At 42.1% G+C, this 72,089-nt stretch overlaps 1 protein-coding gene across 1 annotated transcript; it reads right to left on the bottom strand.

Moving 5' to 3' along the window:
• Positions 1–5,450: 5,450 nt before the first annotated feature.
• On the bottom strand, positions 5,451–50,264 carry ptchd4 (patched domain containing 4; the record flags this gene model as incomplete). Its single annotated transcript, XM_084082818.1, has 3 exons — positions 49,697–50,264; positions 40,993–41,533; positions 5,451–7,120 (listed from the first exon to the last, which is right to left on the bottom strand). Exons 1-3 carry the CDS (start codon positions 50,252–50,254, stop codon positions 5,451–5,453), a joined length of 2,769 nt encoding a protein of 922 aa, XP_083938944.1. The 5' UTR covers positions 50,255–50,264.
• Positions 50,265–72,089: the final 21,825 nt, after the last annotated feature.

A 72,089-nucleotide genomic window follows, 5' to 3' on the forward strand; every position in this document is an offset into this window, starting at 1 on the left:
GAATAAGGACCCCAAAGTTAAATGTATTGGTAAATGCATGTAGCGCACATGTTGCCCTCTGACAGAAATACAACCAAACAGGTATTGCTATGCAAGTATTTCAATTAAATAATGAAATTGGCAAAGAAATAAATGACAAATAGACAAAATAGATAAATGTGTATAAACAAAGCCAATTAAATATAATATCGTTATCTTACAATAGCTAAAACAGAAACGATGCAAGAAGTGAAAATGTTTTAAAAAAAAGATCTCTCTCCATTCTATCTGCTAGTGTAACATTATTTCCATTTGAGTTTATTTTCTCCACAACATTGAAACTTTGTGAAAAATGCTGAACAACATGTCTTTACACAACAGGTTTGATGGATGAGACAAACAGCCCATTGTGTGGCTTGGTTAGTTGACATACAAGATAGATGACAAATAATAAAACAGTAATTTGTCGTCTGAGGCTGCTATTGAAACAGTTTTGCCATGTAGATTATTCAGCAAGTGAAGTGGGATTGCATAATGGTATTTATTGCCCTGTTTTACGGGAATACTGTGCTGTCCCTGCTTATGAAAACTGAGAATGTGCTGGTGTCATAGCGCCTATACATTCTAGTGTACTTATCCATGGTTTGTCCCTGCCAAGACTGTCAAAACCAAACAGAGGATATGATGGTCATCTTTTTGTCTAAAAGTAATTTATGAACCAAATTAGCTATTAGTGCTGTGAAATAAATATATACATAGGCCCAACAATGACCTTAACTAGACCTTTAAAAAAAATAATGTATACAGTACACAACAAGACTGTTTTATGGGTAATGTCACAACAAGGTCAATTGAGTTATGTTACCATTAAAACATACAATTGGTCACACTGATGCTATAGCCAAGGACTTATGGGATGAATCTTTGAGTGACATAGTCTTATGATTATGTGTCTGGGGGACAGAAACATGGGACTGACACCTTGTTATGAGAGGTATTTTGACATGACACAGTAGCAAAGTTAATTAACAGAGCAAAAGCATCCATGTTTCTCCCTTTGCACAGAAAGCAATGCTAATTTTGGAATTCAATGGTAATAAATTAGACATCTCTGTGTGCTATCCTAGACATATAATTTGGTGAAGTTTTTTTTTACTATTTTTTTTAAAACACGCAGTAGACTCACTAGACAGCATTCAGCACCAGTTGTAATTCTGACTATTAAAATTGTGAACCTGGCTAGTCGTTTTGCTTTCCTTTTGCCATGACAGGTAATGTATTTTACAACAGGTGGGGACTAAACATATTTATGGGTTATGGTTCAAGACGTTTTGTGTTAATGTAAGTATCAAAATGTTTTTGAGCTAAGAATGGTAAGCCTTACAGCAGAGTTTAAATGATTTATCCCAGGTATACAATTTTTTATATTTCTTAACTATTGTATAAGTTGCGACTTATGTCTGGTAGGAATTACCCTGACCAAGCCTGATTAAATTGTTGTGTTGTAGAAAAGAGGCTGTTCATATTTTCCAGTAATCTAATGGCCAGATAATGATGAGACACACAGGCAAAAATAATAAAACTCTGGCCAGTCTTCCATATAAAACGTGATATCATCAACAAACAATGACACTGCAGTGTGCAAGGAATAAGATCTAGTATACTTGTAACATTCCACTGTTTATTACTGGCCTACTGTGTTCAACCTTTTTTTTCTTTTTATTGCTTTTTTTATGGAAAAAAAAAATCTGTCATTAAAAATCTTTATATTATATTTTTCCCCTTTTCTTAAAAAAATATAGAAAAGAGTAATGTACAGTTATTTTACACATGAGAATACTATTCTCTGGCTTCTGTTTTGGAACATAAATGACTCATTTTGTTCTTTTGCAGCACATGGTGTTACAGAATATGCATTGAAACAACAAACATAGGTCACTACAGCGTAGCAAAATAAAATATACGCAGAGACTTAATACAGAAAATTAAATACATGCATACATACATACATACATACATACAATACAGTGCCATGCATACACAGTCAGTTTTTGGGAGGTAAATTATTTCAGTTTTGCATTACTTTCCCATTTTCTCAAAATTTCATGCCTTCTTGCTATACACATGACATGGCTTTTACATAATGTGATGAAGTTCACTGCATTTGTTGCAGTAAGTAGCTGGCCTATTATTGCTCATATCTGAGTAGGACAATATTTGCTTGTTTCATGAAAGAAATTAAAACAATTGAGGCTCTTGCTAATGACATACAACTAGCATTTTCAGCCAAGCAATCTGATTAGTCAAAGATACGTTCCAAGGAAGTATTGGCAATTGTGCCGATACTTAATATAAAATACAGCTAGCAGCACTTTTGTGGTATATATGCCCACATTGTCAGTAACCAGGATGCTGGTTAGCAATGTTTCTTGCTTTCTCCAGTTTTAAAAAATGTGTATGGATGTACACTACTTTGAAGAAAACTTTTCAGACAGCAAACAGCAGATGGTAACCATTGTGTAAAAGCCACAATGTCCCTGAGGACATTCTTTACTGTAATTCTAAGTATGTTGGTGCTGCACAAGGTCCTTAGCTTTGCCTTCTACCTAGCCGCAACACTGTAGTACCAATAGTCACAAGGAACATCCAGGGATATCACTGCTTTAGTTCACACTTAGGATTACTAACTCCACGCACAGCAGATCTGACAATGGCACAACATGAGTGATACTTTGTTCATCCCAAGTGAAAAATAAATGGCTTCCAGTGGTGTTTAATGAATACAGCATGAGAAGGAGGATTTATTAACATCTTGCTCTCTCTAATTTGTTCACAAATATAATTGATTTACATGAGGCTTGATGAGCCTAAAGTATGATCAGCCAGAGGCATCATTTCTGATAAGCTGCTATCTCATACTTGAAGATAGTTGTCTTTCACGTATTGGTTTCTAAATACCTTACCAGTAACAACAATAAACATTTCTCGCAGATAATCAACGTATTCTCGCACATGTTTCACATTTGGTCCAATATGCACAGTATAACCCCCTCTTCTGTCTGATTAACTCTTTCCGCTCCTATGGATAAGACTCACAACACTTACAAGTAGCAGCTTAAGAAACAGAATACAGTGCCCCCCTGTTTTTGTCACAATGGCACAGTTAGGCAAAACCCAAACTCCTAGTAAGAAGATATTGACCGGTCTGCAATCAGTCATATCTCTTTTAGTCTCACATGGCCAGCTCTCCAATCTCACTACTCTCTGAATGGAGGTTTGGGGAATTACACTCATGTTGGAAACAGTGGATGTAGCTAAACTGTGATTGAATAGTGACATAGAGCGTTAGGACGTGTGTGTGTGTGTGTGTGTGTGTGTGTGTGTGTGTGTGTGTGTGTGTGTGTGTGTGTGTGTGTGTGTGTGTGTGTGTGTGTGTGTGTGTGTGTGTGTGTGTGTGTGTGTGTGTGTGTGTGTGTGTGTGTGTGTGTGTGTGTGTGTGTGTGTGTGTGTGTGTGTGTGTGTGTGTGTGTTAAAGCTCTGCTGAGGCCCTGCCCATAGTTTAAATGGCCCAGCCCCTTTCTGTACACTTTTCGCTTCAAAATCCCCCAGGCTTTCATTCTGAGAAAGCAAACCTGTGGTTACATCTCTGTACATGTGAGGCCTCTCTATCTCATGCTAGCAGCCCGAGCACCTCCTGGCAGAGGTCAGAGCGTGGTCTGTATGTGAGGCAGCTGACCTTGAGTGTGTTGTTTGTGTCGGGACTGCAACAGAGATCCCTATCACGCTGTCCCACATCAAAAATAGCCAATCTACAAGCTGAGTGTTGTGAGCTTGTGGATCGGCTATTTGTGACACCTAAGTAGAAATCCGGCTTTACCCTCTGGGAAGAGGGTGTCCATTTTGGAGCTCAAAGATGGAATGAGCATGTTAGTGAAGTTGTTAATTGTGTGTTTTTAAAGTGTTTTGTCTTATACAGTATACTGTAGGAGGCACAAGAAAGTCAATTCATAGTTAATTTGTTCATTAATGCCCCTTAATTTCAACAGGGGCATTGGGTGGCATTTCACCCTCACTTCTTTACTATAGCCCCATCATTGCAAGTGTTGCAAATGATTTTCCAATTTTACAGTTAAAATAAAGCACATTTTAATACTCATTTTAGATGACACCTTTGTGACCGTTGTGACCATTCTAAATACAACATAGGAGACTACTGAAATTGGATAGATTACATGAATAAAACATTATTCATGTAATCTAACCAATTTCAGTAGTCTCCTGTAGTCTTTTGATTTGTGTGTGGGTTGACACTCGTTCCATAGATTAATTATAGAATTACATTCACATAATTCTTATATATTTGGCACCTCCGGTTCATCCAGTCAAAACAATTCTGGATAATCTAAGTTTAAGTAATTTGACAACAAAAAAATGGACATACCCACACATGAACGATTCAAAACCTAATTTAACTCTGAGACTCTACACATGTAACCAAATGTACAGTGTGCATTTGTACACTCTCAGAGTTAAATTAACACTCAGGATTTTACCGTGTGGTTTGGTGCAAAAGCTGTTTAGGATTTACTTAGGTGGTGCACCGTCTCTCCCTGTACTGCCATCTGAACAGTGTCTTATCACGCCTATACTTCATGCACTTGTCATGTGTTGCAGCCCCCTGTGGCGCCATTCGCCACTATTATGTTCTGAAATAAAGCAGACATTTAGTTTTCTCCCCTGCTTAAATTAACCTTGACAATTCAGCTCACATGATGTAATGTGCAAGATACAGTAATTCTTCATAATGGACACAGTGTATGCCATCTGCTGAGTTCAGCTGTTTTATTCAACTATTTTAGTGTTAGAGAAAAGCATGCAATGTGCTGTCGGTCCAATGTTTCCCCTCTAATAAAAGGTTTTGGTTGCTTTCTTTCAAGAGTAAATCTCCACTCCATTTTAAATTGAAAACCACAGTCTAATCAGAAGGAGCCTCTTTTCATCACATCCCATGAACGAATTTGATGAATACCGTAAGTGAGAACGCTTCCCTTCAGAAGCTTCAATATTCCTTACTCCTTTTCTCTTTTGACTGCAGTATTACAGTCTGAACATATATTAGGTATTGTTAGGTAAGTATTGGTCCTAGTACATATGAATTGTTGTTTTTACTTTAGGAATATCTGGGAAAGAGCTTTAGGACCGTGAGCATTTTGCAGGTTGTGCAAATGAGATACACTGTCCAGACTGAAGGACTGATCAATTGGGCTGCTCCCTACTCTGGCCAGCATGGCTGCTATTGGCTTGGGGTTCACGAGTGCCTCGCCCCCACATTATCAGGTCAGGGGTCATCTCAGAGACCTCTGGACCCCCCCCGAGAGGTGCCTCCTCACTATTGGACAGCCAAACACCTCTCATCCACCAATCACTTGATGGATACCTGCCGAAGCTCACTTTTTCACGTTACGCCCGACTCAGACGTTAGTCACATGATCGGGGTTCTCCCTGACTTCGATGCACTCAATCTCCTCCCGTTCCCGCTCGCGTTCTCGTTCCGCCTCCCGCTCTTTCCGCTTGGCTCGCTTCTTCTTCTTCTGTCTCTTTTTGGACGGCGGGAAGAAGGTGAGGAAGACAGGCATCATGACGAAGCAGTGCAGCACGGTGCAGCCTGCGGTCAGGAGTGAGCACTTGAACAGCGTGTAGGTCAGGTTGGAAGGCACGAAAACCAGGGGCATCATCCCGATAACGAAGCAGGAAGCGTTCTGCAACACGGCTGCCCCGTGCTCCTCCAGTGCCGACTTGATGCACTGCGTCCTTGTGTGTTCAGTGGCCAGCACAAAAGTGTACAGGTGCGGCGCACAGTGATCCATGGCGAAGTTCAGCGTATAAATAAGGCACAGGATTGAGATGCTGTCCATGCTGACGTTCCAGAGGGTCATCAGACCCAGCACGCCCAGCTCCACAGACGTGACCGTCAGGATGAGCCAAAAGTTCCCCAGTGGGTTGATGACGAGAAAGAACGTGAGGATGAGAATGGTGAGCACGCTGAAGCCTGAGGTAAGGATGGGCGATATGACCGAGGAGCTGTAGCGGTCCATGAAGACGAAGGTGGGGTTGAAGGCGATGAACTTGATGCTGTTGATCAGCATCAGCGGACGCAGCTTCTCCAGCAGCTCCACCACCTCCTCGCGCTTCTTCTCGGTGGTGCGTGCCACCAGGTACATGCGCGAGGCGATGATGTCGTACTCGTTGCTCTCGCGGTTCTTGGAGAAGATGATGTCCTCGGTGAAGTGCTGGTACTCCGGGCTGCGTAGGAAGGAGCCCTTTAGGATGTTGATGAAGTCGTTCTTGGTCGACGCGGTCACATTTGCCACCCGCAGGTAGTGGAAGAAGTTGTCCATCCAGGAGATCTTGTTGAAGCCGTGACTCAGTGTCTTCAGGTGCTCCTGCACCGTGGCATTCCAGTACTCAATGGGTTCGTAAATGTAGAACCCAATAACAGGGCTGTAGTTACTGAAGTACTTCTGCTGGGTGAGCGCAAAAGACACGCTCGGAGAGTTACTTGCCAGCAGGTTCACGACGTTTGACCCATCACTGATTTGTAAACATCCCATGAAGGAGAAGGAAGCGTAGATCAGATAGAGGATGACGACGAAGGGTTTGACGTAAGTGTTAGTAATCCACTCTGTGTAGTGCTCCCGCAGGAAGTGCTGGATGAAGTGGTTCTGGTACGGGATGGTGTCATGGTGTGTGGACAGGTCGTGGCCGTCGCTCATCATGGTTTTGAACCACGTGGGCTGGCGGTCTAGGTACTCCACCGAGGGGATCTTGCAGCAGAAGACGCTGTGGTAGCGATTCTGCTCGAGCTGCCCGGCGAACACCAGGCACGAACCGTAGAAGGAGAAAACATAGAAGTAGTTGACCAGGATGGCGATGCACATGCTCTGGCAGAAGATCTTCACTGACTCGATATTTGTGAAGGGGCTGGCGCCCATACCGAAGGTGATGATGTAGAGTGAGCTGGTCATGGTGTAGCATACCATCACGTCTGCAAAGGCATCCGCCACGCGCTCCTTGAAGGGAAGGTTTTCTCGCGTTCTCCTCCATCCCGCCAGCAACTCGAACACCCCTTTGGTTCCATGGCCTGGAAGAGAGGAAATAGGACTTGGTTATTGCTGTCACGATCATGACATTTTAATTGATGATTAATTGTCATACAAATAATTGCGATTAACATAATAATTATGATTGCAATTTACATAAATATTACAATGCTTATGACACTGACACTGTGATAGATGTATATCAAACTTGTAGGTGTGTAGAGTTAATTTAACACAGGATTTTGCCATTTAGAAGAGGATATACGCAAACTGATTTTAGTTATTGAATCCACTGCCTACCATGTACATTACAAAGGTAATATACGGATACTTTGTTTAATTTAAAATATCAACAATATCTACCACTAGGCTTATTCACGCAAGTGAAATCTGTTTGATTTCTCTCCAGTGACAGAAATAGACACAAACACACGGTTCAAAGGCATACAGTATCCTATCCTCCATAGTGTATAGTCCACATGGGAGTGCCCACCCGCCCACACATACAGTACTGCTTATGTGTGAAGTACTCAAGCCATATTTCTGCTGTGCCAGGAACATGTTATGAATTCCTAAACACCAGAATAGATCCAACATGCATCTGCCACCTAAATATTTCAACACAAGTGGCCCGCAGTGGTTTTGACCCATCCTCTCTGTGTCAGCACAAGTTATTTTTCATTTTTTTGAAAGGTTTATCAGGTTCAAATCTAAAGGTAAACGAAAGGACAGGACAGGAAGGGGAAAGTTGCTATCCATTGACAGCGTTAGAAATACCCCCCTTGTTTTACACAGAAGGGAAGAAAAAAAAAATCTGTCAGGTAAATGTTTTTGTTTTATTAAGCCGCGCGACGACTCAATTCGTTCGTGTCGGCTGGTTAGAGGATGTGTAGAGGAGGGAAATTCACACCCCTGATTTTTAACCAACATCGTCTGTATCCTTTTCCACTCTCCGGGTTAGCAAATAGGACGTTAAGTAGCGTGCCGTTTGCTCAACGTGATTGGAAAAGCACCAGGATCCATTACAGTGATTTATGAGACACAGGTGTTGGTGGATAATGGAGAAGAGCTCATTTTGTAAAGGGTTTCTCAAACAATGAGTCGGGACCCATTTTCTGGCCGAGGACCCATTTTTACATGTCCCGAGTAAATACCTGTATGACTTAAATTATGCCTTTAAATGGTTAATTCATAATGGATTTGTTTTGTAACTTTGGTTCCTGGTGAGACACCAAATGTATCTTTTGGGTCTGAAAAGGTTTGGGAACCAATGTTGTAAAGCATCCTTGGTTAGTATCAATGCTACACTGTAAAAGTATGAGTGCCCTTATGGGTTCATTTGGTTCCATTTGTACACTCTGGGCCCTACACCGCCAGGTCTTACGGTATGTCTTAACGTAAGACCTGGAGGTGTGGTCAATGCTGGTTTGCTATTTTGAGGACGGTAAAATGCACATTGCGCCGAGGTAGTGCCGAGGCGGTACGGGTACGCGCTTAACGGCCCTGGATTAGTCATGGGTGTGGTTTGGGGCGTAACATAATTAAACTAATCAGAGTATCGGCTGCCATTCCCATTGAGATCAAGATGCGCTGATCGCAACAGGCAGGCGGTGTTATCTTCCCTTCTTGCATTATGGAACAAAGGTCCGACATTTTTATTCAGAGCTATAACACTTGATTGCCTTGTATTAACATAATTTTTCATCAGCCGCATGAAAATGATTCTTCCTCTCAGTATTTCCTCACAGTGGCTATTTGGAAAGACATCTGCAAAATGTGCACGGGTTCTTCATATCCTACTTGTTCCTAATTCATATCTGAGCTTCTCCAAGTTCACAAGGCGTCACACTGCGGCGCGTTGTGAACTTGTAGATCAGATGTTTTTCTGCAGCATAGGCGGTAGTGATGCGCGGGTTGACCCGTAACCCGCGGGACCCGCGGGTCAACCCGCGGCGCGGGTGGGTCAAGTCAGAATTTCGGAGAATTTTATGCGGGCTGCGGGTGAGCAGGTCAGCCGCTCTCACACGCCAAAAAATAAATAAAATCACATGCTCTTGTTTTGTCTTTATTCCTAATAAGAATAAGAATAATAACAATAAAATAATTTGAATACACTTGGGGATTATTTTCTAACCATGATTTTACAGAAAAAAAAAGAAAATCGCGGGTCGCGGGGCGGGTTAATCCATAGATTTATATATGGGTTCGCGGGGCGGGTTGAGGCGGGTTGGGTTCCGTCGCGGGGCGGGGCGGGTCATGAAAAAACCCGACCCGCGTATCACTAATAGGCGGGGGTAAAAGTGCATGCACGTTTGGAGAGAGAGAGAGAAACAGAAACAGATCTGTCTGTTTAATTAAACTGTCCTACAAGCCAAAACATTTTGTTCACACTTAAGACGTGGTCCTGAGGACGTCTTAGCGCTACTGTATGCGGTGAGTCTTGATAAGTCAAGGTGTAAAATAGCAGATACCGCAAAGCGCCCTTAATTAACATATAAACAAGGCACTAAATATACCTGGAGATTTTTTTGTTTTTGTTGCATTCCTAAACCAATAATTTGATGACCGGGTCATCGGTAAGTAGGAGACTCTTTGAGTAGGAGACTCTTTGAGTCGAATAGTAGGACTCTTTGAGTCGAATAGTAGGACTCTTTGAGTCGAATAGTAGGACTCTGAGTCTGCCGGTCATCAAATTATTGGCTTAGGAATGCGACAAAAACAAAAGAAAATCTCCATGAATCCAAGGCATCATGGGGTGTGTAATTGATAGAAAATAAGCCATTTTTGGGGTGAACTACTCCTTTAAGTCTTAAGTGTTTGCATTCAGCGCGGGTTGCAAAATAGTGATACAATGGTGGAGTTATTACTTAATTACCATCTAAGACCTGGAAATGAGACGCGCAAGATAGGGCCTTCTGTGTTAAACACTTGAGGATTTTATTGTGTACCATCACTATAGGAAGATTCCTTGTTGCCCAAACAATAACCCTTTTACTAAAGTTTTCTTTTTCTTCTGTGAGAAACTAATTCAAAGACCACATTTATTTTCTGACACTTAAGTTCCACTCCTCCTGTTGCAAATGTTGACACACTCGGCTAATGACCAAAAGCTTATCTATATATCAGTTTAATTCTTCTGATTTAACTGCCCTGTAAACTATTTGATATAAACCCATTAATGCAGAGAAATGTTTATTTAATTTTTTTAATGAATGTGCAAAGGAAAGCAATTATTTCTGTCATTGATTCACATTTTTGTTGTGCAATAGCTTGCGAGAGCTGGGTTGAGTTACATTAAGTCTCAGTACAACATTTATCAATTCTGCTTTTGGGCAAGAAAAGTATACTTGAAAATCATCAGTGATGCACGAGCACTCCACTTGGGAAATGTCATAAACGCCTTGATACAGTGCTGCATCTCTCTTTTAACCCATTTAGACCTGAGGCCGATTCTACAAATGTCTTCTAAATCCTATAACAGTTTTCTGAAAAACTTATGTTGCTATATCAGTGGTGCTCAAACTTTTTCATGTCAAGAACCCCCCAAAATGATATGTATTTGGCCGCCGCCCGCCCATCAAAATATTTTGTTCCAGGGACCCCCAGAAGCAAAGACTTGAGTTAAAAATGTTGTTTAAAAAAATGTATGTATTCAAAGATTTGCACAAACCAATGTTAACGTTTTTTCAAAAATAGCAGATCTACAAGCTCATAGCGAGACTTTGTGCCGTGCTATGATCTTGTATATCTGCTATTTTTTTATAGCCAAAGAATAGAATAATGGTTATAGCTCAAATCTAAAATGACACAGATGCGTTCCCGGATTGAATAGCTTAAAGTAGCCTGTCTCCAAAAGCCTTGCTGAGTGAAAACTGAGATGGCAATGGAATCTAAATGAGGACGGGTGAACGAGGAGCACAGACATCAGAAACCAGAACGACGCTCACAACTGTTACGTGATCTGTATTCAGACACATGTCAACCTAAGAGGCTTCTCAGAACTAAAGAAGGAGACAACATGGCAGGTAACGACGAGGAGAACGACGAGCAGGTGATCCGAGGCTTTTCATGTGAAGTGGATGAGATAAGTGTTACTTTTGTGGCTAACTTAATCCATTAAGACCGGGAACGCATCTATGTCATTTTAAGATATCTTTGGCTATTCAAAAAATTGCAGCTCTACAAGCTCATAGCGTGGCACGAGTGCCACGCTATGGGCTTGTAGATCTGCTTTTTTTTTTTTTATGTGTGCAAATCTTTGATATATATATATTTTTTTAAACTAAAATCTTTGCTTCTGGTGGTCCCTGGAACAACATATTTTGAGATGGGGGTCCGCGGCCAAATACATATCATTTTGGGGGTCCTTGACATGAAAAACCACTGATTATATCACCATACGTTTAAAAAAAAGAAAACTATTAGGATTTAGAAGACATTTTGTAGAATCCCCAGAAGCAAAGATTTGAGTAAAAAATGTTTGATATAAAATATATATATTAAAAGATTTGCTAAAAAAATAAATCATGTTTTTTCTAAAATAGCAGATCTACAAGCTCATAGTGCGGCACCGAGTGCCACGCTATGAGCTCGTATATCTGCTATTTTTGAATAGCCAAAGAAATCTAAAAATGACACGGATGCTTTCCCTGTCTTAACATTCTTAATGGGTTAAGAGGGCGGTTCACAATTTGTGCTAATATAACTGATGGTCACTGGCCATTAGTAGGCACCCGAGGGGTGGACCCTTTGCTGACTATAGCCACGAGAATTGCACAATTGAATAATCCTTTTGGGTGAGAGCTCAATTATTTTGTAGTGTACCCCTGGATTTGAATCCAGTTGCATGGAGCTTACACACAATGCACTCCAAGCTAAATAATACAACCTGACAAAGTCTGGACAATCCAGACATATCAATCAACGAGGGGATGAAAAGATACAGTGAGAAGAGCGTGGGGCCAGAAGTGTGATTGCAGCTCAATGCCAATAGGCTTCGGAACCAAAGACGCTCGGACTGTCTGCATGCTGAAGGATGCAAAACCGGCTGACGTCTGTTTACTGACAGATGGGGGAGGAAGAAACGGGGTTTGAAAGAGGGAGAGAGATTACCGTACTGCTGTTTGCAGCCTTGGCTATTGCAGTAATAAAATTCAACTACTGTCACTGTGCTATTCCCAAAACAACGTCACACAGACACACGAACGCACACAAGTACACACAATTACAGAAACACAGTAGACATCGTGACCACAGTCCTAACCACATCTAATGATCTCTCTCGCTCTCGCTCTCGCTCTCGCTCTCGCTCTCGCTCTCTCTCTCTCTCTCTCTCTCTCTCTCTCTCTCTCTCACACAGGACATCAACATTTTATGATGCCAATTTTATGAATCCAATTTTTTATAGTTGGATAGCATGCTGTTGTCACGCATCGAAAATAGCCGATCTACAGGCTCGAAATGCGTTGCAGCACGATTGATTTGTGAATTGCTGAACCATCAATGCTGATATTTCTTTGCAAAAAAAAAAGCCACCCGCTTAAGTGTCGGACCGTAGTTTCCGAATCTTGCTCCAAATGAAAAATCGATCTGCATTTGGTACTTAGCCTGTTTTAATTTTGGACCATGCAGGTACATCAACACTACACAGATCTTAAGAGGGGCAGTTTGTTACCAGCCTGTCTTCTGGACCGTTTTCAGCCAAGGGTGAAGTGGTGATGTGGAAAAAATACAACAACACACCCACCTCCCTGCCCCACAGCAGGCCTATAATGGAGACCCTGGCTGCAGTCGTGCTCCCCTCTTCCCCTGGCAATGCACCGAAAAGGCTCCGAGTCATTAAACTAAATTACTGCTCTAAAACTTTGGTGGCACGAGGCCCCTAAAGAACTCATTCATCACAGCGCGGAGCGCGCAGACGCGGCTCCCCCGCCCGCCCATCGCAGACTCTCTCACGTCTGTTTCGGCAGCACGCCGTTTTTTTTGTCATCTATAGGTGGAGATGACGGACGAGCCAATATCGTGAGATGTTGGTGGAGGCGAGGGTCCTTGCTCAGTTGTAGACCCAAACTCAATAAAAGCTGATAAGGAGAGAAAGAGAGTGCCGGACGATGTCGGAAGGGGAGTTGAGGCAAAAAAAAGCAATCTTTGTGTCCAAATCAATATGGTATTGTAAAAAAACAACACCTCAGTGATATGCCATTTCCTCGTTTTCCTGAGATGCCACAGTTAGTTCAGGTTAGTTAGTCTGACTATTTCATCCTCTTCCTTCGCACCTGCAGAATGCACTCCCCACAGTGCTAGCTGATGTTACGTTGGCCTAATACAGCTGTGTGTTGGTTTGTGAGCTAATCCTGCTGCAGTGTATTACTTGGTTAAAAAATCACAGATGTAGACAAAGTATTTACTATATTATTAATTACTGAAGGACAGATGGGGAAAGCCCTAATCAGACAAAGACAACTATCGTAAGAGGAGCGAGGCAGAGACATAAAAAATATATAATTAAAGGACAGAGGAAGGGTAACCAACCTAATGAGGGAGGTAAAACATCAGAAGACAAAAATAGGGAAACAGTGACAGAAGGAAGCCTAATGAGAAAGAGAAAACAGTGAGAGACATAAGGGAAGTGTGAGAGAGAGACGGCCTCCAGCTAGGCACCACAAGTGGGGCCAGTTTGTGCCAAGGGCCTGTGGTGACTAACATCCTGTGGTTAGGAAGGCCCTTGCCATCTTGGACTACAGTGACCTTGGGACACTCGACGAGGGCTGTTCTCTTTTCTCAACGGTGTTTCTAATAGTTGCGCATGCTGACTTTTGTCTTAGGGGGATGTTTTGTCATTTTCCAGCAAAATATCCACTTATGTTCAGGGTAGAGGACAGAGTACAGCAACTTGCCATGGGCCTGGTTTTCAAGATACTCAATGGACCAGTGCCCATGTACCTGTCTAACTACTTCAAAAGAGCCCACGGGCACAACACCAGACGGAGCTTCAGTGATCTCATTCCCCCCAGATTCGGCACGAACATGGGGATGAATTAATTCTACTTTTATGCCACCAAATGTGGAATGTCCTACCAACAGCCATCAAAAAGTGCGACTCCCTACCCTCCTTCAAAACTGCCAAAAAAGAGCACCTGTCTGCAATTTGCAACTGGACTGTAAATATTATATATATTTTTGTAAATATACTTTTACGGCTCCTAGTATTGATGATTTCTTGTATAGTATTGATTGAATGCCTTTATACTGTAGTTCTTGATGAATTGAATACACAGCACCACAATGGAAACAAGCCCTCAGGGCTTTTTGTGTTATCCTTTTAGCATTATTGTATAACTGTACCTCTGTTCTTTTTGCAAACTGTTAATAAATTATTCAATCAATCAATGTACTGTAATACACATTTGACGTGACCTTTTCAAGCCCATATCATGATAGCTCTATCAGCGTAGCCAACTTGGAGTGAATTAACAGGGAATTGACTTTCAGTGACATTTAAAATACAGTCTCTCAACTCTGCTGATAAATGCTTGGTAGCTAATGGTATACAGTAGCATACTTTTGACAAATATTAATAATTGTTGTGTGATCGCATGCTTCATGTTTAAATCTGTTACTCTCAAGGAAAAAATCAAATGTATTTCTGGCAAAGCCAAAGACAGTTTGAAATATTTTAAATTTAAATGTGTTACATTACATACAGCATATTTAAGTAAGCATCTCGGTGCTTGTTATGTAACTAAAGTGAACAATATCAACATGTTACTGGTTCTTTCACTGCAACTGACAATGTATGTCCAACATTCATCTAGTCTGTGAGGAATCACCACATCCCTACCTTTCTCTTAAACACGCTTAAAGGGATAGTTCACCCAAAGAATAACCTTTTTCCTATCGATTAGTCACCCCATGGAGACTTGAATTCATGGATAAGTTGTTGTTTTTGTCACATTCCTAAGCCAATAATTTGATGACCAGCGGACGGTCCATCAAATTATTGGCTCAGGAATGCGACAAAAACAAATAAATATCCATGAATTCAAGTCTCCATGGGGTGACTAATCGATAGAAAAAAAGTCATTTGGGGGTATTATCTAAAGTGCCTAGATTCTGTTATGTCCTCATCCGACCCAAAACCGAGGAATGTCATTATTCTGAATCTGTGAAATGCTTGATCGTCAGAATAAGTTAGGATACCAAGGCAATTCAGATGAAACTGCAAACCCATAAAGTTGACTGCAGTCTAATTGGTAGCTGTAAGCCCTCCGACTGCAACAATGAAAATTCAGTAAACAAAATTTGAATACCATGAATACACTTTATTATGACAAAGTAAGTTAAGCTGCCAAACTTGGATGTGTCATAATGAGTGTATTAAAGTTAAAGAAGGGGCGGGTTTGTCTTGTTGTTATAGTAACAGAAAAGATTCAGGTGTACAAATGTATTTAAAGCACCAAAAGTAGAAAGTATACTCATTATGCAGAATGTCCCATTTCACAAGTTTTCAAATGTATCTAATGTATAAAAATCATTTGAAAATAGCAGATCTACAAGCTCACAATGTGTCGCATCGCGACGCATTGTGAGCTTGTAGAACTATAATCTAAATCTACAGTAAAGTAACTAGTAACTCAAGTTTTCAAATAATTGTAGTGGAGTAAAAGTACAACATTTGCCTCTGAGCTGTAGTGGAGTAGAACTGAAAATTGGAAATACTCCAGTAAAGTAAAAGTACCTCAAAATTGTACACAAGTACATTACTTAAGTAAATGTACTTAGTTACTTTCAACCACTGGCTGATTCCATATGCGTCATCACTCGGCAGCGAAGCGATCAGACTAGGCAGCGCTAACTTAATCTTATCATGTTCCACAGTTATTGCATTGAAATGGTATTACTTTTACTCGCTTTCATTTATACACAAGTACATGTATATAGCCTACTGTAGATATATCAGACAGAATAAAACGCATGAAAGTAAATGTTTCCAGAAGTTCTTTCTGGCGTATGTATTTTTTAGACTTTGGTTTCTTAGGTTCAACAAAATATAGGGAAATGTTTTCATTTAATTTACCTACATTTATAACATTTATTATGAATGCAGGTTGGAGGATTCACCCAGGCATTACCATAATATGAGACAATAATATTCCTTGGTCTTCTCTGTTCTCTCAAGTTAACTTGGAAAGCCTCCAAGAAATCTGTTGTGTGTGTTCTTGGTATTGAGGAACAGCCTTGGTGAATATTCAGATTCCTTTTTGCCGGTTACGTGTTACCATACGTGACCTTGGAGAGTCTCCCCTCCATACAACGCCTGAATAATGCCGGCTGCTGGAGGGTCCTTTCTGTGTCCTCTCTGACGGGTTAAACTAGGGTCAATCCGTGTGAGAGCCGTATTAAAGTCCTAAATCAGTTCCCTTGGCAGATGTCTTCAGATAAGGCTTGAGAACATGCACACTACATACTTAACTGCATAAGCATTGCGCACCTGCACAAAGACACACACACACGCACACGCGCACACACACACACACGCCCACGTGCGCACACACACACAGATGCACTCAGCAACACGTACACGTTCACGTTCAGTTGAGCAGCACTATTGTTGAGGATGAAATAACGAGGGACCTGTCTTGGTTGAAACAGATTCACTGAAAAGGCCCCCGGGTGTGAACGGCAAATTTGGTCATTAGCATTTTGAAGGCCTGGCCTTCTGCAAGAAAAACTACTTAGCATTAACTGCTGTTCACGTATATGCTGATATTCTGCTGCAGTACTGGGAATTCGCAAAGAGGTGAAAACTGCACTTTTAGCCTTTCTTTTGTAAGTTATGTCTTCTTTTCCCCTCCCTTCCTCTCACTTATAGCCCTCTCTCCCCTACAGCTTAGCTTAGTTTACTCCCATAAGGACCGATGCTCAGCAGGAAAGAAAATGCGCACACAATTTAGATGTGATGCAGATAGGCGGTCTAGAATGATATACTAGCAAGGTTCAACACCATGAACTATAGCTTGCCAAGTTGTCGACACATCTGTTTCTTGTAGAACTCTCAATCTATGATGTATGGTAAGATAGATAGAGTGTGTTCATTCTGCCATCCACTTACTGGCTGTTCTCCAGTATTAAATTAGCTTTTTAATTCTAAAAAGTACTCTGCTGCTGAATCAGCCTCTGATATAAAGCACCAGTCCAGTTTAACCACCTGAACCCTAGCATCCCTATTCTGGGCATCTTTTAATAGGCAAACGTGGCGAAAACAGGGCAACATTCACACAAAAATAGCACGTCTACATGCTCACAATGTGTCGCAACTGTGAGCTTGTAGATCAGCTATTTTCGGCGAAGAGATTTGGTAGAAAAGGGAGAAAAGGAGGGGACCAAGACATTTAGACGCCTGGTTATATAGGGTTTAAGGCAGTGGTTTTCAACCCTTTTCATATCAAGGCCCATTATTCATTTGGCATTTGAGCCACCATTTGATGAGATTTAGCCTCTCAGACCCAAGACTTTAGAATATTTTGTTATCGTTGGATAAGATTTTGTCCACAATTCCATGCTGTATTGATGTTGGTACCATAACAGGCAAACGTTGATCAAAATAACAATTCTTTAATTAAGCAATGCAGATGTTTAACAATAATACCAGGGACAAATGACTTTGGACTTAGCTCCCCCTCGGACATACCTGTAGACCACACCAGGCACAGATTACTTTTTTTTGTTCCTCTCCCTCATGGAGCTACTTGCGGATTATACCAGGGTCAGTCCCACCCTCAGGTGGACACACACTGACCTTTTGCACCTTAATCCCATGTATAATGCACAAACTTTTTTGTCTTTTTTTCTTTTTTATTGCGCTTTTTTTTCTCTCTAAGCACCTTAACGTCTATAAGTATATCATGCACAGTATACATACATTGCTGCTATGCTCAGGCACCTTAGTTTGTTTCTTTATCTCAGGTACTTTGTAAATATGTAGATAACTTGTTTGGCCTTCTATTGTTCTCTTGTTCGATCTCCTTCCCACTTGCCCCCCTCCCCTCTTCTTCTTCTCTCTCCCCACTCTTCTTTCTATGGAACTAACGTTGCGATGGGAATGATGTACAAAAACGAATTTCACCCACTTTTTTACCTTGTAAACCTGTGATGTGACAATAAACCTGATTCTGATTCTAATTTAACTCTTGAGAGCGTAAAATGAAACCAAATGGACCCTTACGGGTCCATTTGGTTTCATTTTAAAAGAGTTAAAGATCTAATAAAGGCCCATTTGGTTACCAACTCTCCATCGTTTGGGGGACCATTTGGGGACCACCTGGAACCCCCTCAAGGACCACTGGTGGTCCCCGGACCACTGTTTGAGAACCACTGGTTTAAGGAGGTAAATCAGTGCAATGTTACATTACATTTTAGTCATTGTGCTACACTCTAATCCAGTGGTTTACAACATGTGCATCTGTAGAACAAACGGTAGGTCCTGGTGCACCAACATTACAGCCAACCAGTAACAAGGAGTGCCAAGCCAGCCCCCCTCAGCACACCACAAAAACCACTTGGACAGTCCTTTGTACCAGCAGCTATCAGGCTCCACAACCAATCTTGACCCCATATGAGACTTTAAGACACACACTGTCTGCTCTGTTCTTTGGGATTAATGACTCCTGCTACTCTGGCACTCTCTGTTCTTTTGAATTACTGACTCTGGTGTTGACTGGCACACATGCACATCATGGACTACTAGAATGTACACTACAAAACCTTGATGCGTTTTAAGGATAATGCTGAACGCTATTATTGCTTATACAGTATATTCATTGCTGATAGACTGTATATGCATTCATACTGTATACATGTACAGTCGTATCTTAAATGTCAGAGCCGTGGTGCTCCGACAGTCTTCCGGAGATCCAAGAAGTTCGAATAAAATGTATTCTATTTTGTAAAAAAGAAAATATACACATCAAGATCAGATTCAGATTGTTTTGTACAGAGTAGAAGTTTCTCATTTGATAACCCCAGTGTTCTACCTGGATCGTCCAACGTTCTCATGACAAAAGTTAGGTGTCTGTGCAAGCAGTTTTCCAGGACCATTGCATAAGCGGTAGTCAGACTCTGTGTACAGGTAAATCACATCATGTGCAATGGAAACCGTGCTACAGATCTTGTCATTGCTTTATTCATGAATTCTTCCTAGTATTTCTATGACATTGCCACGAAGTCGGAGCCCGCCATTATTCTGTGTGAACGTTCAGAGAAGGCTACTCTACTTGGGAGTTATATGGAGTCTGGAGAAGGGGTTTGTGATGCATAAATCCAGGGACAATTTATTGAATGCAGTTTTGTCATAAAGTTTTACTGTCACTGTGTTGAGGGACTCAGGCCCCACACCGCAGCAGGGGGAGGGTGGGGTGCCAAGTATATATCATAAGAACGACAACTGGTTCGACGGGAAAGGGTGGGGGTTGTTTTTTCATTTAGAGATATTGCTTATTGTGACAGGTAAACAATATATTATACACAAATACAATATAATATATATATAATATACACAAATACAAAGGTACTGAAACTGTGTGTGTGTGTGTGTGTGTGTGTGTGTGTGTGTGTGTGTGTGTGTGTGTGTGTGTGTGTGTGTGTGTGTGTGTGTGTGTGTGTGTGTGTGTGTGTGTGTGTGTGTGTGTGTGTGTGTGTGTGTGTGTGTGTGTGTAATCCTATTCCCCCCCCTCAATGCAAAGCTATTATCAGTGTTGCACGTGAACATATATATATATATATATATATGAGATCACCTCAAAAGCAATCAATTACATAAACTCCAATGCTGTGCTATAAATACAGTACCAACAGCAGGTCTAAATATAGTCAGTAGTTAAGTTGTTACAGTGAAGTTTCCAAAATGGCAGGTTAGTGGTTTTACAAATCCCTAGTGATTTAGTAAAAACCACTGACACACCAGTGTTTTTTTTGGCAAAATCTCTAGATTTCTCAAACTAGAGGTTCTGGCCGCTATATGCGGTCCTCACATAGATAGATGATGCTTTTGGTTTGCTGTCGACTCATCAGAGATGCTCTTTGATGCTCTATATGGTGGTAGTGGGTGGGGGGGGGGGGGGGGGGGTGGGGGGGGGGGGGGGGGGGGGTGGGGGGGGGTTATCTGTCATGTCAAGGCTTCACTTCCTGCTGACCGTCCAATTAAAAATGGATTAGTCCTTGACATGCCTACTCAATTGATTCTCATCTTTGCAAGTGCCTCTCTTCCCAGTAAACCAGTCAATAGTTCAGCACTTCACTAACTAGCATGTGGAATGTGACATAGTGGACACATGGTATATATTGCGAGAGGATAACTGCAATTTACAAACAGAAATAAAACGTCCATGACTTATTAATTGTGAAATATTTAGCCAACAGTGACTCAATTATTATTCAAGTAAATTCTGTACATTTTCAAATCAAAATCGTATTAGAATTGGAAACGTATGTCCATTGCCTCAGATTATAATGCTGTGCATTTACAACAATGAGCTTAAAAGATCTGATTTGACCAGTGGCACAAGTATCAAAACAGTTACCTCTTGCTGCCACTTGGGACACCAATGTACACAAAGTGTGAAAACTATCCATTTAATGATATGGAGAATGTTTTAACATGCTGCATGCAAAACTAAAATCTATGGTTTCTGTAAAGGTTTATGTACTGAAATATGGCTGGTGATATGGTCCTTTAAGTTATTCTATGTTGTCGCGTGTCAAGCCTCCTCTCCACGCTAACCCTCTTCTCACTGTAGCCTCGATAACACAGGCAACAGGCAAGACACCTCTAGAAGAAGAATACCTTTAAAACTGACTGCAGAGGAAAACATCTTTTCCCAACTTCAAGCTATTATGTCCCCTATATACTACCTTCCGAAGAAACAAGATTCTGTATCCGACAGTAAACGCTATATATTACAGTATGCATCACGCCAAATTGAAAGCACTGTGATGTTCATTATCTATCAATGTGTCTGCTCTACCCCCCAGAGCACGGCATAAAGGAGATTGCTGTTCTAGCATATTACAGACCTCAAGCGATCTGCCGCAGTGCCCTCAAATCCCCTTACCTCCAAGTCACACATAGCAATGGGAAATTATAGGTCTACAACTTCCCACTTAATGACATGTAATATGTGACGCTTGAGGGAAAGCGTTGGCAGGAAGGAACGTTGTTGGATAAACCTACACACTCTGGCGAAGCGATCGATTACAGGGAAGCCATACCGTATGTATGCCATGCTATAGATGTGGTGAAATGGGTGCATGCATGGGTGTGTGCGTTTGATCTGTGATCGTTACAGTATGAGCGCGTTCACCTAATAGTAGTGTATGTGTGAGCATTGAGCAAGTGAGCACACACGTGAGTTTTTGTGTGTGTGTGTGTGTGTGTGTGTGTGTGTGTGTGTGTATGTGTGTGCATGCCACATAGGCGACATATTATTATGGGGCCAGGCTTCCAGCATGGACCCATATTGTTATTGGCATTATTCCGTTTCTTCTTCTTCTTTTTCTGCCGTTTTTGCCAGTTCTGGCTGAACCGTGCAGTCGCTTTTTATGAAACTCGGCCATATGGTAGATGGTCATGAAAAACGATCAAAAAATAAATCTCACAATCTTTCGTCAAAAGGTGGCGCTATAGCACTCAGTTGAAAATGACAACTTTGAACAGGTACAACTCATGCCCTGTTTCACCTACAGCCATGAAACTTCGATGCACACATGCGTCTCCTCATGCTGAACAACTTTCACACTCTGACTTTTGACCTCTGACCTTTAGATCTCCCACCATTTTGAATTATATGAAATATCTCCTCCTGGGATTTTTGAGTAATCTGCACGAAACTTTTTACACATGAACTTTGGACCTATACCAAAAAACCTTTGCAAAATATCTTCCATAAGTGAAAAAATGAAGCTTTAATGAGCCAATGAATATTGCAGTTTTATGACAATTATTCATCTGCCCCTAACACATACATGCAGACTTACCATTCTTTGAAACTTTGCAGAAATGTAAAGGGCCATTCCAAATATCACTGAAACCAATCTTACTCCAATTGGTCAAACGGGGGCGCTATAGCAATTTTTTGAAAATTGAAACTTTAAACAGGCAAAAGTCATGCCTCGTTTGGCCGACAGCCATTAGACCTGCTTACACATGTGCCTTGACTAATGAGGAACACATCTATCACGTTGACCAGTAAGCACCGCCCTTAGATTGTCCGCAATCTTGAGCAGTTTGAAAAACACTTAAACCCAGGATTTTTCAGCTATTTGCGTGAAACTGTATGATCTGTGTGATCTCCTTTTTCACAGGTTCTTGTCTGTTGGTGGCTTCTCGCTTAAATGTGTGCCCCACAACCTGAAGGTCACCAGTTCAAGCCTCACTTGGTGCAGACTTCATCTAAGTTGCATTTCACACAACATGACTATCAATGAATACATCTGCAATTGTTAAAGATAACATGAAATACTTAATTGAGTGTTTTTACATACAGCTGATCTACAATCTCACAACTTTTCAGATAGCAATGAGAGTATGTTTTTTCAATGTATAACATACTTCATTGTGAAAATAGCCAATGTACAATCTGACAACTTTTAATGGTATGTGAGCTTGTAGATCGGCTACTTTCACTAATTTTGGTTCTGAGGAGATGTACAATTTCTTCATTGGTAAATGGTTTGTGAACGAGTGATCTTAGTGTTAGTGAAACAGGGGCTTGGGCCATGACAGAAGGCAAGAGTTTGTGATCCTCAACAGACAATATCAGCCTGGACAAAGATATAGCACTATAGGTAGTGTTGCAGCTACCTAAGAGTGCTTCATGCACCTATCATTGGGTTGCTAGATGAGATGACCTGAGTGAATATAGTGTTGTGTTGCCCCCGGAGGGGTACCTGTTGTATGCCTTTATATTTTACTAGATCTTGATGCTGTTCGTTTTGCCCTTTGGATGTGTACTGTCATCAGCCTCATGTTGTTTGTATGTCATTCAGTTTAGTTAAGTTGTGTATGTTGTTGTTGTGTTTTGTATGTCTCTGTTTTGTTTCATGTTGTTTTTTTGTATTTTCTTTATCTGTGCAAATCCTGTTGTCGATTTTTTTTGAAAAATTCTTATGTGAAAAAAAACAAAACTGCAATAAACAGATGTTTAAAAAAAAAAGAGTGCTTCATGACCGTAAGGTTGCCGGTTCAAGCCTCACTTGATGCAGACTCATTTAAGTTGAAATGCAAAAAACATGACTCAATCTATTCCGTTTCCATGGCGCTCTCTCTCTCTCTTCAATCTATTCCATGTCTTTCTCTTCAATCTATTCCGTTTCCATGTCTCTTCAATCTATTCCGTTTGTCTCTCTCTATGTCTCTTCAATCTATTCCGTATCTATCTATCTATCTCTCTCTCTCTCTCTCTCTCTCTCTCTCTCTCTCTCTCTCTCTCTCTCTCTCTCTCTCTCTCTCTCTCTCTCTCTCTCTCTCTCTCTCTCTCTCTCTCTCTCTCTCTCTCTCTCTCTCTCTCTCTCTCTCTCTCTCTCTCTCTCTCTCTCTCTCTCTCTCTCTCTCTCTCTCTCTCTCTCTGAGGGGTGGCCATAGCTGAGTGGTTAGTGAGCCCGCCTAGGGCGCCAGAGGCTCTGGTTGCCCCAGGTACGATTCCAGGCCAGGTCAGCAAATGTGTCGATGAAATGAAATTTGTCCCTGAGCAAGACTCTTAACCCCTAATTGCTCACAGGCACTCATTGGAAACAAGACCGCAAGGACTTTCATGAACTGACCTGTTAAAGGAATTATCATTTCTCTTTCTCTCTCCTGGCCCCATATTATCGCTGCTTGCAGCTATATTTTCATCTTTTTTTTGTTATCCTTTGAGCGAAAATCAAACAAGGACAGATTCAGGCTTATGCCAACACCTAACACCATCTAACAGTTCTATTAGTTGTGCTGTACTTGAATGTTTTGTTTTAAGATCATCACACAGACAGGACAGCAGAATGAATAAAAGAACAATTTTAAATCATTCAAAATAAATCAGGAAATTGCATGTTACGATTACCCTGACCCGGAAATTCACCAGGATAAAATTATCTTTATTGCGCTAAAATATCAAATCTTACATCCTCCCATTACTAGTCGTGTGTGTGTGTGTGTGTGTGTGTGTGTGTGTGTGTGTGTGTGTGTGTGTGTGTGTGTGTGTGTGTGTGTGTGTGTGTGTGTGTGTGTGTGTGTGTGTGTGTGTGTGTGTGTAGTTGTGATACATTATTCATGATTGATATGTGAGAATGACTGAGTATGTGATGTTCAAGTGGGCACTTATCAATATGTCTTGCATATTAATTTTGTGAGCACACACACATTGCACGTGGCAGATCGCAAACATGTTTGTGTGTTACTGATTGTGTGTATGTGTGTGCACGTGCCTTACGTGAGCGTGTGCGTTTCATGAATGTGCATGCAATCTATTGCATTACGTCCAGACTAGTGCACACTGCACATGATTATATTCCTTATCAGGGAACTCTGGCAGCACTGGGAAGATAAATTTGCTAGATAAATTTGCTGATATAAAGAGAAGGACACGTTAGTCCTGAATGACAAATCTCTGTCCTTACGACACACACACACACACACACACACACACACACACACACACACACACACACACACACACACACACACACACACACACACCAAAGCTATAGGTCCATCGAGTTAAGATTGGTGGCAGCAAGGAATAATATTTACTTTATTCTTTAGCATTAAAATGAAAGTGTGTGTGGAGTGGACAGGCAGCAGGGCTTGACATTTGCACCTTGAGCCACAGATAATGCAAGAGGACAGACTGATTTTTTTATTTATGTTTTTCACGGAAAAGCCTGGGAACCAGGTTAAGCGTTGCGTACAGGTCCCAGACAGAACATTTGTTGGGTTTTGTAGGACCACGCAGATATTCTCAGCGGCCACGTGGCGCAAGCCTTCACTCCAGAATGGGTTGTGGGTACTGCACATTGAAAGCGACTGGGCCCACAGAGCTAAGCAAATATTGGAAAACCTGGCATGGGCTAACTTTAGGCTTTTAAATAGCTTTCTGCTGAGACAATTAATCAACCATGGCAACCCTGAGTGCTGCACATACAGGAAATAATGTAGTGAAGGGAAGCTCATATATTTAACAACCTCTTTGTCTTGACATAATACACGCTCTTCTACATTCAGTATTTTTTTCAACCAGTGATTCAAAGAAATTCTGAAGACTTAATAGAGGAATATTGTTTAATTTGAAATATTGAGTCCTGACTTCGGTCTGAATTTTGGTCCAATTTTCCAAGGAAAATAATGGTCCATCGTAAAATCCTCAACCTTACATTCACTCGAACGGACCGTAAGGGAGAGGTAAAACAATTTAAACCCTATATACTTTGTTAATCGGAGTCCCCCAGGGGTCTACAGGTATACTTCGTCCCCTCCTTTTTTCCCTCTACACAGAAACATCTTCAAGCTCACAATGCATTGCATTGTGAGCTCTATCTGCCAAATGTTCACCTATTATGCCCAGAATAGGAACGATAGGGTTCAAGTGGTTAAATTAACACTGAGGAAAGTGTGGTGTTCACTTACTGTAACATATCCGTCTCTGCACTTCTACTTGCCATTATTGGCAGGGCATTTACCAACGGTCTAGTAGAAAGTCGGAAAGGTCCTTATAAAATGTTGAATAATCATTTTCATTTTGAGACAGAGTAAAAACAAGAGTGAACATGATGGTGCAGGCTTTTTTTGTTTAATTATTTTAATCAAAGTTGAGTTGTTGCATTTTTAATGCATTTTAAAGTGCAGATGTCAATCTGAAAATAGTCCATTCAGAGGTTCACGACTTAACCACACAATTATGTTTGGCCAACATTCACTCAATTATTCAGGTAAAGTTTTAAAAATGTGTGTTTATGCACGAAATATGGCTGAAGCTGTGAATAGCATGTATTGAATGGCAGAATGGTCCTTAAACAAACAGATATGTCAATGTCCATCTTTCAGTGGCATTACAAACTACTGAATGCTACTGTAACAGTATAGTCTTGCTGTGCAATGTGATTTAAATATGGCATTTTTAAACCTATCTTCTCGAGCTATTCACTACCAGCCATCAAAGACACTCCCCGTGTCTTTGATGGTCTTTGAAATTAAGTGAGATGCTTACAGTCACAAATGTGTCTGTTGATGGTAGAACCGATTCTATTTGAGTGGCATCCAAAGATCAGGAGTCTGTAATGTAGTTTACAGACACACTACACACCAAACAATAGATGCTGTTGATGGGATTTGAAGGGGCAGATAAATTAAATGACTGGGAAACTCAAAGCCTGTTCAGCGCCCAAACTTTGCAATTGGAATGACACCAGGCGTGCAAATACTGTAGCAAGTCCCTGAACTGATTTTTTCTTAAAGCAGAGTGGATAAGTCACTTTACTTAGTATATCCTTTATTTGGATGGAAAGTATGAATGATACTGAGTTTGTTGGAGAGTGTGCACAGGAGGCACACTAGGGGGAGATTCAGGCCAAGAACCTTGCCAAGATCATTGGCACGGTTCATAACTAGGGAACTATGGGGTCTTAATAGAGAATTCAAGAGCTTTCTCACTCAATACAACATATTGTTGCTGTCGTGCAGAAACCTTGTACCTACATAATTCTACTTTTTTAGGTTTTTCCCCCCCGCAAATGAATTCCCTACTTCATAAAAAAGTAGTACAAAAGTAGCGAAAATAGCAGATCTACAGGCTCTCAACGCCTTGCATTGTGACACATTGTGAGCATGTAGATCTGCTATTTTCGCTATATCTGAAAGGTTTTAAAGTGAAATTTAAAGTGGTTAACTATGTCAGTGGGGTTTCATCAATATTGAACCAATGAAAATATTAACAAGAGCTTGTGACTAAATGATAACTACATCGGATCCATTGGATTTGGAACACATTTTTCTTTTTATTTTATTTCAAGTAGCAGTTTTGGACATACAAGGTTTCCACCCGACAGTGACGGATGTAATGCATGGCGTCTGGAGTGGGATTAGGATTTTGCCCTCCAGTCCTCCATAATGACTGAGAGCTGCTCTATCACAATCGGCCCCTCGGTGCTCATGGAAATACCATCCATGGATCGCTCCATCAGTCACCCCCCCTGCCCTGCTTAGGGAAACATGGGTGAGTCCCCACAAGGCTGTTCATCATTAACCCATTCAATCCGGGAACGCATCTTCTTTGGCTATTCAAAAATAGCAGATATACAAGTTCATAGCGCTATGAGCTTGTAGATCTGCTATTTTTGAAAAATCGGGAAAATGTGTGCAAATCTTGCATATATATATTTTTAAATGAAACATTTTTAACTCAAATCTTTGCTTCTGGGGGTCTCTTGAACAAAATATTTTGAGATGGGGGTTCGCAGCCAAATACATATAATTTTGGGGGTCTTTGACATAAAAACGGCTGAGAACCACTGATATAGCAACAGAAGGTTTTTTTTTTTAAACGGTTAGGATCTACATTTGTAGAATATGTATTCATCTACGGCACTCGGTCCTGCGCTATGAGCTTGTATATCTGTTATTTTTGAATAGCCCAAAGAAATCTAAAATGACAGAGATGCGTTTCCGGTTTTAATGGGTTAACGGAGATGGATGCCCGCGGATGCCATGTGCTGTGGCATGTTCGGAGTGTCGCTATTCATCTTGTTCTCACAAAGAAAAAAAAGGAAAAATAAATATATATATATATATATATATATATAATATATATAAAAGGTAAATCAATTTGCCCTGAATAGGTGCCATCCAGAAAAGGGAAAATGCCGAATGGCTTGTAAATCAGCCGCAGGAAACTCACAGGGTTTGATGGATGGGGTGGCAGATGAGGAGAACGGGAGATGGAAAGCATGACTGCGAACAATTTGTGTTGAGAACTTATTTGATGGGAGATATTCCTTGGTGGCATGCTGTAAAACCATTGTGATGCTGTTATATACTGTACAATACATCATATTGCTGTTGTATAATTACTAATGAGTCTACATGTATATAGTAGCATATGAATGCAATGTATGGCTGTCTTTAAGTCTTTAAGTGCAAGTCCAAGTCAAGTCTCAATATTTTTATCTGAAATAGTCGCACATTGTGTCAAAAGAAATGCTGTACTGTTTCGCATACGAACAATACCGCGTGCTGTGTGCAAGTTCCTTTATTTGACACCTCTGATCATCCTCATAAGGCTGAACTAAGCCATGGTGACACATTTAAAATTGCATTGTTCTTTTGAAAAAGCTTGAAGGTTTTGCTGGCTCAAATCCTTTAGTCAAGTCGTAAAGCAGCTTGCTAACGTATTCAGAGTCTCAAGTCTCCATCTCATACACAGATACACAGTACCCACAGCTATGCACACAACAACAACAACTGAATCCACTCCATGCGAGGTAGCCAGTTAAAGCAGTTTGGTATTGGCACTGCAAGTCAAATATAGCTGGGGTGCAGAAAATTGGATCAGAGCTGCTAGTATACCCTTGTGGAATGTACAGCAGCTATGTGCTCTGTAAAGTAAATAACATAGTCTGGGCTAGGTCAATATTCTGAGTTCAGTTAAGGCTGAAAAGAAGGGAGAGAGAAAACACAAAATCACTCAAGCGTGCACACTTATGCTCACAGCAATATTCACACAGAGTCATGCACGCATGCATACACACAAGGATATTTTTCCTCGTTCCTTTTAGGCATTTCCTATTTTATATTAAGTTACCCTTTGTACATAGAGGGTTTGGCAATATTATTCATGCAACATTTGTGTTAATAAAACATTGAATTGGGAGAGAGAAGAGATAACGGCCAACCAGAGATAGAGAGAGAGAGAAAGAGAGAGAGAAAGAAGGGAAAGTCTGTATGACAGACAGCGAGCAAGAGCGAGAGAGTGTCTCAGCCACAGAACTATGTATTGGTCTCTCTGTGTTTGTGTGTGTGTGTGTGTGTTCCTGTCCTGCCACACACACACCTGCCATCCATCTAACAGTATATTAACCCCAACTCTTCACCCCCTCTTCGTCAGATCGTTGTTTTAGCTTCATTGGTAGTGACACACTTCACACCTCCATAGTTTAGTGATGAGCTCTTCATGTTTCATTTCAAGTTTGTACAAACTGTCTTTCCTTCCCTTGATCAATCCTCTTTACCTGCTTGCCTGCCAATCTGCCTGCCATTCCAGCCTACCCTCAGCATTCACCCTCCCTCCTCAACTCCCAGCCATCCTCAACAAATAAGCCTTCTTAAGTAGTTGACCGGATTCCCAAGGGCTCCATAAGCTGTCTCCTCCAGTAGTTTTCGCTCTACAACCAAATACCTTTGCCAAAAATAACCTAGCTGCAAGCTCACAACGCGTCACGTTGCAACACATTGCGAGCTTGTATATCTGCGATTTGTTTTACTGAATGTCACCCCCGGAATAGGGAAGCTAGGGTTTGAAGTGGTGAAACCTCACCTTATTTCCTGTGTGTCTGTGTGCCGAGTTCAAATTCACTCTGAACTTCATGAGATTGAGAGACCATACCAGTCGTTATCTCCTTATAAATGTCAGAGAGCATGTATGTTTCATGAGGTTCTGTTGAGCATCTTATTTTTTTCCCCCCTTCTTTAACATTCTCTCTGTCTGTTTTTTCACTTCTAACAGCCGTCACGTATCCAGAGAGAGCAGGAACTGACAGGCTCAGCTCAACAGTAATTGGCCTCCTTGCACATGACACTGTCTGTAGACAGACATTGGGGAGAGGCTCTTGAGGGAAAGGGCTGCTCCATATTAACCACTTTAACCCTTTAAGACCGGGAACGCATCTGTGTCATTTTAAGATTTCTTTGGCTCTATAAAAATAGATATACAAGATAGAATAGATATACAAGCTCACAGCACGGTACCGAGTGCCGCGCTACGAGCTCGTAGATCAGATTTTTTTTTTAATCGTGAAAATGTGTGCAAATCTTTAGTTTGAATATATATACTTTTTTAAAGCGAAAGTTTTTAACTCAAATCTTTGCCTCTGGGGATTTTACAAATGTCTTCTAAATACTAACAGTTTTTTTTTCCTAAAGTTTTTTTTTTTCTTTCTTTTTTACTTATGTTGCTATATTTTCAATGGTTTTCAAACTTTTTTCATGTCAAGGACCCCCAAAATAATATGTATTTGTCCGCGGACCCCCTCCCATCTAAAAATATTTTGTTCCAGGGACCCCCAGAAGCAAAGATTTGAGTTAAAAATGATTTGCACAAAAATGTTCAAGATTTTTCTAAAAATAGCAGATCTACAAGCTCATAGCGCGGCACTCGGTGCCGTGCAATGAGCTTGTATATCTGCTATTTCTGAATAGCCAAAGAAATCTTAAAATGACACAGATGCGTTCCCTTCCCGGCCTTAAAGGGTTAAACCCTCTATCCTTAGAGAAATGGACATGAGTTACTGTACAACTGTACTTGGATCGCTTTTTCCCGTCGACACCAAATCTCTAAGCCGATTTAACCAGCTCACAACGTGTCGTAAGGTGAGCTGAGCTTGTATAGCTGCTATTTTTGGATAATGTTCCCCCCACAATATGAATGCTGGGGTTCAAGTGGTTAGAACAAATTGGGACTCCTGAGCCTCAACCAAGTCGAGGTCAAGTGAAGTGTGATGGTCGATAGGGTTTTTTTCCCTTCATGGTTCAAAGACTTCTGAAAGTGTTCAAAGTGAGAGACAATGGATTCATACAGCATCAGGTAGTGGAATACACTGGACAGTTAGTTAGTGAAGAATTCATCCAGCAGCAGGTGGTGTAGTAGTTAGTGTATATATATATATATATATATATATATATATATATATATATATATATATATATATATATATAAAACATTTGAAAATATGCTAGCTGCAATACAGTCTTCTCTTCAGTCAATATTTAAAACTTTTTTTTTTTGCCTTTCTCCATCCCCACCAATGTCCCTCTTGTCTGATTCTCTGTCTCATTCTCTTCTTTCCCTTCACGTCTCTTTCCCTTCATGTTAGCAGTCATAGTTGCTAGGTGTTTTTATTCAAAAGTATAGCATTTGATTTTTGAATGCATGTCTTCTTTAATACCTCTTTGAATGTTACTCTGCACGCAGCCTGCACGTAACAGTGCAGGGCACGATATTTATGACTGCTGCTACTCTGATAGGGGTACTGTTAGACTTGACAGTGTTCCTCATGGTAAATTATGGTTATAACGAGGTTCTTACGTAGCTTGAAAAAAAGAGAGAAAGAAACGGGCTGAAACACTGTTATATCTTTCGATCTTGCAATTTCATTTCATTCATTCATTTATGCGTATCAGGGGCCATGTAAAAAATACATTAATCTCAAACAAGGCGAAAAGATGCTTTGTAGCGGATTTAGCATCTAGTTCATTTTATGATGTACTGTAGTTCCTGCACAGGCTAACATAACAAATAAAACAAAAATCTCAAAATACAGGCTACATACCCAATACTGCCAAAGTTATAAAACACAGTCCAAATTAAGGCTGCAGCATACTTCAAAAAACGGCAACAAAGTTTTGGCTTCGCTGTTTTTTTTTTTTTTACATCAACCTCCAAGGTGTTTGACATAATTTGTCTCAGCGATTTCCCAATTTCTGGCGGCGGACACTGTGGACAAATTGTGTGCTATCTCTCTCCACTAATTAATTGACATCTGGTTGTGTTTGTAGTCTCTCAGAAAGGGATTATCCTCAGCCAACCTCTCTGCAAAACTGTCCATGGAACGTTGCTCACAGATTAAACTTCCATCCAATCACGTGCAATGTTTTGGCTAGGGAGGTTTTTCGGCTAGTTCGAAAATCTTGGAGGTGCAAGAACTACGGAACAGAACGTTGTAAATACACTGCTGAAGTTCTTATGACGTCATCTTATTCTTATTAACCTACCCTAGCCGAACAAAGTTTGTGTTCAGTTGGAGTGTTGCTGAAGGCTTTAATGCTGACAAGTCTGGTTGCTTAAACTATTTATTTTTAGCTGCACAGGAAAAAATATGGAAATATGTGCAGGTTTGCAGATTGACAGTATACTGTAAGCTTGTTCCACTCTTCAATTGTTTAAAATAAAATGCAGATTGTGCAAAGGCAGAGCCTCGTTCAGGGAGCTACTGTCTCCCCCTTGAAGCAGACCTTAAAGCTGTGATCATTTGCTCCAGAGTGGAGCTGAACAGAGCTCTCCAGTGGTGGGGGAGCATTATTATGGATTGTATCATGGATTATGCCCAGACAGACACCCAAACACAAAAATAAGTTGTCAAAACTCAAGGTTTTGTATGTGACCAGTATATCACCATGATACACTGTGCCATCTGCATACATCAAGGTCTTCACACTATCACACACAGATGGAAAGTCATTAATGTACTGTATGCACAGCACAACGATCCTAAGATGGAACCTTGCGGCGGTCCCATAATGCAGGCTCTAAACAGTGGGAGCAAGTAACGGTGTGCAGACTATATACTGTAATTCTTTTTATAATGATCTTCTGTTTGTCCTGCACCAGTCCAGAGTGGATGTGCATTGAATATCATTATCCGTAATTATGGCTGCACTGGCCACGACGAACAGTTCAAGCCAAAACCAGAGACTAATGTTGAAATCTACGATGGAAATTGTAGTTCTTGTGCATTTTACACACTCTGGCACCCACGACCTTCTTCATTTTCTCAAATTTCAAAACACAAATCTCCTTTAACTATGCTCAACTCTTCTCCTGTCAAATTTCAGACCTAATAAGTGAAACTGTATAAATCCAGCTACCTTCAGAAAATATTAGGAGAGGAGAGGTGAAACTCTTCCCAGAGCCAAATTGGCATTTGCAGTCCCAGTTGATGGCAATTACCACCCCTTGTGCAATTAACTTAAAATATGTTTCTTTTGTGCATATTTTCTCTACCTGTACAATTTGGGAGATTTGACTTCTGTACTTCGTATTGGATGAGCGGATGATCTTTCACTGTCTGTGTGTGTGTGTGTGTGTGTGTGTGTGTGTGTGTGTGTGTGTGTGTGTGTGTGTGTGTGTGTGTGTGTGTGTGTGTGTGTGTGTGTGTGTGTGTGTGTGTGTGTGTGTGTGTGTGTGTGTGTGTGTGTGTGTGTGTGTGTGTGTGTGTGTGTGTGTGTGTGTGGATGCATGTGGTTTTGGTCACTTTCGTTCTAGTTATTCTGTAAATGAAATTAACAAGGCTACTATGTGAAAATAATTGTTCAGTTTATTCAGTTGCAAATGCTGGAGAGAGACTCTGCCGTTGGTCTTTTCTAATTGGACTGAACTCCGCGAGGAGGGCAGGCTTTTTTTCCGTCAGACAGACTCAGGAAGTTTTCCTCTTTGGACTCTTTGGGTTCTCCCCCCTCAGACTGACACAGGCATATAATATCTCTGACTACAGTCACTGTATGGGCGGGCTGGGATCTTGTTCACCGGATCTCCCCTCAGTATAGTATCTCTGACTGCAGACAGTGAACAGAACGGGAGGGTTGAACAAACCTATCTCCCCTCAGACAGTGACTGCAGTCAGTGAACGAGAGGACTGGGATCCCGTTCAGTCATTCACTGAATGAACTGAATGATAGGTTAGGTTCGTTCAGTGAGGAAGATCATTACTGAGCGATTTGAGGTGGTCTCTCCCTCAGTATTGTGTTTCTCTCTTTAAAGAGTTTAATTGGAGTGAAGCATTAATTGGAGTGAAGCATTAAATGAACTTTTTTAATGCAGGACGCAGGACGGGTGGCCACCCTAGTCTCTCTCTCTCTGACACTCTGACAAATTGTAAAACGGTGGTGTCTGATTACACATGCTCTCTCTCGCTAGCAATAGAACACATATGCCAGACAGGACAGCTTGCGCACGATTGGATAGCTCCACTCCATAACCTCGCGGACATGCATCCCATAGCGTGGAGGGAATTATGAATTCACAAAAATAACAGTTGTCATTGATGGAAAAATATTGGGGGCAATATTCATACAAATACTACATTGCAGTATCAATACTGCAATGTAGAAATACTCTGTTAAGTAAAAGCTCGGAATAAAAAATGTACTTGATTACAGTACTTGAGTAAAAGTACTTAGTTACTTTACAGTGCACCACTGCACATGAGCTGCGTTGCGTGCGCTCTGCTCTGTGTTGCAGACAGACGGAGAACATTTTCACCAACTTTATACCGCCCGTCCCCGCAGATTATGTCCACAAACATGCTCCACACAGATGACGTTCCAACTTGCATCTTTTGTTTGCGTTTCACCTGCTTAAAAGCCTCCATGGTGTTAAACTTCAGCAGCAGTGCAGCACTTGAGATTGGCTGCGTTTCAATCGGCCGTTAACGTTAAACGGGTTCATTCAATATGCGAGAACAGACGATATGGATTTAGGAGCGTAATTACAATGCATGTCTCATTTTAAAATCGAAGGTTAAAGAGATTAGTATAATAATAATAAAAAGCTGGTCGTCGGGTCCTCACAAGTCCATATGGGTTCATCCATTTGAAATGGATCCGACCGTGGCAATTGGAACTGATATCACCCGTGCCCGAGGGACAACTCAATATTTTGGCCCCGAACCGGCTCGGCTCTCATATACCTCTACTCTATACTGGGGCCAGGTTTGGCGAGAACGCACGTGCAAATGCTTATTTGGTGCGTTTGAAGTGACACACACACACACACACACACACACACACACACACACACACACACACACACACACACACACAGGGGCGAGAACATGATTTCCAACTTGGCAGAGATAACAACTATCATGCGTCTCCCTGGGCATATAGGCCAGGAAGTAGTTTACACATGTGGCTGCAGACACCCCTGCAGCATCGGCAGGCATCCATTTTTAAAGTCCTTTTCACCTCTCATCCCTCTGCCATGGCGTGGAGTTCACACAGCGATACGGGGTGTGTCTGTCAGTCACTCACGCCACAGAGGCGTTTGGACATCTGCTGTCTCTAGAGGTCCTGTCACAGAGAGTTATGGACTTAATCATGTGTGTGCTCTGTCTTTCCCCATCTCTGTTCTCTCTACTCTCTCTACTTCTCTCAAATATTCTCTCTGTCTGTCTGTCTCTCATGTCCTCTATGGCTTTGTCCATGTCCCCTCTCTTCCTTCTTCACAGTTGTCCTCTACTTTTATCTCTACTTTTATCCTCTACTGTTATATTCTGCATTTTCCATTGTACTCTTTGTATCTTTCCATTCCTGTTGTCATTTCACCCCCACTCCCTCTTTTTCCTCTACTTTTTTTTTCTGCTTTCAGAAAGACCCGGTACAACACGGTCTCTTTGAACCTCGTTCCTTCCCTCTCTTTATATACATCTCATCCTTTCGCTCGCTATCTTTTTCTTTCCTTGAGTTTGATTTATATTCCCTTGAAGCAGTGTTGAATTTTATGCACCACAGAACAAACTCCCAGAAAAAATGCAGGTCTGCAACAACTGGCTTCTTTGGAATCAAAGCTGAACACTTTACTGCCTTTTATTGGGGTTTTTGATTCATTTCTTGGGCTGTACTGTAATTGTATTCTCATATTCTTTATCTGTATTTAATGCTCTTAATGTTTTGTGTAAAGCACTTTAAATTGCCTTGTTGTTGAAATGCGCTAGACAAATAACCTTGCCTTGCACCCTGCGTCCCCCCCTTCCCGTCCCCTCCAACATTGCCTCTAGTTCAGAGAGCTATTCTCTCACTTTCTCATTCTTCAACCCTTCTTTCTCCTTGTATACATCACATTCTTCCTCCTTTTATCTCTGACTCAGCCTCTCCTTATCCCCCTATTATCTTCCCACACATTCCAGGTGGCAGAGCGGCCCTTCTGGCCTCCTGTTAAAATGTCACTTAGGCTGAATCCAAATATCCAGTCTTCACTGCACTTGCCAGAGTTGCTGCCCAATCCTACAATTCATCAAGTCTGCAAGAGGGGCTTTTAAGTGGACTTTCATGCAGCTTGGGTGTATAATTCACCAGAGTTTGGTACTGGAACTACCCAAATGTCATTGCAACACGGTTGTTGAATATGTAATGTTTCCGACCCACTGCCTTCACCCTGGGTTTGCCTTTGTTTCTATAGAAATAAAACCCATTTAATTCTTTTTTTAGCGGTGCCAACCGCTCTACACTTGACTTTGTCCGTATGTCCGTCCGTCCGTCCGTCCGTCCGTCCGTCCGTCCGTATGAGCACGGGATGAGCACGGCAAAGAAGCAACACATACAAACACACGCACACACACACACACACACACGGACTTGGAGATTGCCTATGCCATCTCTCCTCTCATGTGCCACTGCTTATCAAAGAGGGGTCCAGGGACCCCCAGCGTATGTTATGTCCGTCCGCCCGTTTAAGCACGGGATGAGCACGGGATTTTAAACAGCTATAACTACAGTTTGCAGCATGCCACCAAGTCCAAATATGGTATGTGGACTTAAACCACCAATAGGGTCGAGCATGAATTGCTGAATTTATCAAAGAGGCGTCAAGGGACCCCCAGCGTATGTTATGTCCGTCCGCCCGTTTAAGCACGGGATGAGCACGGGATTTTAAACAGCTATAACTCCAGTTTGCAGCATGCCACCAAGTCCAAATTTGATATGTGGACTTAGACCACCAATAGGGACGAGCATGAATTGCTGAAGCCCCGCCCCCTCTGTCTTCCCATTGGCTGGCCTTTAAACAGCCATAACTCAAGTTCGCAGCATGCTAGGAAGTACAAATTTTGTACATGGACTAAAACCACCAATAGGGACAAACTGTAATTACTTAAGCCCCGCCCCCTCTGTCTGCCCATTGGCTGGGCTTTAAACAGCCATCATTCCAGTTTGCAGCATGCTACCAAGTAAAGATTTGGTAAGTGGACTCAGACCACCAATAGGGACGAACTGAAATGAGTTAAGCCCCGCCCCAAAGGCACCGCTTCCTTCACACAGGGTGTGATTTTTGCATATAAGCGCCCAGGTTCATCAAGTTTAAAAAATGACTTTGTAAAATACTAAGCACGTTATCAATCACTTACTCAGATGATGGACGCTACAATTATGAAGTGAAAGTGAAAGTGAACGCTGCAGCACAGTAGTAGTCAGAGTTGACTCCAGGACACAAGACGGTGGCAGAGCATTTCGGTGTTAAAGCCAAAGGTGAAATCATTGTTGTTGTTGATGATGAGACATTTACCTCGCCGGATCGCTGGAAATTACACTGGATTCGTTACTTGTTACTTTATTTGGGTGTGTCCAATTGTTTTGGTAATGGACAGATTGCCTGGCACCTACAGGTGTGACGTGTAGCCTATAAATGTGTGTGGCAGTCATTGTGCTTCAGATTTGAATCCATATTTATTTTTGCGAGTTCACGACAGTGTGCCGGATGAGTCCATTTTTGCATAATATGGTCTATCCTATTCCCCTGTGCACCTGTCGCAAAGACACTTTAAAGTGTGCGAACGACCTTCAGTTATGTTTGTTCTCCTTTTCATATCCCCATCTCTCCTCAGTCCTTCTAGCCTCCCATACCTGAGCTGTACTTAAGCCTTAGTTATGTCGGCTATAGCCTGCAGCACTGGCGAATCAGACGTTTCCCCCTGGGGATCCGATGACCTCAGCAGCACACACGGAAGCAAGCATAAGATATACTGGACTGTAAATAGAAGAACTACTGCTGAGGAAGCAAGCAAGGGGATGGAAGGAGGGGAGAGAGAGAGAGAGAGAGATAGTAGGGTGATAAACATAAAGACGACGCTTAGGAGACAGAAAGATGGAGAAGGAGGAAGGTGGAAAGAGACGGAGTTGACAGGGTGAGGAAATGAAAGAGAGAGAGAGAGGAAGAGAGAGAGAGATTGAGGACGGCACTCAGTGTATGAGAACGAGTTGGTACAGTTGTCCAAGAGGATGACTTTTACCAGTAATTTATTATAGCAGATATGGTTATTTTCAGCTCTGACCAAGCAGCTACTGTGCCATAAGTCCCTCAGGACTAAAATGTCCTGCACTGTCACTGAGGGATATCCCTGTGTCCTGATTGGCTGAGAGGGCACACAGCACGTAACATTTTGTAATGTAGATCGCTACAACATCTGTCGATTATTTGTACCTAATTGTATCTGATGTGTTTTTTAGAAGAACGCCAGGTGTCTAAGCAGAGTTGTGTCATTCACTCCATTGGTCTGTCTGTCCCTCCGCCCAAATTTGTCTCAATCAACATATCTCAAAAACGATTGACTGGATCACCATGGAATTAGCTGTGCAAATGTCTTTTTTCTTTCTTTTATTTTAGCCCTAATATTTTAGTCTGGTTGGGTGGGGGCTTTTGGACTCGTAGTCTTGTTAATGCAATTTTGTACTGTCTATACAGTACATTCTAACTCACACATGATGCAACCTAGGCAAACCAAGAGCTGGTTACAGCTTATAACAAATTATGGACGTTCAGTTAAACTCGTCTTCTTTGAGAGAGAGAGTTAGAGACAAGAGACCGAATAGACTGACTGAAAGACCGACAGAGAGAGAGAGAGGGGGGGGGGGGGGGGGGCAGGACTATGAATGTGATGATAAACTTCAATAACAGTGAATATTGGCCAGAGCCAAGTGCCAACCATCCACCTATTCACTGACACAAGAGTATTTTTATGCTGCCTGACCTCTCACGTTAACGACCTTTCCTGTTCTAATCTCAATAAATCACTGTTTAGTACAAGAAACTTTTGATGTGGGAGGTGTGTCCAAGTGAAAAGACATTTCTTTTTCCATTTATTCAGCAGGGCCTACGCAATTCCATATAAATTAGTTACAGTTCAACTGTCAAACTGATGCGCTGCTGCACATGGCATTTACCACTAATTTACAACTTTTGTTCCCTAGTTAAGCTTTTAAGTATTTGATGATTTGATGAATGTGGACAGGCAATTTATGCCACTGTGTTTGTTTTATTGGTTTGCTGAATCCGATCCCTGCTGAGGGTATATTTTCCATCTCCACTAAGCTGTGAAATTATGAATCATCATATTAATAGTCACCTCAGCTCTTCAATGGACAAATAAGATTAATTAAAAAAGCTAAATTAGTATCACTATATACTACTTTGCTTTCCTCTCACAACCCAGCTAAATATTCTAGTTATTAATTATAGAACAAAATCATACAATTTTGATATAAGTGGATGGAGGAATACATTTTAATTAAAAAAACCAAAACATGGAAAATCCTGTACATTCTGAACACCAATCACCAAAACGGGGAACTGCAATCCCATCCAGTGCTCTCAGAGCAAGCTTATTTAAAAAACGAAAAGTGTGCTCCTCGGAGATGATTGAGTTACCACTAGCTGGTAGGCTAGCTGGCATTACATCAGCCTGCAACAACAAATATTATAGCCTGCAACAAATGATGTCGCCTCCTCATAATTAATAATCAGTCCGATTATCCGTACAGTCTAAGGTTGTTATGACAGCTTGCCTATCGTGGCTGCATACTGTACATACTGGAGCCCTGAATTATACAGTAGGTGAAGTGAATGGGGTCAGGCTGTCCCCAAACAGGTCATTGTTTCATTTGGATGCCTTACTGTCTTTACCTGCAAGAAATTGCGCTGCGTAATGTTGATTACTTCACCGTTGCATCTAGCAGATGCAGCACAACGTGACGCGCTGTGACCTTGTATATCTGCTATTTTTGAGAACCACTGTTCTAAATCCTAAGAGTTTTCTGAAAAACATGTGTTGCTATAAACAGTATATAGCTAAAATCTAAAATGACACAGATGCTTTACCGGTTTTAACTATAAAACTACAGGACACCTAAGTGCTAGTCAATTCCTAAAACAAAAACGTAAAAACCGAAACGAAAAAAAATCAAATACCAAACGAAAGCACTGTACATCGAAACAGCACTTTAGATCATTTGCTTTTATCCCTGTGCTGCAAAGCTTGACTGCAGATAAAGGTTTTCTGGTGTTTTTGTTCTAAACATATTGTTCTTGACTTGATAAATTATTCCATTACAAGCTTTCGCTCTGTTTTTGGGATTCTATACTTCTGGGTTCTGATAACCTTCTGTTTTCCAAATTGTGGCTGGCATGTCATCTATTATCGAATCCACCCGGTCCCACTGGTAATAACATCACCTACATCTCAATGAAATCCAGGGAAGCCTTGATAAATTCAAAATTGAAAGCGTGCACAAAAATCACTCAAGATTGGCGGCGCAAGGCAGTATGCGCACGCACGCACGCACGCACGCACGCACGCACGCACGCACGCACGCACGCACGCACGCACGCACGCACACACACTGCTGTCGGCATTCCCTCTGTCCCCTGCTACATGGAAAAAAAACACTGCAATTCTACTAATCCTTTCCCCCAATCAACCTTCTCCGAGTGGCCGCTCCTGATAAGACCCTTAACCAGCCATAAATCACTACACAATATATACACACACACGCACACGCACACACACACACACACACACACACACACACACACACACACACACACACACACAGACACACACACACACACACACACACACACACACACACACACACACACACACACACACACACACACACACACACACACACACACACATTCGTATGCACAGATGTGCATGAACATAAACACACCACACACACACACACCAAAATCAGACACATACACTAACACACACACACACACACACACACACACACACACACACACACACACACACACACACACACACACACACACACACACACACACACACACACACACGCACAGAGAGAACTCCCAGTCCCCCCACACTGACCCATCCCACTCACCCATGGCGAAGAAGGGGACCCCCAGCAGCGTGGAGTTGAACTTCCCGTCGGAGATGACGAAGATGCCGGCGGCCGTCACATTAGCGATGCAGATGGTGAGCACGCCCAGGAGGCCCAGGAAGGGCTTCCCCCTCAGGCAGTCCCGCATGGAGCTGGAGATGGTGGCCGCCAGGAGTATCAGCACCAGGCTGCACAGCACCTCCCCTTTGGCCAACACACCCGTCTGGTGGAAGTCACGCCACAGGCTGAAGGAAGTGAGAGATTGGACGTGGAGCTGGTCGACGGGGGCGTGGGTGGCGCCGGCGGCCCCCTGCGGGGTCCCCGCGGCGTCCCTGCCCGTCGCGGGCCGGGAAAGTCGACTGGCCAGCGCGCAGAACTCGTTCTCCCAGCGCTCTGCGATGACGTCCTGCACCACGGGACCATGGTTGCGGAGGTAGTAGGTGATCTGGACGGCGCGCGCAAACTTCACCTGTTGGTCGCGGCTGTTGGGTGAGAAGGACACGCCTCCCAGCTGGTGGCCAATGAAAGACACGCGGCCGTCCTGTGCGGAGGAGAGAGAGGAGGCAGGTTAGCGGGTTGTCTGGGAATGCTGAGGCATACTGTTTTTTTTATGTGGAGCTCCTATATATACCCTGTTAGACAAAACAGGGACACTACAAAATTAGCACCTCATCATTCTAGTTAACAGCTAGCAAATTATATATAGGTCATAAAACACTGAACTTACCCTTTAAGCAGCATTGGTTAAATGGGTGAAATTACCATCTAAACTGAACAGTGACAGGACCTTGGAGATAAAGGAGATAGATAATTCTCTGCATGGCTGCAAAGAAGACAATTTGTAATATTGGCTCTTTTTATGAGCTTATAGAGTAAAAGCTTACGATGTTGCCACTGTAGCATTGTATACAGTACTGTATGTGCAACACAGCAAACCATACTAGTTGAGTAAAATATTTACATTTTAAAGTACATAGGTCTCTGACAAAAGCAAAGCCAACGCTGTGCTTGGAATTTGTCTTCTCACAAACTATTCATGTTTGTTTGTTTGTGTAGTATAATCGCACAGTAATTGCTTAGGGGAACTGAAAATGCTTGGGCTCATGTTTTGCTTATGTAATTACACAAATTTCAAATTGATCTGCTACGTCGGAACACTTCAAATGAATTCCTTTGATTACAAGATACAGGACTGCATTGTAAATTGAAAATATTGGTGCTTTAGTGGCCAAATACAGCCTCGGCACATAGGTTAATGTGTGTGCAGACACTGATCCACTGATACAGTACCTCACGCTGTTGTTATACTGTAGCTTCACCTGCAGCTTAAAAAACATTCTGTATAGCCACTGTGTGTTTGTGTGTGTGTGAGAGTGAGTGTGCGCATGTCTGCTTACCATGGTTCTGGTGGTGTTGTGCATGTGTTTGCTTGATACATACTGTGTGGACAGTGTGTTGTGTGTACGGTGGAAGATCAATTTTCGGTAAAGTTGAGTGATATATGAAGAGGGGAGAAATGACACCAATCGAGCTGTCTCCAGAAAAGATAGATCTGATGGCAGGAGCGGCAAGTATTCTTAGACCAGGCAGTAGGGACACTAGCGGACCCATGAACATCTCTGTTGGCCAGGGATTGAGTCTTGTTCCCCCGCACCTCCTCCATGCTGACTCCCGCTAAGCTTCCCTGTGGCCAAAATCAATGAAGAAAAAATACAAAGGCAAGTGGACTGCCCTCTCTCCATTTAATAAAAGCCATCTGATGTGCTCTCATCCAGTACAGTAGGTTTCCAAAGTAAACTACAACTGGCAACATGGAAGGTATCGTAATAAAACCTGTGATATTTATATTACGGGGTGATCACCCTTTCAAGTACTGTATGTTGTGGATTCTTTTGGGAGAACTACCTACTTAGTTATTGTCAATAGATGTGTCACTAAAACCAAAATTCTGTGTTGCCTCGACCATAATTTTGCATAACACAATATTCCTGTTTTAAACTCAATCAACATGAACAACTCTCTTCCCCAACACTTATTATACAGACCTATTATAACCATTAAGCATGTGAAATCTCGACTCCTCCACAGTCAATGAATGTGAACCTGACTGACGTTGTATTATGTGATAATGCGTGACCTAAACATGTAATAATAATTTGGACCTCAACATGTAGTCATAACCAAAAGAGATACTACTTCAGGGGCAGGCCATGCAAATGACAAACCAAGCCAGACTACTTTTCACTTCCTTGCTTACCTTTAAATCGATCTATATTATCATATATGTTATCAACCAGTCCCTCTGCCTGGTCCATGTTCTCATTCATCTGGTCTTTCTATGCATTTAAACTGTCGCAGACCTGTTTGTGGGTATCCATCCACTGTCTCTTGTAGCTCACCAGCAACCCACTCTACTTCATGGTTTTATGATTTATTAAAGTGAATGGTGGGTGTCACATAAAACGTACAATGACCTTGGGCTGACATTCCCATGCTACATACAGTACAAGCGAAACTAGCAGAGAACTTAATTCAATCTAAGAAATCTATCTTTACTAACCTCTCATGAATGTAATGAGAACCGTGACGCTGTAAAACGCGATAGTACCAGCATCATGTAATTAATCTAATACAGATAGCATGGCCTAATCTCCTAATATAAATTCCAGCTGACCATCACAGGCCCATTGCTTTGGGGACATCTACTCTAATTGTACATTCACAGCTCAAACAGCTTGTGCAACCCTTTGCCGAAAGTCAATTCATTTTCTATGACCTGTGAAAATGGTCAACAGCCACTGTCGTCATTGTTTATGACAAACGCCTCCAGCAGGAGAGATCCTTATGGTGTATTTCTTTCCCTACTCATCATGGGGTGCTGTTATGCACAGCACATCAAGCTGACCTCTGTCTCATGGTGGGAGAAAAACGTCATGCCATAATCTTCTTCTATTATTCTATCACAGTATGCCCTGTGTAGTACCAAGACCTGTCTAGTAGTAGTAACCTTCTGTAGTACATCTACTGTATGCTCCTCCAGGACTTTGCATAATGCCAGCCTCTCCTCCCGAGATACACAACCTCACCTCTCGTCCACCCCCAAGACCCAACTCAATCAAGCTAGGGTGTTTAGGTGCATCGGTTCACGAACAAGGGTCAATTTCATCCTGTTGCATTACATTCATTACATTACAGAAGGTACAGTATTATGTTCAAAACAAATCAATAAATGGCTAAAAAGAACCAGTGTTCCAACCATTCCAACCATTGTAGTTGTTATTTAGTCTTGTTACTACTTTTCATTGGTTAAATAGCTCAGCCAGGCTGGGTTGCCTATAGGGCTGTATTACTAATGTGGTGCAGCCGTCAGCACACAAGGAACGCCACACTGTCACACTGATAAGAAGCAGTGCAGTATGTGCACGCAGGCCGGCACCAAAAGAACCGGACTGCTCATAAGATGCAACGGAAAAGTGGTAACAGCTGTAAAAATGCATCCCATAAAACTTTAAGATGCTGTCTTCCCCTCAGCCTAATTTATATTAGCGTCGCGCGAAGGTGTCACTCGCAGAGAACGGCCGAGAAAAGCAGACGTCCAAGCTCTCACACACACACACACACACACACACACACACACACACACACACACACACACACACACACAGAGAGAGAGAGACGCATGCTGCAGCATGGCCTGAAACAGACGTTGAAGTGGAGCATGTGGATGTAAATATACATGCATAGCGAATTAAAACTTTAATCAGTTCAGACCTAACTATGGTTCTGATCCGATCTTTTCCTCCCGATTACGATCAATAAAAGATGTTCGTGATTGGGCCAGAATTCCGATCACAAAATCGGATCGGGACAACTCTAGTCCCATCCGCGACGCGTTGTGAGCTTGCATGTCAGCTTTTCTCTGTGCGCAATACCGTTGTGCAATGATAAGTATGATAAGTATATCTCGCTAGCGAGCGCCTCACCAGCCAACACACAAGAGGAGGTTGAATGAACTGAAACCAGCGTTCCCCAAAACAACGGGTTTGGGGATCTGTTGGGTATTGATTACATGGAACCGGTACCGGTACCTGTACTAATTACTCGGGCAGCCATCTAAGACCTTAATATGACATCTTAGTCCACTATACAAGGATACCGCCCTGATCGGCGATCTGCTACCACAGTTCTACAATACTAGAACTAATCACTAATAATAATAATAATAATAACTATAATATAGTTGGAATGGAATTGTATATGTTGGGGAGAACTAATACTATTATATATATATATATATATATATATATATATATATATATATATATATATATCATATAATATTATTATTATTATTAGTTCTCCCCAACATATGCAATTCCATTTTGGGTATGATTTGGATGTTGGGTTGCGTTCATGATATATGTGGTTGGTTTATTATTACAAATCGGCCTGCGCCCAAAATTGTGAAGGCAATTTCAAAATTGTGGATGGCAATTACAGGCAAACGTTATGGAGTATCAAAACCCTGTTTGACGGTTATTGTCACATGACTTACGAGACCATTTGTGCCTAATTTGGTGTAGGAAATATCACGTTTCGGTAACAAACAGTGACATTTGTAGCATTTGTGGCACCCCCTATGGGTTTAAACAAGTGGCGGGTCGCTCGCAGAGTTAGTTTCTCCATGTCTTTACAAGAAAGGACAGGACAAACATTTCGGCTATCCAGCCTTCGTCACCCCGTCTGGGTGAAAGTGTTTTTAGAGGCCCCTTTTTTGCAGAACGCAATGGAACCTGAATAATATGACTGATACATCTTGATCACATGACTCCAGAGATAATGTGTACTGTGTGTGTGTGTGTGTGTGTGTGTGTGTGTGTGTGTGTGTGTGTGTGTGTGTGTGTGTGTGTGTGTGTGTGTGTTTTGGACAAAATATGTAGGAGTAGATACAAATAGTGTGTTTTGAAGAAAATGCAAAATGGTTGGAGTGCTGTTTAATTGCCATCAGTCTTTAGAGACTGACTTGTGAGTCTCCACACACTTCCACACTTGGAGGCTATACTTTGTACAACCATGCAGCTCCACTTAAGACTTCTGGAGTTACTTGCCTGGCTCAAGGGCTCTACGGCTCTAACTGTTGAGGGAGTCAAAGGGTGTTTTCCATTGCCTCTCCAAGGCCAGATCTTCTTAGTCGAAAAGATGTTCTAAGTCAGCAGGCGATTCTAGCCAGCGATCTTCTGATCATAAGCCTGCAGACTCTCTGACCTCTACAGGTAGGTAGCCATGGCACCATAAGGATGCAGTCAGGTTGCTATGGTACTAGAGAGTTACAGCACAAAGCTATAGGTCACTGTCAAGTGAGAAGTCATCATTAGTGTAATTACAATTTGTGCTGACGAGAAGCTGATGTCAGGGTCCGTGCATGTATATGAAATGTATGTATGTTTAAACACCTTCGGCTGAATGCTTGTATCAACATACAGTACTTTGCACACATGCATATTGCATATATATATTAACAACAGTAAACTGGGGAATAGTAAAGACAATTACGGGTAAATGTTTACACTGAGTTAAATTAACACTGCAGTGGAGGGGTTTGCAGTGTACAGTAAAGCCACAGAATAACTACAAACTATAATACTGACTTGACTGTCTTAAATAAGGTTGTTGTTGTTCTCGCTAGTGTGATAAGATATTGTAACAAATATAAAAGGAGTTAGGCTTGACTCAATCCGGTAGGTCGGCTTCCCAGGCGTAAACAAAGCTTGATATGTTGTGATTTGTGATGTGTTCTGTGTACCTGTATATTTGTTTATAAAAGGAAGCGCACGGTCACAGAACTATAGATACTGTATACTATAGCTATCCGGCTGTTTACTCAATAACTGTGGTATTACTGTGGCACTATTGCTTCAACACTGATAATGTGATTTTGTAATACTTTATATCCATTTCTATATCAAATGTATATAGATTACTTTTATATCTTGCATGTACTTGTATAATACATTTGGTACAGTAAGTGGAAAGGTCAGATTAGATAATGTCTCCAATATTATCATAACATAATCATAACATCTTTTCTTATGTTATCTTAGATTCTCTCACAGAAGGCGACACAGTACATTATGCTGTGTTAATTTAACCCTTGAGGTGTGTTCACACCAGAGGCAAATATATATTTTTATTTTTGTGTAACGTGATTCCATACAAAGTCAATGCAAATATGTGAATTGACACGAGTTTGCATCGGGTGGTGCGAGTGTACAAATGTAACCAAATGGACCCATGTATTTGTACACTCTCTTACAAATTACAAATGCAATGTGAGGCTGGCTGGCAGTTTTGCACTTGAATGTCCCTATTCAATTCTCTACATATTCATGCCATAGTCCAATTCATATACTGATTATAATTTATGTATGTACAGTCATCGTTATAAGCAGTGACACTAGATATTTAACCACTTGAACCCTACCCTCTCTATTCTGGTGAACATTCTGCGAAAATAGTAGATCGACAAGCTCACAACTCATCGCAACGTGAGAATCCGGTCAAGTATAGGTTTTGGCAGTACCAGTTAAGCCCGATATATTCCTATGTATATATATGATATATAGCCCTATATAAACAGCTCAGCAAACTGAGGAACCCATACTCCTGTTTCCCGTATCTTTCCCTGCTGTAAAATGAGAGTGTTGAAGGGTCCATTTGTACACTGTCATTGTTAAATTAGCACTCATGATTTTACTGTGTGATATTTGCTACCGGTATACCTCACACTGTTCTGGAAGCTCTAATTGAGGGTTAAAACAATTATACGTGGCTTCTAAGTGAGGTGGTGTGTGTGTGTGTGTGTGTGTGTGTGTGTGTGTGTGTGTGTGTGTGTGTGTGTGTGTGTGTGTGTGTGTGTGTGTGTGTGTGTGTGTGTGTGTGTGTGTGTGTGTGTGTGTGTGTGTGTGTGTGTGTGTGTGTGTGATAATCATTGGTAAGTCAAACATTTACATCAAAGTGGAAAGTATTTAAGTTCTGTTACTGTACGTGTGTGTGGTTATTACTGGAAGGAGATTGAGCAGTATGTGACACATGCCCCGCAGTTTAAATTACCCAGTTGTGTGTGTGTGTGTGTGTGTGTGTGTGTGTGTGTGTGTGTGCGTGTGCGTGTGCGTGTGTGTGTGTGTGTGCGTGTGTGCGTGCGTGTGCGCTTGTGTGTTGCAGTTATGCAGTGCAATTTCCCATTCTGCCAGTGATTTGCCGTATCGTACTGTACTTTTCCACCTCCCTTAACTGTTAAGGGAGGTGGAACAGCCTGGCTCTCACCCAGTTTAACTTAACTTAACAATGAAAAGGGGGTGCAAATGTATTTGTACAAATACCTTTAAGCTTTATGGTACAGTTACACCTACAGTATATGGACTACTAAAGTTACACAAATAAGTTCCACCCTAATACTTATTATAGTATAACTTACATGCTACAGAGGGTCAGCATGTTCTCAAACGCCTGAAGAGAGACTGAAATTGCAAAGCTACATCTGCAGAGTAGATACAATTGGATGCATGTGAATAGGCCCAGAGCCTACAGGCTCAGTGTAGCCTACCTATGGTATTATGTGACATGTTGACATGTTTCATTGCAAACATTTGCTGCTATTAGGTTGCATTTAAGAAGGCTGTGTGTAAAGCAGCGATTGGTTGATTGATTGCTATGGCTGCTTGGGCAGTCATATCACACTGAGGCTGTGATTCGGTACAGAGAGAGAGGGAGGGAGATGAGATTCTGGCAGGATGCCGGTCTCTGGCAGTCTATTAGCTGGCTATGTCATTCTATAGGCTAAATGTGTAGCTAAGAGAGGGAGAGAGGGAGACACTGCATCAGGGGGGGGGGGGGGGGGGGGGGCTAGAGGATGTCCCCCTCACTCTCCCTTCCCTCTCTCTCTATCTCTCTATCTCTCTCTCACACACACACACACACACACACACACACACACACACACACACACACACACACACACACACACACACACACACACACACAGAGGGTATTATGCAGCTAGTCAAGTAATAACCTGAGCCAACTAGCAAGCCCCAAAACTGCTAGGCAGACAGTCTGTGAAATCGAGAGGGTTTCCCTTCCCTCGCTGTCTGATATATGTAGCAATCTGCAGACTGAGCGAATACAGGCTCACTGTGATTCATTCAGAAATCATGTCAGCCTCCAAGCAGCGGTCAGCCTGCCTGGGCTCTACAGCCTCTCTAGTAGACGTGCTGAATGCTGCTGCACTGACTGACTGTCACGCGTTTATCAAGGCTATTCGGTTTGGCTCAGATTCGCTGGGACTGTAATGTATGAATGATGCTACAGGTCTACACTGACATCTGAGATTGTGTGCTCACTAGAGACATTACAATATACAGTATTGTCAGTGGGCTGCTTACAAAACGTCAATTAACCACTTAAACCCCATATGCTTGAGTGGAGTCCCTAAGGGCTCTGTGCAAGTGTCTTTTCTGTTTTCTATTATTGTGGAGAAAGCTTTTAGCAGAAAATAGCAGATCGACAAGCAAGCTTGTCTATATGCTATTTTCAGCAAAAGCTTTCTCCACAATACCGACGTTGGGGTTTAAGTGGTTAAAACATTGTCAGTGGGCTTACAAAACGTCAACCAAAAATAAATAATAATAAACCTTTCCATTCTCACCTTTAACGTGGTGTTGGGATAGCTCACAGGCACCTTATGGAAAGTGCCGTTGGCGAGCACGGCCGCTCTGATGTCCTCGAACACGGTGACGATGTCGTCCAGCAGGCACCGCTGCTTGTCCCTGCCGTTGTAGCTCAGCACGCAGAGGTGCGCGAACGTGTAGTTGAACCCCTTGTAGTTGACGTACAGATCCAGCACCTGCTCGTGGACCCGGAGGACCTGCTCGGCCAGCTCCAGCACGTTCCCGCCGGACCGGGCCAGCAGGATCAGCCGGCCGTAGCGACCCGGCGTGTGCAGGTCCGAGTAGAGCTTGTGCTTGGAGCGGTCGACGGGGAACAGCGAGTTGGCGAGGCTGCGCTCGATCTTGGCCAGGCTGTGGGTCGGTGCCACCAGCACCTCCAGGTCCGTCTCCGGCGCGAGGCGGCTCAGCACGGTGGAGCCGAAGATGATGGTGAGCACGGCGGGCACGGTGAGGAAGAACACGGGGTGCCTGCTGACGAACAAGCCGAGCCAGTAGAACGACGCCTTGAGCCCTCTGTGTATCACTTGCCGCAGCATCCCTCCACAGGATCCGGCGTGTTGCAGCAGATGATGCCCCGACCGTCTCTCCTCCTCCGATCGAGCAGCGCGTGTGACATCAGACTATCCGTGTCGAGGTTTTAGTCAATCCGTAGGAAAATTACACCATGCAGGCTCGACCACCACCAGCCAGCCATCCATGCACACGCACGGGCGCACGCGCGCGCGCACACTCACGCACACGCGCGCACACTCACACACACTCACACTCACACTCACACACACACACACACACACACACACACACACACACACACACACACACACACACCAAAAAAAAAGAAATCACACACACACACACACACACACACACACACACACACACACACACACACACACACACACACACACACAGGCACGCACGCTCACAACCTCAACACCTGGAAAAAACAGCACTGCAGCAATTCGTATAGCTAAGACAGACAGGCAGACAACACGGAGACAGACATTCAACAGCTATATTGATTACGCGATCAAGTCGATCAACGCGATCCTTTTTTTCTGTCTGATCGTCTCAAGCCATCGTTCCTCCTTCCTTTGGAATAGAAGAATAACCGCGGCCGTCCGTCCGGTCCATGGAGCCTCCTCCTACCCGCCTCCTCCTCCTCCTGCTGCACCTGCTGCTGCTGCAATAGCAGCTCTGAGCCGCGGCGTTTGTGTGTGAGTGTGTGTGTGTGTGCGTATGTGTGCATGTGTGTGTGCCTCACTCCAACACATTAGTCTGCCTCTTCGGCTCGCCTCCGATGCTCTCTCACACACGATCGGGTGGCGCCTGATTTATGTACTTAACCACTTAAACCCCACATGGGTAACTGTGGGGTCCCCCAGGGCTCAATACTAGTGTATTTTCTGTTTTCTGTTATTGAGGGGAAAGCTTTTGCTAAAAAATAGACGATTGACAAGCTCACAACGTGACGCTAATGTGTGCTTGTCGATCTGCTATTTTCAGCGAAAGCTTTCCCCACAATAGCCTACTGATTGATGCTGGGGTTTAAGTGGTTAACTGTAACCATGTGGCGGGTTGAGGAGGAGGAGGAGGGGGGGGTTATTAGGATATACCTGGTTATTCTTAGGAACAGCCCCAGGGCAAAACATATCCTCACAAGAGTTGTGTGGAATATTCACGCAGGTGGTATAAACTATAAATAGCCTGAGGTGGTGACTCACTTCCTTAAATGAGTTGGTTTGCCTCCTGATTGGGGGAACAATATGTGCCCCATCCATCAGGCTCTGTGGCTTATCCCAGGTTAAAATGCCAGGCACAGGACAGGATGAGGTGTCTAACAATAGGACAAGGCACAGTAGGCCTTTCTGTGTGTTTCTGCTAATATTTAATGACAGATCGCACTGGTAGGTCAGCCAGCCAATTAGAATTTCTGATCCAAAGAAAACAATAAGCTCCAAAGTTTCCACCTTTGGGCCTATTTGTAGCCTGCGGGCCTGCACAATATGAAAGGGCTTGCTAATAGGTGATTCACCAGGGATGGATGACACACCTGACAGGTACTCTACCCATACAGCACGTCAAAGTCAGAGCCACCCATGTTGCTGATGAATACTCTTTTAAGCCCGCAGGAGATTTACCTCAAAGTCAAATGACATGCTGTTTTATCTCCATCTGGCTATAGTATCTCACTAACTGACCAAACGGACTGCGTTTCTCACCTTGTTGTTACACAGAGCAAAGCATAGGCATACACATGTTTATGTTCCGTTTGGGCCTCTTTGGGTATATTGGGTGCACTATTAATATGTATCAATAACCTACAAGAATCTAATTCATGCTGGCCCACTACTATAATAGTGCATTGCTATTATTATTACCAGACCCAAGGGGTCGGCCTACATGAGGCTTGGTCGGTCGGTCGGTCGGTCGGTCGGTCGGTCTGTCCCTCTTCCTCTGCACACACGTCATGCGAAGTCCGGCCATTCAGATTTCAACCACTAGGGGTCTGGCAGTACCAGGTCTCTTGGTTCCCTTGTTGCCAGACCCAAGGGGTCGGGCTTACATGAGGCTTTGTATCTGTTTTCTCCATACATGGTATGTCACTTTGTCCCCCGGCCCCAGCCAAAAAAAGTCTGTCCCCCTTTCGTCATAGAAGGGACATAGAAGGGACACACGTCATGCAAAGCCCGGCCATTCAGATTTCAACCACTAGGGGTCTGGCAGTACCAGGTCTCCTGGTTATAGTTTTATTACTAGTTCCATTTTATTTCTTTATGAAGCACATTGTAGCCTTGTTAAGAAATGTTCTATGGAGGTTCTGCGCCAGCGCAAGTCAGCGTGTCATACACTCATATGGAGATACTCGTGGGCGCGTGTGTGCCCAGATTATGCCCAATATGGAGATCCCTGCCGTCAACACTAATCAACATGGTCAGGCAACGGTTTCTGTTGTGAATGACATCACATGCCCATTCTTGGACATCCCCAACGACAGGAAGAGGGGAGGGGAGGGAAGGAGAGTGAGAGTGGGGTAGGGCAGTAGGGGAGGGAGAGAGCCTTATTTCACCCACACAATAACGTGGCTGGCGCACAGATGTGCCCGTAAGCCTACAGTATTGGACTGGACATTGCAGATTGATAAAGCGACGCGAGGTATGTCCAAATGTCCGACATCAAAGTGTGCCCAGATTATTCATATATGGAGATCCCTCCCGTATTCGCGAATCACCATTGTTCGACAACGGTTTCTGTTGTGAATGATATCACATGCCCATATATGGACAGAGAGGGAAGGAGGGAGAGAGGGATAGGGAGAGCGAGGGAGATTCTCTCTCTCTCTCTCTCTCTCTCTCTCTCTCTCTCTCTCTCTCTCTCTCTCTCTCTCACACACACACACTAGTGGTTCGAGCCGCTACAAACACCTACGTCGCACCGCTGATCCGACCAATATGCCCATATGGAGATCTCTGTATGTGTCAGTCCTTGTGCCTTTTATGCCCATATATGGAGATCGCTGACATCAGTATAGCCTATGCCTAGCTGGTTGTCCAGAACCGCCAGAAAAAGCTCTGGCCGTGGCCCAAATGAGCCAATTGATTGCCAATGCAATGGAAACCCCAAGCTTGATTTGGCAAATTAAATTCCCCACACCTGTCGAATTCCCCACATCTGCCATTTGATAAGTCTACTTTCCACAGTCAGTTTGCACTCTTCAGACATTCTCCACATATTCTCCACAGACGTTACCACTGCACAAGGACTTTCCAGAAACACTGATCCCCCCGATATGCCCATATATGGGTATGCCCATGGGCTATGGCCATATACTGATAACATCAAGGATCTCCATAAATGGGCTTAAAAGGGACAAGGACAGAAAGATATAGAGATCTCGATAATATGGCATTAAAAGGGATACAGTCAGACAGACAGATACCGAGATCTCCATATAAAATGGCACAAAATGGACACACAGACAGACATACGGTTACAACGGGTATAACGGGTATTGCATAACAGGGTGCGCGTGCATTCCTTATTTGCATCGTTCCCAACGTGCATCGTTCCAGAGATAGAACGGCACCTGTCTAGTATTGTTTAATTCCTCATCCCACCCTGCATCATTAATCCCGCATTAGTACCGCATGATTTCCCCCAAAACGCTCCACTTGGTGCGTGTGTGCGTGCGTGCGTGTGTACGTGCGAGCGTGCGCGCGTGTAGTGGCAGTGCATCAGTCCAAAGGTCATGTTAAAATTTAGACCACATTATTGCTAGCTCTGATTTTCTGTACATTTCTTGGCTTTAGTTAAGGTGCTTAAAGTGGATCCATGTTTGTTTGAACCACAACAAATCCAAACTGCCAAAAAAGCATAACGAGCAAAAAATGAATTAGATTATATATTTTTTCCTAATGTGCAGAAAAGTTGGAATATCAAGTATGCACTTTTTATTTCTGAAATGAATTTTGGCACATCATGATGATTTGGACAGCATGAATGGTTGTGTGGTCCTATATCCTTAGTATTTCTTCTTCTGAAGCTGAGGATAACACTGTAGGAGAGGCACACAAGGAAGGCGTGATGGGATTAGATTGTATAATGGCCAGCCATATATGTGGGTCCAGAGAGAGAGAGAGAGGGATTATACTCACCACATCATCACTGACACACACCCAGCTGCCTTGACCAATATCACTGAAGACGAAAAAGTTAAATGTATTGTCGCACAGGGCCCTTAATGGCTCCAGTGAGAATATTTAATAATGTCCTGTAGTCAGCCGTTTACATTCTGAAAGGGTGAGACAATATCATCCTCTTCCTGGACAGTAAATCCTCCCCTTTAAGAGGGAATTAATTAAAGGCCACACAGCGTTCCATTTAGCCTCTGAACATCATGCCAAGTGGTTTCCTTGGAGAACCAACCTAGTCAGCGGGAGGAAAGAGACTGTTACTTCTAATTCTTTATCTGTTTAGTACTTCAAACATTTTTTTAATTCTTAAAATTCTGCTTCATTATCATGACCCAGGACAGTATTCAGTGACAGAAAAGCAAGGAAAGAGGCCGAGGGGGTAAACTTGTCACACAGAATATAACGTTCTCTATAATCAGTAACATGTGGGTGATACTTATGTCTATCAAATTTCAAAGGCTAGAGCTTATGATGCAAACGTCGGGTAGTGTCCGACATTGCATAAGCGCCTCATTGAGGCTGCAAAGTTTTAACAGCGCAACACTTTTTTGAATTACGTGATTGTGAATGTGATTGTCCTTAAAACTTTACTGTAATTCACAAAAGTGTGACTGTTAACACATTCCCTGCCATTGACGTAGATCTACATCATTTCAAATCCAAACCTTGACCGCCATTGACGTAGATCTACGTCAATAAAAAAAACATTTTTTTAAAAATACGTTAGAGGGCGCTCTTTGCTAACCTATGAATGATCCCTTGACTGCGTGAAAATGATAGAAGCAGAAATGAAGTCATCCCAAAGAAAGTTACACTTTTTTTACTTGCACCTAAATAATAAAAGGCTTAAATTGTCCGAGTTGCTCCAGCGTTGATCTCTGCATCTGTTGTCCCTGCCCCTGTGATGCACCGGACTAGCTGTTTTAGGCTGAGGTGCACCGGCAGACTCAAGAATCAAGAAGGTTTTATTTTTCACTATCATACAGGTACAAGAAGCGAAATGCAATTTTTGTGCGGCCCACAAAGTTTAAAAATTCAACTTGACATTGCTCAGGGGCCACACAGCAAAATACAGTTGTGTCAGAGGGCTTTATTTGTGTTTGTTTGTTTCAAGCAATATTGATTTGGGATTTGTGCAGCAACTAATGTTTTGTTTCAAATATTTTTTATTGTGAAGCACAGGTTATGGTTATACATTTCTGTTCATACATGGATAGCTTCCTTTTTTTAAACAAAAACAAACAGACATAAACACAAAACAGACAGGTAACATGAAGAAAAAAAAAACCCTCAAACTTAAGCAAAAAACAAAGGGACCCTCCCGCCTCCCTTCCCCCTCCCCAGAAGTGCTGCCCCAGATTACGTGCGACACGGGTCATCCACAAGGATTAGCCTTTCAACCTAAAAGAAAGGAGACTAAAGGCTTCCAAATCTTTTCAAAATCTTTCAGTTTATCTTTGAGTATAAATCTGATTCTTTCTAAATGTAAGGACTCTGTCATCTCGTGCAGCAACTAATGTTACTGATGTTTTAAAATGTTTTTGTAACAGGCTACACAACTAGTAGTACAATTAACACATAAAACAGCCACTTGTGTAAGGCCAAATCTTGTTGGACATAAAGGTTGTCATGATATGAAATGATTAAGTTACACAATGAGTAGGCTTTATTCACAAAATGTGAACAGAAAAGATTGCGGACAGATTGCTGTTGCAATAAAAAATCACACCCTGTGTGAAGGAAGCGGTGCCTTTGGGTCCACCTACCAAATTTGTACTTGGTAGCATGCTGCAAACTGGAATAATGCCTGTTTAAAGGCCAGCCAATGGGCAGACAGAGGGGGCGGGGCTTGAGCAATGCATGCTGGTCCCGTATTGGTGGTCTAAGTCCACATACCAAATTTGGACTTGGTGGCATGCTGCAAACTGGAGTTATAGCTGTTTAAAATCCCGTGCTCATACGGGCGGACGTCCCTGGGGGTCCCTGGACCCCTCTTTGATAACCGGTGGCACGTGTGGCCAATGAGAGGAGAGATGGCATAGGCAATCTCCAAGTCCGTGTGTGTGTGTGTGTGTGTGTGTGTGTGTGTTTGTATGTGTTGCTTCTTTGCCGTGCTCATCCCAGGCTCATCCGGACAGACGGACACACAGACGGACGGACACACAGACGGACGGACACACAGACACACAGACACCGAGTCAAAGCCACGTATAGAGCGGTTGGCACCGCTAAAAAAAAAAAATGTAAATATACTCAGAACGCCCATTTTCTCAACAAGATTACAGTCATGGCCAAGCCACACGACTGGCTTGTTATTTACCTTCATAAAAGCATATTATTGTTCTTTGTCTTGATTCAATGATTTGTCCTCAATGAAAGGAAAATAATACATTTTTTATTGGTAGTTGCTATGACAATAAAGGACCGCAGAAATGTAAAGCATGGGCCGCATGCAGCCCCCGGACCTCGTGTTGAGTAGGGTGGAGCTACATGCATGTGTGTGCATGCATGGGCCTTCATTTGTGTATGTATTATATGTTCCTGCACGTATATGAGCAAGTATGCCCCTGCATGCTCATGGGTGAAATGTCATTTGTGTGTGTGTGTGTGTGTGTGTGTGTGTGTGTGTGTGTGTGTGTGTGTGTGTGTGTGTGTGAGTGTGTGTGTGTGTGTGTGCGTGCGTGCGTGCGTGCGTGCGTGCGTGCGTGCGTGCGTGCGCGGAAAGGGTCTCTGTCACTTTATGAATGTGATTTTCTGCCTGAGTGGACATTTCCCAAATGCTGGTGTTGTTCTATAATCCTACAGGGTGCTCTGAAGGCTCCAGTGTCATCCTCACTCCTAATCACAGCAATTCATCAGCACCTTCACACCAACACGCACACATACACAAGAGTACTGTATAGAGGAAGAGGCCCTCCCAGAAGCATGCCCATGGGTATTCTTATGCAGAGATTCGCTAACACAGCCACGTTTCAGTCGGCACGGCACAAGTGTACATATGCATATACTGTATACTGTATGTCAGCACAGCAGACATGCAGGCACGCACAGGCACGCACAACAAACATGACAGAACTTGTGTGCCCCTGTCAGCATGCGCATCATACATAGATAAACATAGACACACTATCGATATGTCCAGCATAACGTGTGTGACGCGTGTGCCTGCACTCGCGTGCGTGTTTCACGTTATTATGACATGATAAGATGTTCTTGCTATAACAATATACTATATGGTTTGTTATAATATGAAACGTTTCACGTTATAACATAACTTATAGGCCTGTTATAATGTGAAACTCAAGTTTGAATGATGAAAAGTGTGCAGAGAATGTATGGAATATGGCTCATTTACACAATTTGATTGATTTCTACCTCATATGGCTTGAGACAATGTGAGACTCTGCTGACATTGAGCATGGTGGAGGATATTGTGTTAGGGTATGCATAAACTAAGAAGTTTGCATGGGGCTGTACAGAAGGAAGCAGGAATCCATGCCTCTGGAGCTCACCATTTCTCATTGATCAGCTGGAGGGGCATAGAAGGTAATTGTTATATTCATGGGTCCAGACGTCCAGTAATCACATGCAGAGTGAAAGCCTTTGAGAATGCATCATGCCCAGTGACTGTTCTTCTGGAGACTTGTCTGAACATCATCAAGGGATGTGAGTAGGTCCATGTCCCTACAGTTTATCTTTTAATTCTGTGTGTGTGTGTGTGTGTGTGTGTGTGTGTGTGTGTGACCCGAACCAAACCCGCACCCTAACCCTAACCGCACGCGGATGCCACATAGTCGGAGAAAAGGTCTGTCGGATTAACGCATGCCTCCCGTGTGTGTGTGTGTGTGTGTGTGTGTGTGTGTGTGTGTGTGTGTGTGTGTGTCCTGTAGCCAATATTGTTTACCCCCTGTTAGAAAGGCTCCAATCATAATATAAGTTGATTATCATTTCGATTATTATGTTCCACCTTAAGAACTGTGTGAGTAATACGCACCTGCCACCTTAAGTGCGCAATGCCCTCTGGGGCTTTCATTCATTCCAGCCTGATTCCAGCAGCACCCAGCAGAGCGTGAAATCCAAGTTCACCTCACTCCCAACTTTCTACTGTAGCGCCAATATGCGTCTTTGACTACTGTAAGTGCATACTTAGTTCAGTTATGTCTGCTGTTTTCATCTACCATGATTATTTGAGTTACTGACGTTTTTGTATGTGTATTTCGGCTCCGGTGCTGGTTTGATTGACAGTGATCGATTGCATCATTCCTTTCATGTTAGTTCCCCACATTGCGTGCATTAAGCACACCTCCTTTACATTTCTATAACATGTAGAGAGTGTATTTGGGACTGGCGTGCACATTTATATGTTTACTATAGGTAAAGCAATTGTTTAAGCAGCACCTTATAGCACGTCAGGTCCGTGAAATGTTTGGTCATGTGTAGTTCACGGGCGCAGTCATTATAGCGCAATGTCTTGCAGCTGCGGTTGGCCCTTTGACACTCAATTAAGCCACTTTAGCACAGTCCAAGGCTGCAGTGTTTCATGTTGGTGAGCAGGGCACTTATTGTAGATGGGTGATCTAACCATATATTGGGATGTATCATAGCTGTGCACTGTAAATGCATCCTATATACTATTATACGATAGTGTCATATATGATATGACTTATGTGATATATTGTATGCTTATGTATGGGATTTGTACTTATTATTATTGTTATTTGTGTGTATTGCAGAACCATATTCATTCATAGTCGCACTCAGTGCTTGTACCATATCAACATACTTTATTCTGCAAACCCCTGTATCATCCTGTGCCTACAACACCAGTAAAGTCATAAAACTACCCGTCAAATCTCCTGTCAAATGTGCCCTGACCAACGCTCAGGGGGCGAATGAGGCTTACCCTACAGACTCAGTTCATATTATACAGTCCTTTATAAACCCTCTCCAACACCCCCTTTTCTCCCCAATTGTATTATGCCAATTTATTCCACTTGCTTGCCACTGCTGTTTTATACAACTGGCTCACCTGCCAGTGAGGATCCCCCACTGGGAGGACGCAGAGACTTCATCCTACTCCTCCCGCTCAACATTCCCCGCCCCAGCCCGTAGGAGTACGTGCATTGATAAAATATGCAGCTTCCCTCCCCCAAACACATGGCAAATTGAGTTCATATAGACGCTCAGCCAAGTCGGATGCACTCGAACCCATAGACTCTGCAGTGGTGGGCAGGTACTTTACGTGTGTGTGTGTGTGTGTGTGTGTGTGTGTGTGTGTGTGTGTGTGTGTGTGTGTGTGTGTGTGTGTGTGTGTGTGTGTGTGTGTGTGTGTGTGTGTGTGTGTGTGTGTGTGTGTGTGTGTGTGTGTGTGTGTGTGTGTGTGTGTGTGAACCCACCCACCCATTATTTGTGCTAATATAGCCAAACAAGCTGAGTACAGCCCACAGAGACTACAGAGAATAGATATCCAACATCTTACAGCCTATATAAAGATTGGAGCTTAGTTAGCTGCAGGATGTATTGCGTGCATAAAGGTTGTTCCAAAACAAATTAAACGAGAAAAGCAATAAAGAGTGAAAGTAAAACTTACGCAGAAATGATTATGCACAATAACAAACTAAACACAAAATAGAAAGCCATTATTATTCAATACAAATCACATATGACATCTATACATACAGCGAAACACACTTAACAGTAACGTTGTCATTGATTGATTGAACACTTTATTAGTCAAAAATGTAAACCGCACGGTACAGTCATACATTCAGGCTAGAAGATATTACCATTTGTTATTAATAAAGTAAACAGTTGTGCTGTAGCTTTTTCTGAACACATTGCTGGCACAGTGTCATCCTAGACATCATGATTTATCTTGTAAGACATTTCCCAAGCGCTGTCTATCATATAAATTCATTTGGCTGCACATTATTGGACGGCAATGGCTGCAGAGATCTTTTTATTCCTGTTTTAAACATTATTTGTGGGACAAAGAAAATACATAATAGAGCATGTATCATATTGACTGAAGTAGGAGGCGTTAAATTAATTTGTGATTGTAGTCATTGTACTGGTATTTGTCTTATAAAGAGCTGCAGCAAACTGCACATTTGTGGTTCCAATTGGACATCCAATTCTCATGTACACCAGCATCCCTCATCTATTTGGAGGACAGGATCACTTGAAAGAGGTCTCTCTGGAAGCATTGAGGCTTGTAAACAACAATGGCAACAGCGAGGACTTACGATGAAATAATATTCAGCTTGTGTTGCCTTATAATGGCAGAGAACACCATGAATACACATAGGAGAAAACTAAAATTGAAATTTCTGCCAGACCAAGAATGGCGCTGAATAGTGCGCGTGCGTGCGTTTGTGTGTGAATGCATTCATGGTCTTTCCGGGGGGATGTACCCAACAACCAGGCCAGCAATGATATAATACATCTATTTATAGGCCTCCACAATGGATATTCTCACTTATTTCCATGACCTTTTTTTAGCAACGGCTGTAATCTGCCACCATACCTCAATGTCAATCGTACAGAAGAGTTGCTGATGATGACCAAAACATTAACTTTTTTCCACTGTGTAGTTACTTAATCCGAGACAGTAGTTTTTGTCAGTGTCCAGGCCTTTCCTGATTACAATTGACAAATACCTCAATGTACAGTAGGCTACCGTGTGAACACTCAAGGTAAAGGATGGCCATGAAATGCAATGTCTCTGTCAAGACATTGGTTGGTAGTTGGTTGTGAGATACTTGCAGCCTACCACCATTTAGCTTGGCTGCTAACAATGGCATTTACAGTCATACTTTATTATGCCTGATTCATAGTTGTGTGTCAATGTCTCACGCCAAAGATAGCAGATATACAAGCTCACAATGCATCACACTAACGTTTTGTGAGCTTGTAGATCGCCGATCGGCCAATTTCATTGTGAGACACAATACTCAGTATGATATGAATCAAGCTTCAGTTAAACAGCTCTGTAACAAAAGAGTGCATCTCATTAACCATAGATGGGTGGAATTCACACGCTACTCAGAGCTATGGTATTTTACCCTTGCAGTTCATGTTATGACATGATAATGGGAAATGAAAAGTTGTCCTACAGATTTCAGTAATTCTTTTCTATTACTTTTCTCAAAATATTCTGATGAATATCGTATTGTGAGTGTTTGGTATCGTTATCTAGCTGGTTGTCTCTCCACACATAAGAATCGCATTTAGCTTTCTGTATTTGTTTCGCTAACACTTGTTTTGGTATCTGACGTATATCGTTGATGTAGACGTTATTGGCGCGAATATCACTGTTGACAGTATTATTGATAAGCCCGAACTAACAGACCACTATTTATTGTGTTTTAATATAACTGTCTTTGATCTAAGGAAAAACAATACAGAATATACTATAAAAAAACGTTTTTTTAGCTCATCTGCAGCAAACGAGTTTCCTCGTCATCTGGCGTGTGTGCAGGTGCCCACCCTACTTGATGCTCCCTCAGTGAATGATATGGTTCAACATTTTAATCTCAAATTAGAGTCAGCTCTCGACATAGTGGCTCCTATGAAAACTAAAAAGAAACTTAATTCTAGAGTAACACCCTGGATCAACGAGCACATGCGCTCACTCAAGAAAGAATGTCGTAGAGCTGAGCGAATTTGGAGAAAAAACAAACTCACTGTCCACCTAGAGATTTTTAAGAAGTCAACAGTGGCCTATAACAAAGCACTGCGCTTGGCAAGGCAAGCATATTTTTCAGGCATTATCAATGACAACAAGCAAAATGCCAGAGTCTTATTCTCTACCATTGAACATCTCTTAAACCCCCCCAGGCTTACAAGGAGTCGCTCCCTGCTTCTAAAGCTAAGTGTGATGAGTTTGCGTCCTTTTTTGCAAACAAAATTTTTAGCATTCGAGCTGGTATTATGAATGCTGCTGCTAGCACTGCAAATGCTGCAAATGGTGCATGGTGCAAAAACGTAGATCACTCCAGAGGAAGTCTAATATCTTTCTGCACAATTAATGAAGAGGAACTCCGTAAAACTATATCACAGATGACATCATCATCTTGTTCACTGGATGCAATACCCACCCCGTTTCTCAAAGAGGTTTTAGACAGCGTGATTGGAGATATCCTAAGAATTGTAAACAGCTCTCTACTTTCAGGCGTCTTTCCAGACTCACTGAAAACGGCTGTAGTCAGGCCGTTACTCAAGAAACACAACCTTGATCCATTGGTGCTGGGTAATTATAGACCAATCTCTAATCTGCCATTTCTGGGAAAGGTCTTAGAAAAAACTATCTTTCATCAACTGGATGTGTTCCTACAGAACAATAAGGTTCATAACAAATTCCAATCTGGCTTCAGGAAAGGTCATAGCACAGAAACAGCACTTGTAAAAGTAATTAATGATCTTAGGGTGTCCGCTGACAACAAAAATATATCTGTTCTCCTACTCCTTGACTTAACCGCTGCTTTTGACACGATTGATCACAAAATTCTACTACAACGCATGGAGTACTGGATTGGTTTGTCAGGCACAGCCTTGTCTTGGTTTTACTCTTACCTAACAGGCAGAAGCTATTTTGTCAGCCTAGCTAATTTTGACTCAGACAAACATGACATCTGTTCTGGTATTCCACAGGGCTCAATTCTGGGTCCCTTATTGTTCTCCCTGTATATACTACCACTGGGAGAACTCATCGCCGATCACGGAGTGAACTTCCATTTCTATGCTGATGATACCCAGCTGTATCTTTCGGTAGCTCCAGACGACCCCTGCGCTCTAGACCCATTGTTGACCTGTCTGTCCAGTATAAAATGCTGGATGAGTGAGAACTTTCTTAAGCTAAATGAGGATAAAACAGAAATTCTCATAATTGGCTCCAGTGAGCAGAGAGAATTAATAATAAGTAGACTTGGTAACCTGGCTGTAGAAAGTAACACCACAGTAAAGAACCTGGGGGTTATTATCGACTCTGAATTGAATTTTAATGCACACATTAATCATGTCACCAAGATTGCTTTCTTTCATCTTAGAAATATTGCGCGAATTAGAGACTATCTGTCGTTAGACGACGCAAAAACGCTGATCCACGCTTTTGTTTTCTCTCGGCTTGATTACTGCAATGCACTCTACTCTGGCCTGCCTAAGAAAACAACTGACAGATTACAACTTGTTCAAAATGCGGCAGCCAGAATTTTAACTAAAACTAGAATGAGAGAACATATCACTCCAGTACTAGCTTCACTACACTGGCTCCCGGTTGTTTTTAGGATTGATTTTAAAATTCTTTTAATAGTTTATAAAGCTCTAAATGGTCTGGCACCTTCCTACCTCTATGACTGCCTAGAGAGACATGATCCAAACCGGACCCTCAGGTCTTCAAGTGCTGACCTACTCGAGGTGCCTAAAATGACATATAAAAAATACGGTGAAGCAGCATTCTGCTTTTACGGACCAACAGTGTGGAATAAACTCCCATTACACCTAAAACAGGCAGCCTCTGTCGATAGCTTTAAAGCACAGCTCAAGACCTATTTCTTCACTCTTGCTTTTAGCTGACTCTTTGGTTGATTTTTAAGTCCTCACTGTATTGCCTATTTTAATGTTTTATGCTTTTGCTTTTATTTTATTTTATTTTTTGTTTGCTTTATTGTTAAATTGGTTGTAACTGTAACTGTATTCTTGCTCTGTAAAGCACTTTGCGCTGCATTTCATGTCATGAAAGGTGCTATACAAATAAAGTTTATTATTATTATTATTATTACTAGCCAAGCTTGTACGTGCTAAAATAGCAGCATACGTGTGAACAGGCCTTAAAGTCGTGGTAAAATGGCCTTTTCAGTCATTTTATTTTGAAGTTGCAGTCTGGAAGGGTGTCTCTACCAATCAGAAGGTCCCATCCCTTCAGGCTATGGAATGCTGGAATCTCTGTTTCAAATATTTTTATTGTGAAGCACAAGTTATAGTTGTACATTTAGCTTCCTTTTTTTTTTTTTAAACAAAAACAAACAGACATAAACACAAAACAGACAGGTAACATGAAAGGAATGCTATCTCATTCACTGCAGCTGTGTGCAGCCAAGCCCCCAGAACCACGGTAGAACAGTGTAGCTGCCTTAGCCCGTTGGTCAAATATGGGATAGCAACACTTCCACATTTAAAATGCTACTGCGTGTGCGTCTACCGTTAAAACCTACTAATAATGTCCCTTCAGAGGCTCTGTAGAAACCCTAGTGCGCCTGCTCAGGAGCAGAGAGAGAGAGAGAGAGAGAGAGAGACTTTTTAGGGACTTTTCTTTTTACATCTATTGTTAGGTAATATTTCCATATTATGACCACGGACATGCTCTAAAAGTCTGAAAGCATATTCATTTCACCATGTTTTTAAGGCAGTGGTTATCAGATTTCCATCTGACTGAGAAGCCTATCCAACGGCATATCACCTGGGACTCACCAAAAATAAGTGCTGTGAATACAGGGGCAAGGCTACAGAGTAAGTATCCATGGTCTTGAAATCCCTTCAGTAGAATGTGTCCAATGGATTTCTACTCCTCTTCCTGCCATTTAGGAGACAGTGATGGAACCCTCAGGTCCTCCCCTTCAGCTCTGTGGACCATAAACTCTGTCCAAAATGCAGCATACACTTCTCTTGAGACACCGTTGGCTCCTTTTTCATCTATGTAAGTGTATCTCAGGGGGCGTTTTGGAAGTGCTGGATCTTTGAACTGGCTAATCAACTCCTCCAGAAGATTGACCTTGTGAAGTTTTATAGTGGATCAAAAAAAGGATAGAGCCGCAGTCACAAAATAAATGTAAATGCTTCTTCTAACTCGTAGCAGCGGTCAAACAAACTGTTTCGGCCCTCTGGCCTGTGTCAGCATTTAAATCAAACCGCCCATGCGGAAATCACGGCCGCGCACGGACACACACACACACTCGCGCACGCCCGTGCACCAACCTATGCATGCACGCATACACACACAGGCACCAAATTATGCGCGCGCTCCTGGGGGCTCAACTTCAATTGAGCGCCCCCGCCCCCATTTTCATTGAGTACTTTATTAACAGTTTGCCAGTAGTACAGTGGTACGATTTTACAATGAATGAACTAGGGCTTTTTATGCCACACGACTCACTCATGACTTTTCAGCATGTTTTTTACATTTCAGCACCATATCAACAAAGTAATTCAGTAATGGCATTGCACCGACATTATGCAGGAAGACATTTATTGACAATCTCAAAAAATATCTTTTTGTCTATTTTAATTGTGTAGGAAACATCTCACTCCCTTTCTCTGTCTCTCTCGTTTACTGTGCCTTCACTCCCTCGAGTCGGTGCTGCTATTTGTTCATCATGGATTGACAAAAATGAAGAAAGAAAATGGAAAGAGAGAAAAAATGTAGGGTATTCTGGGTGAATCTTTTCTTGGCTGTAGGTAGTTTCATCTTGGTGTACAATAATGAGTGCGATCAATCCACTCTGTGCTAATTGATACTCTACCTGCCAGGTGAAGACAAAGCCGTATACATTTGCATGCCGATGGGAGCGCGCCTCATCAATGGAATGGATACCTACGGGAGCGGGCCCCACCAATAAGTGGACAGGTTTGCCTGCGCGACCGAGATCGTGGTGGGGGCTCGTCATTTCTCCCAGGGGCTTGGGCCCCAAGGCCCCCGCAGGATCGGCACACACACACACACACTTTTCACACGCAATTCAAATATTGAGTAAAATACAATGACATCTCAGTAATCAACTTCAACATTATTGTCACATCACAGGATTACAGGTGTAAAACTGTGGGAGAAATTGTTTGTCATTTGCAGTTTTCAAGGAAAAGATTAGAAATAAAAAGAAATAGAAAACAGGTCAAATATTCCTAATATGAGTAAATATACAGACAGTGCAATTTTTTTTTTACAATGAGGCAGTTAATATAGTATAGTATAGTAAAAAACAAATAGAATAACAAAAATCACACCCAGTGTGAAGAGAGTGGTGCCTTTCATGAATTCATTTCATTAAGCTATTATTAGCCTAAGACTGCTTTAGAATAACTTTATAGTGGCAGAAACATCTTGTACATATTTTAACTCACTTAAGTTACTTTTAAGTACTTAAAGTACGTTTACTCAAATTGTAGATCGGTCGTTTTAGTGTGTGTGTGCGTGCGCAAGTATTTTTACTCAATTTAGTAACTTTCAAGTGCTTTGACTTAAATTAGTTACTTTTTACAGACTTTGATGACTTTAAAGTATTTTTACTCATTTTAAGTACTTTAAAATGTTTTTACTGACTTTTACGTGTTTTTACTCATTTTAAGTACTTTAAAATGTTTCTACTGACTTTTGTTTGCACTCCTGTTTGTATAATTAGTGTAACTGGTTGCATCTTTAGCCGGACGGACGGAGAGACACACACACAAAGTCAGTCCTTGGAGTCGTGGCTAGCACCACTCAAAAATAGAAACAGTTATAGAAACATAGTCCCTTGTGCTTATAGTCTCACATGCATGATGTGAGACATCATTTAGCATCAGAAACAGTATCAGACATCAGTGTAGCAGCACCGGAGCACACCTGCAGTCTTATACACACAGAAAAAGTAATCCTGTGGCGGCCTGTGTCATCAGGACAGCCTGGCAACAAGCGGAACGAAGCACTTGATCAACAGTCTGATGGTAGCCAGGTGGACTAGAAACTGTTCAGAAATCTGGTGGTATGGCCATAGCACTTGCTTGGCTGTGGCCGCAGTAGTGGCGTGAACAGATCGTGGCTGGATGATGAGTGTCCTTGATGATTCGTTCAGCTTTGACTACACACCGCTTCTCGTACATTCCGTGGAGGGAGAAAAGCTCCCCTCCATACGATGCGCTGGGCTGTCCCCACCACCCTTTGTAGGGCTTTCCGGTCGAGGGCGGTGCAGTTCCCAATGCAGCCCATCGGGATGCTCTCAATGGTACTGTTGTAGATCACTCACCTTGAATTTCTTCAGGCGACAGAGACAGTACAGGCACTGCTGAGGCACTTTTGAGGTCCTCAGTGATGTGGGCGCAGAGTCACTTAACCTCTTCACTGAAAGGCTGTCGATAAAGATTGGGGGATACTCTCTCTTTGGCCTCCTGTAGTCCACATTCAGCTTCTTGGTCTTGTTGACCTTGAGAGTGAGGTTATTTTCCTATATACCAAATGTGTCAGTGATCTGAAATCATAGTCCAAACATGTCCGGCCCGGAGGCCAGTCATGGCACGTGGCTTCCTTCCGAAAATGTATTATTTATGCCATAGCCCACTGGTATAGTCATGTGAAATTCATACATTGAATTTTCATACTTTGGAATCGCAGGTTGAGGTGCTTTTATTTCTGCCCATAATGGACACCACAAACGCGTAAAGTTTACCCCGTCTGTCGTACTAAATTTATATCCTCTTGCAGCTTCCTCTTGTTCTGGTAGTTGCACTCCACGACTGACACTGAGTACGCCACGTGGCCTGGTGGAGTTCTGCGCTCTAAGGAGCACACTTTTCTAGTTTTATTTTATTTTATTATAATTTTTGTAGAGACATTTCACACCTGGTTACATTTGGCTACACTGCCATTTGAACAAAGGGCAATTTATTGGACTTGCATGTGAAAAAAGGCTTAATTGTTTTGTTTTGTTCACAGCAGAGATGACTTACACTGCCAACAAAATACTATTGATATAGCACTGTAACTAAATAAAATTGTTGTGAAGCAATGCATTTGTATGTGATACGTTGTTATGGTACAAGAGATGCAGTCGGCCCTAAGGTATTTTCATGTTTTCAAATATGGCCCCCTGTCGTAGTCCATTATCATCGTAATAAACATAATACAACATATCACATATGTTTAGAAAATACAAGAAGCCCAGATGCCAGATGAGGCGATACCATCATTAAACAATGTTTTGCTGTCACTTCCAACATGGTGACACTTCCCTTTTAACTTGACAAATCCTCAAACATTCAATGACAGTCCTGCATTTAAAGTGTGCCAGTGAGCACAGAATAAACTGCAGATATACTTTCACATCAAGAGAAGCTACTGTGCATTTCTTGTGGTTGGCAGACAAAAGACATTCTAATTCCGCTAGTGAAAACAACAGGACAGTTGATGAATGGCCCTATTTTCCACTTCTTGTCTGTATGAAAATAGCTCTGGGTCTTGCAAGGAACATCAGTAAACTGTCACTTGGATCCCCAAAATACCTGCACATAATGAGGCTAATACCACACACCAGTGGTGCACAAACTGTGGGTCATGGGATTTATCTACTTATCTATTGAGTTGCAGAATCAGCAATAGCACAGCAATGCAATGTTAAATAATGATAAAAGTTCACTTTGAAACATGAAACATTGAGTAATTTCTATGTTTTTAAAATTATTTCGCTGATAATGATGTGACCCAACATGAAGCAGAGGGGTCTTGAATCACCCTGGAGGGATTTGTTTCTCAATAATGACAGCCTTGCTATTAATTACCCTGCTTATTACACAGCTACTAACTAAAGAAATCAATGATTTTACCCTAAATATAAGGATTATAAGAATTAAAATTGCATAGCTTAGCTGCCTTATAGTCTAGTATTTATTCAGTTTGGGAAATCCCATGATCTCTTAAGTATGTTCAGATTGGCTGGCTGACTCAACAGGGACTAGAAATAGTCTCAGGCAGTCAGACCTCATGTATAGCTAGGGAAATGGAGATAACAATAATTTTGAGCGCAAATTACCACAACGTACATGTTTTATTTTGTTGGGAACCAATAATCATTGTATAATCCTTGAGTATTACACTTGAGGGTGTGCTTTACCTTCATTATTGGCACAACAGTGATGCGGTCAGGAATGAGGTGCTTGTGTTGAGCTTCATAAGTATCACTGAAGTGCCAATAATGACAGAAAACTGCACACCACTAAATCAGTAGTTCTCACTCAGAAATATCAGATGTACAAGCTTGTGAACTTGTATATCTGCTATTTTTGAATAGCCAAAGCAAAAATCTAAAATGAATGACACATATGCTTTTGTGGTTTTAATCGGTTAAATGCAAACCATATGTACCTAAAGTGATGTCCCCCCCTCATAATGACCCGTTCTTAGTTCTTAATTTTGCTATTCTTAATTTAAATAATTATTGTCAGTCATCTGATTCATCAACTGAACATCTGTATCTTTTTAGCATTAAAATGGCTTGGAAGCTAATTCTTTGCAGGTACCTTTACCTATATAGCCTATTCTAATCTGAGGTTCCATTTGGTAGCAGTAGCCAAAGCTAATGAATGGAATTTTGACAGAAGTTACGTTGTGAGCTTCAGTGTATATAAGAGTTGGATACTGTGACATAGTTGTGCATTGGCAAGAATCTCTGCCATTCTGCCATTTTGTTGTGTAGTCATTACGACACATAGTAAGCTTGGATATTGCCTGTTTTTTTCAATTGTTTGAATATCGCTTCAGCGGTTAATAAGAGGAAGCATGATTTTTCATCGGCAAAGAAGTGTGGGGAAAAAATAAATCTGCATGGTGAGGTGATCTTAATGAGGCTAAAGTCTACTGTGGTGTATGTCTCTGATTGATTCCACTTATTCTCACTTGTTCCCTGCAGATCAACCCCTAATGAGTCCTCTGCTGTTCATAGTAAGCCCACTTAACCCAAATTGCCTGTCATTACTTGACCAACGCACATTGCTTTATTAGGCCATGGCAATCATTAGCGCTGACCTGTACGATCAAAATATATATCCCGCCAAAAGTAACGCAATTAGTGAGCTAGTCAGCCTCTGGTGGCGTCGTGCTTAGGATTCTACAGCAATAATCTTAGTTAAGGAGAAATACAAAGCTGAATGGACATCTTAATCTTGTTTTAATTGTTGTTTTAATTTGATACGTATATCTCACTAAAAAATTATGACAAAAGAACCTAACAGTAATTTATTTATAGAGTGGAGCATCATATTGACCTAATTGCCTCTTAATTGTCTGGATTTCTTTATTCTCTTAAAGACATCATTCTTCTGTACATTTGCCAACACAGTCATTGCACGATTACCCGTAAAACAGACAGTATTTGTGCTTCACAATGTGGTAAAGTTGTGATTAAATAACCATGGAAACATACTGAATAATTGATTGTATTGTTGAATGTGTAGAGGTACGTTTTATAAATCTGCAGAAGCAATGCATTACAAACCCTGCATTACAAACCCTAAAGTTGTACGGGGAAAGAGAGAGAGAGAGAGAGAGAGAGAGAGAGAGACAGACAGAGGGAGAGAGAGAGAGAGAGAGAGAGAGAGACGGCAACTGTGAAGGAGAGAAAAGGCAGAATAACAAAGAGATGAGAAGAGTGCAGAGGCTTTTTGTTGTGAGTCCTCTCCCACTCTGTCAGATGAAAGGAGTCTGAATTCCACAGAGACTCTGGAGCGATAGAATAAGGGAGACCAAGAGATTGCAGGACAGGACTCATAGGCCAAGCTGTATCGGAGTTTTTTTTAGATTAAACCTTTAGCATGCTAAAGGTTTAATTTTAAAAACTATCTGGCCTCTTACTGTTACTGCACTGTTACTGCTGGTGCTACTACTTCTACAACACGTACACATGCAGACATGCACACACACACACACACACACACACACACACACACACACACACACACACACACACACACACACACACACACGCTCTCAGTTTGTGGACAGTGTCCTCAGACACTAAGAACGGTGGGACCCATGAAAGCATCATTAGTGTTTTCATGGATCAGTCTGTTCAATAAACAGTAAACAGGTGAAACAAGCCACTAGTTCTGATCTCCTGTGTCATCCTGCTTTTGTCCTCTGCTTGTTTTTCTTTCTAGGTGCCAACATCGCCACTACTACAACAATGAATGGAACAGTCTGTACCCCTGAGGCCTGCCATTTTCCTTTAGGTACTGGCACTCTCACACACACACACACACACACACACACACACACACACACACACACACACACACACACCCTGTTTGTCCAGGCCTAAACTTGCAAATCGCTGGACCGATCTGCACCAACTTCCTTGTGCACACTGCTAACAGGCCAAGGAAGTACCTCGATGCATTAATTTTCGCATTTTGTGTAATTCGATAATGGAAGTGAGTGTGGGTCGGATCTGGCTGAAATCCTGCCCAAATATGGAGACTTCTACTGTAGTACAGATACCTCATAGATGACTGACATCATGTACTACTGGCCATATGAAGTTTGAGAATCACATGCGAGCCATGCCGTTATTAGACCCCATGTTGTTATTTTTCTCTTGCACAACGTCTGCACATATTGTACGTTTTTGGAATGTATCTTTCTCTGAATTATTACAGTTCAGCACATAATATTTTCATTTTGCACCGAACGTGAGTTAAGCGAGTCCCTCCGGTGAGCGGTACAAAGCCCACTTAATATGTGGAATCATTCTGGTCCAATTTCCATAGGGTGGGAATTTGTTATGATCTGTCGTTGTCAGCATGATATGGAAAGCTGACCAAGCATTGAAATAATGTTGAAAGTGAGAATGCATTGATTAGAAATTCAAAGCTTTGATTTGAGTTGTACTGCGATTATGTTGTACCGTGACAACACAAATAAATTATGCTGACCACATGT

Source organism: Gymnoscopelus microlampas, assembly GCF_963454915.1.
Source record: "Gymnoscopelus microlampas genome assembly, chromosome: 16".
Lineage (NCBI taxonomy): Eukaryota > Metazoa > Chordata > Actinopteri > Myctophiformes > Myctophidae > Gymnoscopelus > Gymnoscopelus microlampas.